Source organism: Rhodamnia argentea, chromosome 4, assembly GCF_020921035.1.
Source record: "Rhodamnia argentea isolate NSW1041297 chromosome 4, ASM2092103v1, whole genome shotgun sequence".
NCBI classification, from domain to species: domain Eukaryota; kingdom Viridiplantae; phylum Streptophyta; class Magnoliopsida; order Myrtales; family Myrtaceae; genus Rhodamnia; species Rhodamnia argentea.
The window spans coordinates 13,284,461-13,356,549 of NC_063153.1; the positions used below are offsets into that span (position 1 = coordinate 13,284,461).

The 72,089-nt window shown below is 40.5% G+C and overlaps 2 protein-coding genes and 1 pseudogene across 3 annotated transcripts; all 3 read left to right on the forward strand.

The window, feature by feature from the left end:
* The first annotated feature begins 1,256 nt into the window (after positions 1–1,256).
* On the forward strand, positions 1,257–3,686 carry LOC115729461. Of its 2 annotated transcripts, none has more exons than XM_030660046.2 (3): positions 1,257–1,325; positions 2,705–2,819; positions 2,931–3,686. In XM_030660046.2, the coding sequence occupies exons 1-3, from the start codon at positions 1,298–1,300 to the stop codon at positions 3,199–3,201; spliced, it is 414 nt and encodes a 137-aa protein (XP_030515906.1). In that variant the 5' UTR covers positions 1,257–1,297; the 3' UTR covers positions 3,202–3,686. The 2 variants fall into 2 exon arrangements, with proteins under 2 accessions (XP_030515906.1, XP_030515905.2); XM_030660045.2 differs by having other exon boundaries at positions 1,259–1,333; positions 1,390–2,819; positions 2,931–3,684.
* A 24,853-nt stretch (positions 3,687–28,539) lies between these two features.
* Positions 28,540–42,538, forward strand: LOC115730499 (annotated as a pseudogene).
* Positions 42,539–52,411: 9,873 nt separating this feature from the next.
* On the forward strand, positions 52,412–57,935 carry LOC115731069. The gene is made up of 8 exons (XM_048278025.1): positions 52,412–52,610; positions 52,746–52,796; positions 52,907–53,419; positions 53,529–53,681; positions 53,756–53,806; positions 54,155–54,202; positions 55,643–56,115; positions 57,140–57,935. The coding sequence occupies exons 1-8, from the start codon at positions 52,553–52,555 to the stop codon at positions 57,770–57,772; spliced, it is 1,980 nt and encodes a 659-aa protein (XP_048133982.1). The 5' UTR covers positions 52,412–52,552; the 3' UTR covers positions 57,773–57,935.
* Positions 57,936–72,089: the final 14,154 nt, after the last annotated feature.

Sequence of the window (72,089 nt, forward strand, 5' to 3'; positions counted from 1 at the left end):
GTCCTGCTCCACTATCGGCGCCCTCTCATAAAGGTCATCATAGTCCTGAAGGTTGAACGGTGCTAGAATCTATGTAGCACCGACACCTCTCATAGGTGTGCGTGTCAGTGTCGGACACGTGTCGGACACCGACACGCGTCCGACAAGAGGGGATACGCGTCCGACACGCGTTGATCGCGTGTCGGGATTTCGACACTCGGTCAATGCACGGGACACGCTGCCGACACGCGTATCCAACGAGTCGGACACGCGGAGTCCATAAAAAAAAAAAAAACGTAATATTTGGAAGTTTGAAACCCTAATATCATAGATTCACAAATCGTGTCTTCGCTTCTCCCTCTTCCTCTCTCTGAGTCCCTCTCCCATCTCGATCGTTCGACGCTCGCTCAAACTCAATCATCTCCCTCGTTAACGCTGATCCATCGCTCGCTCAAACTCGGTCGTCTCCCTCGTAACGCAATCATCGCCGATCGACTAGTCAGTCTTCACCCGAGTGCGACTCCGAGCTCTGTCCCGATTTCTTGGCCAAATCACTCTCCGAACAGGTTACCATCTTCTCTCTCTCACCGGTTCTTGCATATTTGTGTTGAGTTGATTGTGAAAATAGATTATGTGGGAATTGATTGACCGGTTTAATTCGAAAAGCTTCTAAAGGCTCTATTTTTCTGGTTGGCTTTGTTGATATGGGAGCTCTGTTGTGATTCTTGGGGCATGGGTTTGAAGTTACCGGTCCTCAGAGACCAAAGTTGTATTGCTTCATGAAGTGTGACATGAACAGGAAGCCGAAATCCATGAAATTTCCTGAATTTAGGTTTTCCTATTGCCTTTTTAATAAGGGGATGATTCAAATGAATTTCACGAGGGTAGGGTTGTTCTATTTCCTCCTTTTCTTTTTGAAAGTTCCGTAGATCAAGGGGATTATAGCAATGAGGGTGTGGTCAAGTTCTCTGTCTTGTGTGTGCAATTTCATTCAAGCCCTGTTCGGGTACTTGTGCTAGTCACTTGGTGAGAAATTCTATGTCCGATTCAAGTCCAAGTTGGCTTTTCTCATCTCGGTGCTCACTGTGCATAATCAACTGTATACTCCTTTTGTCACAACTTTGTTTATAGTATCTCGAGAGTTACTTCAAAAGAGATTTCTTGTGTGAGGGTCATGTTTATTACAATGTTGCTCCACCGGTTTTGCTTGTTGGATGATTTTATATGTTATATGCATAGTTCTTGATATTTTGTAATTATGTTTTTTGTAGAATGACTTCAAGCATGGATAGTAGTGTTCCACCACCTGCATCTAGCGATGAAGATTCGAATAACCCGCTATGGAGGTATGTTACTAAGTTAGGTAATCCTAGCGAGGCAGGGGGAAATTTGTCTTGGAAATGTAAATTCTGTGGAAAAGACGACAAGAGTTCATACACGAGAGTGAGGGCCCATTTGTTGAAGATAAGTGGAAAAGGAATTGCAAAATGCGAAAAAGTACAGAAAAAGGATCTTTTGGAGATGGAAAGATTAGAGCAAGAGGTCAATTCCAGATTGAAGAGTAAGGCGCCTAAAAATGTACCTTTGCCTCCTTCTAGCTTTTCAATTAGTGGTGGTAGTGGGATGAATTCATCATTTGACCCCAAAAAAAGGAAAATTGGAAGTGGGAGTGGTGAAGGATCAATTGAAAAGGCATTCAATATGACTCAACGGAAACGTTTGGATTGTGAGATTGTTAGGATGTTCTATTCGGAGAGCTTGTCATTTAACCTTGCAAGAAATCCTTACTTTCAATCTGCTTTCACTTATGCCGCTAATCATAATATTGCGGGTTATGTACCTCCAAAATATAATTTGTTGAGGACCACTTTGCTGCAAAAAGAGAAGGAAAACATTGATAGGTTGTGTGCACTTATTAGAAATATGTGGAGGGAGAAGGGTGTAAGTATTGTGAGTGATGGATGGAGTGACTCACAAAGGATGCCACTTATTAATTTTATGGCGGTGTCGGATGGAGAGGCTATGTTTATAAAATCAGTTGATTGTTCGGGAGAAACAAAGGATATGCATTTCATTTTTAACTTATTGAAGGAAGTTATCAATAAAATTGGGCATGTGAATGTTGTCCAAGTTATTACAGATAATGCTTCAAATTGTAAGGCCGCGGGACAACTCATAGAGCAAGAATTTCCATCCATTGTTTGGACACCTTGTGTGGTACATACCCTAAATCTAGCTTTGAAGAACATTTGTGCCGCAAAGAATGTGGAGAATAATCACTTAGTTTATGAGGAATGTAGTTGGATTTCGGACATTATTGCAGATGTTATGCGTATCAAACATTTCATCATGAACCATTCAATGAGACTCGCAATATACAATGAGTTTGTTAACTTGAAGTTGCTTTTCGTGGCGGATACTCGTTTTGCTTCAATGATTGTGATGCTTAAAAGGTTCAAGTTAATCAAATGTTGCCTTCAAAGCATGGTTATTTGTGATAAATGGAATATTTATCGAGATGATAATCAAGGAAGAGCTAAGTTTGTCAAGAACAAGGTGTTGGATGATTTTTGGTGGGATTCAATTGATTATATATTTTCTTTCACGGCTCCTATTTATGACATGCTTAGAATTTATAACACCGACAAGCCTTGTCTTCACTTAGTTTATGATATGTGGGATTCAATGATTGTTAAAGTGAAAAAAGCTATATATGAGCAAGAAGTGAAAAGGCTAGATGAGGAGTCTTCATTTTATGAGGTGGTTCGTACAATTCTTGTGGATCGTTGGACTAAAAACAACACTCCACTTCATTGCTTGGCACATGCCTTGAATCCTAGGTGAGTTCTAAAATTGTGTGAGATTATTACTTTGTTAATTGTTATCTTTTCTTTAACATGATAATGTAATACTCATCTTACTTATTATGATTTTCTACTTGTATTTTATAGGTACTATAGTGATCAATGGCTCAATGAAGAGCCCACTCGAGTTTCTACATACAAGGATAAAGAGATGAACCAAGAAAGACAAAAATGTCTTAGGAAATACTTTCCTAACTTGGATGAGCGCAACAAGGTGAATTTAGAATATGTGGATTTTGCATGCAAAAGTGGAGATTTTAGAGAATTTGATTCCATTCATAATCGGTATGCTATGGACCCTAAGGCTTGGTGGGTTATTCATGGTGCATGTGCACCTATGCTTCAAAGCATTGCCTAGTTCTTGCACAACCTTCTTCTTCATCATGTGCCGAGAGGAATTGGAGTACTTACTCCTTTGTGAATTCGGTAAAAAGAAATAAGATGACCCCAAAACGTGCAGAAGATTTGGTTTTCATTCATAGCAATCTTCGTCTTCTATAAAAAAAAAAGCCCACAATATGTAGAAGGAGAGACCAAGATGTGGAATATTGGCGGAGATGCATCTGACACATTTGAAGATGTCGGGGTGCTTGAAGTTGCATGTCTTTCACTTGATGAGCCGGAGATTGAGTTTGCTGTTTTTTCAGAAGAAGTGGATAATGTAGATGTGGAAGAATGACTTCTTGAGAGCATTTCTTCACAAAGTGTAGTAGAAATGCCTCTCAAAAGAACTGGTGAGTCACCCATTGGCTTTTTGATTTTCATGTTGCTCTTGTGAAAGCCAACATTGTCAATTTGAAGAGATGTCTTTAGGATTCTTGGAGGATTTCATGTTATCTCCTTTTGCAATGCTTTCTGTTTATATGTTTTTGGTGATCTTGTTGAACAGAGGACAAAATGAAGGAAATGCTTGAACTATTATTTTCTAGACTTAAAGCTCGGTGTGTTGAAGTTAATGTTTTAAAGTGTTTTTGGTCGGATCACACCGCCTGTTTTTTCGATTTGAGAAAATTTGTGTGCGATTAGATGAAAATATGCTTTTCTGACGGTTTTCAAAGAGGTTGTGTCTTATCGTTTTGTGAAAAAAGTTGTCTTCTCTCATGCGGGCTCATACCCATTTTTTGCCAAGGAAGACGTGGAAGCAGTAAAAATTGTGCCTAAAGATTTGAAGCTTTGTGAGACTTTGATTCATATGGCTCTTTGGATGTTGGCAGACTTTGATTCATATGGTTCTCTATGTAAACTTTATTTGTTTTTGGACTAAGTTTCTGTAACTTTACTGGATGTGAACTAAGGTCGAAGGTTGGACAATCTCTATAACCATTTTTTTTTCTAGCCATTTCTTGTTACAATTCCCGAGCATATCAAATTGCTGACATACGTAGAAGCTCGCCCTCTATGATTCAAATTTGTGCATATGACACATGTTTTGGTTTTGTTTATTATTTTTATATTTAAAAATATATATTTAATATAACGTGTCCCCGACGTGTTGGAATTTTTTATTTTTGAGAAATGGCGTGTCGGCGTATCGTGTCGTGTTGTATTGCGTGTCGCGTATCGGTCTCGGTGCTACTTAGGCTAGAATACTCTTAATCTCGGGCTTCAGTCCATCCCCGAACCTTCTAGCCCTATCCTCGGGGTCCTCAATCAATCTCGGGGCATACTTAGACAATTCCGAGAACTTGGCTTCATACTGATCGACAGTCATCCGATTTTGACGGAGGCGGAAGAACTCAGCCATCTTCTACTCTCTAGCTGTCCTCGAGAAATACTTGTTATTAAAAGCCTCCACAAAGGTATCCCTACACGGGACCGTACCTTCCGGGAAAACTCTATCCTTGACAGCTCTCCACCAAGTAATGGCGTTACCCTCTAGTTGATAAATGGCCAGGACCACCTTATCCTCATTCGAGCATCTAAGCAAGTTGAACACTTTCTCCAATCCTTCAATCCATTGGGTGGCCGCTTCGGGGTCTCCACTTCCAGTGAACTGCGGTGGCTTCAACTTGAGAAACTGTTCCACCATCTTTTGAGCCCTACGATCCTCAACTACAGCCACGGGTGGCACATCCGCCGGCGGAATTACAGGTGGAACTACGGGTGGGGCTCCAACAGCAGCGGCGGCGGCGGCATTTTGATCCCTTATCCGCTACCCTATCAACTCCCCCATAGCACCTAAAGCTTGCATATCCTCAGCCATAATCGGCTCTTGCCGAGCCGCACCAGCTGCGGGAGGTGCAACGGGAGGTCCTGCTCCAACATCGGCGATCTCATCTACCGGCCTCAAAGGCCTCCTTCGGGGTGCTCGAGGTGCTCTTCTACCGCGCCCGCTCATTATGTAGAAATGATGCGGAGTTCTGCTTACCCCAAAGCAAAACGCGGTTAGAAGGCGACCCCAAAACTTAATATACAATAACAATCACATGCATAGCGATAAAAGTCCAATTAACTATCTCATATCCCATCGCTCCTTATTACTCCGGGCCAATGACCGGATGGATCAAGGCGACCTTGCTCTGATACCACCTTGGGCGGGGATGTCACGCCCCGACTCTCGAGCCCGCGACATCCCTACCAAATCGCCACGAGGTCACGAAGGATAACGTCCCAGGCGCGTTATCGACCTTTCAATTATATACGCATGCGGAAACGGTTTACTCCCGGACAACATAGAAACGAGCGGGGATAGCATAGCGGGAGATACAAACCAAGGCAAATAATCAAAAGGTAACATGTACGGTTACAAGACGGCTGATGAGTCTTAACCCTACCGAGCTACGTAAATATATACAACCCCATACTTCAGGGCGGCTCACTAAGACCTCAAAAGGTTACTAGGTCAGATAAGGTTAACTTTTCATCTACTCCAAAAGACTACTCTCAACCTGGCCTTGGTATCCGCAAAGCTCCATCACTTGGGACCTGAAAGTGGTTCCCACAACGGGGTGAGATATAAATCTCAGTGAATCAAGCCTAAGCTCGGTTAGGACACCGATTCACCAGAATCTCCTAAACACAAGGATTATAAAAATTACGATATAGACATATATCCAGCCATCATATCACATGGCAATAATCACCCACATGCATACTTACCAGCCTTCACCCACACATAATGCAATGTTTGACTCCACTCAACAGCCACATCGGACAACCAACCGAACATGCATCACACTCACAAGTATGCCTTGGACACCACACAAGTCCATTTATTAACGATGATCGCGCCCTTAGCGCCACGGTGATGAGGATCCACGCGATCGGCATGATCGACTCTCACAATTAATGCGATCTCGCATTCTTCCGGCGAGACCGAGCTACGTTCCTTTTCTCTCTCGGCAACGGCTACTACAAGCAGTGTATCCAGTGCACCCCGCACGGCACGGCAAGTAGGCATCCCTACACGGGGCTTCTGTCCATCACAAGCTGCGACCGGCATCCGATAATCCCTTCAAACCGTACGTACCATACGTGGCATGAATTATCGTGCTTCTAGCAAGTCATGTGGTTCCATAAAAATGGCACAATGTGTACAGTACGAATTTGCCAAGAAAACCCATCATCGTTCCTTCATATGACCATACAGCACACCCGACACATCAATCAATTTGTTCTCTTTGATTTAGGCACGATGCTCACACAGACGTGCTCAAAGACTCGACCCAAGGCCATTTTCATGCTAAAATATATCTTTGATCTTGCACACGGTCATATGCATATGCAGACTACCAAATAGACGCTGCAAAGGCACACGGGACAATTAATTCCCAAATAAACACCAATTCACTCAACGAGCATTTAGGGTGCTCAAATCAACATTTCAACAGGGCGATCCACCCAAACAAAGTCATCAATTCAATTAGGCCACATAAAGGCTCAATTTCGTGCCAGAGTCATTAATTAACCGATTTGATTTATAGTCGCCAATCGATCGCTCGTCCTTAACCTATCTCTCGCTCGCGATCAAATCACAACATACAGTCAAATTCATTTAACAACAATTAGCCACAGACAATTCTAATTTAATCGATTACGGTTATTTACCCTAAACCGGGTTTCTAACTAATCCGACCATAATCAAATCTACCTAAATGCCCTCTTGACTAGCTAACTAATTCTAGGCGCAATTAGCGTCCTAACCAAGTATTAGGGTCAACTCACAATTTTAACTAGCTCGGGCGGTCTCAACTCGAGCGGCGGTGACACGAACTTGGCCCAGCCCACAACGATTATCGGCGATCCTTGAAAATTCCTCGGCACGAACTTTGAGACCGGTGTCGAAAATTACTGTTCACCGCCGGAGTTACTGTTCACGGCCGGCCGGCGGCACTATTCACGTCGGTTACTATTCACGAGCACTGTTCACCCCGTCACTGTTCAAGAACACTGTTCATCCAGTTATTGTTCACCCGAACAACGTTCACGACACTGTTCATCCAAACGGAAAATCTTGGCTTCACGCTCTCGGGACGACGGCGGGGCTGCGATTCCGGCGGTCGGGACACCCGGATCTAGTGGGTCTTGCGCGAGGAGCAACGGAGGCCGAGGCGAGGGGCTCGGGTCGGCGTCGGGTGAGGTCTCGGGTCCTCGGATCTCGTGGCTTGAGGCAGCTGTGGCGGTACAACGGGCTGGCGGTGCGGCAACGGCGGTAGCGCGACCGGGTGGCGGGTGAGGTTGGCTCGGGAGAGAGACGAGGGTGACGAGGCGGCGAGCTACGGCCTTGGGCGCCGGGAATGCGGGTCCTTGCGACTCCAGGGGGCCGAGCTCGGCGAGCGGCGACCGATGACGGAGGAGGTGAAGCGGCGGTCGGGATGGCGTGGTGATGCGACGGTAGCGAGGCGGTGCGGTGGTGGCTGGCGGAGCCGTGGCTTTGGGTCCGGGGAGGGGGCGTCGCAAAACGGAAGACTAGAGAAGGAAAGGAAGAAGAGGAAGAAGAAGGAAGAGGAAGAAGAAGGAAGAGGGGGCTCGTGCGGTCAACAAAGAGAGAGGGAGAGAGAAGTTGATTGAAAGGAGGGGGACGTGACGTGAAAAGATGGAGGGGGGGTGGGTTGACAAGAGAGAAGGGGGAGGAGAGTGAATAAGTGGGCATGTGTAAGGGTGATTGGTGGAAGAGAAAAAATGGGGCCCACTTGGATTTGAATAAATTTTGTCTCACATGCATTATTGGTGAGGCAAAGTGGTAATTCGATAACTCGGGAGTGATCGGATTTTTGGCTCAATCGGTAGAAAATAAATTTGGATTTCTACGGGCTAGGGTCGGTCCGGGAAAAGGCTAGGCGCGAGGATTAAAATCCTAAGTCGCGGTGACCACGATTTCGAGACCTAATCGAAATCGAACGACATTTCGGGACCCGTCCAAAAATCGTCACTTATGTCCTTGCGATCTAAAAATTTGCGCCGACTAAATTCAATTTCTTCCTTTTTATTGAATTCGGGCAAATTTACAAAGTCGGAATTTCCCAGGCGTCACAGCCATATACCTCGCACTTTAATATAGAAGTACTAAAGAGTATCCTTATCTTCTGTAATATTCAAATTTTATTAGAGTAAGATCCTACAAACACATAGAGTGACGGCCCACCTTGAACCATTGTAGTTGGTGGCCCCGATATCCTTGGATCTTCACATGGTGTGGAGTTCAAGTCCACCGGAACACCTTCAGATGGAGAAAAGAGCCGGTGAACAGATATGATCTTATCAAATGCATGCTGAGAAGAAAATGGGTAGATGTGCTGACCTTTGTATAGCAATCTTTCCCGGAGGTTGAGCCTAGCTCCTCTAAGAAAGTGAGACGGCATACGAGACAATGCTCTCAATAGTGATCGTTTGTGCCCAGCTAAGTGAGGATACCTGTGCAGCAAATAGAGACGGACATCCGCCCGAATTTACCGAGAAAGTTAATAAGGAAAAAGAGCAGAAGAATGGACATGAAACAAGTTTGTGTGATCTTACCAAGGTGACCAGCATAGGCAAGATAAATGATGGCACCAATCGATTGAACATTAGAAAAAGGGTCACATCGACCGTCGTCTTTTATGTTCATGGCCGGGAACCAAAGGACCTCCTTAGACAGAGCACCATATTCCGCAGATCGCCGCAGGAGAACGAATTGCTGACCATCTAGAATATGTGTCAACTTTGGATTCTTTCTGGCTAATGCCTTGACCATCCTTATTCTTCCGCCCAAGGCGGCGTAGTGGATGGCTGTGCACTTTTTGCCATCAGCCACTTCAAGGTCCTCCGGAGACAAGAGCTCGACCGGGTTCTCGACAAACCGATCTTGGGCGCTCATGGCTGCTATATGTGTCGCGACCTAAAATCGGGCTAACGGATTATCGGGTCAATTAAACCAACTAACCTAATTCGGACCCTCCCAAGTCCTACCGAATCACAACTTAAGTTTATTCACGAAAAAATTCAATTGGAGCCGCCACTAATCATTTTAGGTAGGTTGATTAGAAACCTATATAAAATAGCGGGAGAACTATTTTATCTCTACGAACCGGAGAGATTGGGTTCGGGGACTTGGTTACGTTAATTAAAAATTAACGCCCTTTCGGTACCAATTTCATGAAAAAGCCTTTCCGATTGATCGGTGTGAATTTGATGATTAATTGGAAAAATGTTACATGAGGACCATATATTAAGCGCTCGGAGGATGATTTTTTTTTGGTATTTTCGGCAATAAAAGAAAACAAAAGCAATCAAAAATCTGAACAAAAATAAACAAAAATGCCCATAATATATCTTTTAATTTTCGATTTTTCCGAAAATCCTCTCATTCCCAAAGATCCGGGCTAGAGCGAGATTTTATCCGCTATATCCTCGAGGATTCGAGCCGGTATGTGGATATGTGTATAGAAAAACAACGTCCCTTCTTGCCAAAGGGCGTAACACGAATTTCTGTACTAAATCACATCCCATTCCACGAGATCGTGGCTAAGGCGTTGATTTAATTTTTCTGAAGGGTCTAGGCACATAGGGAGCGTATATTATGGGCATGTTTGTTTAAAGATATGCAAATTTTATAACAAATCAAAAACAGATAATCAAATGATTAGATATTACAATACAAAATAAAATAAACACCAAATCACCTATGAATTTCGAAAATCACATGCGGATGTTGAGATTGGTAGGTAATCTTGCTTTATCCGAAAAGGATTCCCATCTTTAAAAATTCGAGAGATTATCTTTTGAGATTTTGAAAGTATTTCAGATAATTCCCAAGTTAGAAAGAGATAACTCTAGTTCAAGGCAATCTTATCTGCAAGAGTTATGACATGCTTAGGATTTCCAAAAAGATTTCAAATTCGGATATAAGATAATCCGAATATTCCAAAAGACATGTGCAATCTTTTCAAGATAACGTTCGGGATTTAGATTTACTCGAAAACCAAGTCATGAGATATATCTAAAATCCAACAAATATATCTAAAAGTTCCATTCAAAGATATGTACTTTATCCACAAGATTTGCTCAAAATTTTAGATAACTCAAGTTTAGGCAAGAGGAATCCTTGTAGATAATCGAGCAATTCAAACAAGTTCAGATTATGAAAAGCAAGATAACCTTGATATAAAAAAAAAAAATTAGAACTTTGACTTATCTTGAGATTGGCTTTCCAAAATTCGAACTTGGATCGTCGAGAAGCTTGCAGATATGGTGGACGACAACTTTTGCGGACAAAAGAGTGTTCACAATGGCTCTTGGTGCGGATTCATGTCAATGGCTTAGTGTCAAACAACCCAGGTTCCGTGCACGTCCTCCTCCTCTGCAGTGTTGACTAAATGTGATCTTTCATTCATCCCATAATGTCCGAGAGAGTTCTTGCATGAGTTTTCGAGCATGCCGCATTATGGGTGATTGACAAGTGACCAAGGAAACGTGAGTACATGTAAAGAATTTATGAAAAAAAAGGACTTGGGAGTTACCGCCGCATCAATAAAACTTGCAAACGAAACTAGACCAAACCAACCTTTTCATCAAGCATGCAAACAACTGCGGAAGTATCGCTCGGACTGAGCAAGGTAAACGCTCAATTTGGTGATCGACTCGGCGTGCCAAGCGGCATCGTCGTGGGGCTTAATTCAACGAAGCTTTGAGATTCCACAAATGGCCAAGAACATCATCCTTGCGAGGCTCGAAGCGTAGGAACAAATTGCTTTCGGTGTGTGGAACTCGGAACAGCGGCCTCGTCTCGACACATGGAGGTTCATGACTAGACTTCTCGCAACAGCAGTGATACTCAGCTGAGGACTTGGCAGGGCACACGATCACGGTTCGCTCACCGATGACGAGGACTTCAAAGTTGTGCACAACCTGACAGAGGATGGAGAAACCACGAACTCATGCATTATCTTGGAATCCAAAAGGAACTCACTGAGTGCTTGGGCAAATCTGAAATTTATCTGAAAAATTTGGAAGGGAATCAGATTAACGTTTATAATATTATGAGCTTTGACTCAAAACTGCTGGGCATAAGTGATGTCCCTTATACACGATTCCTCATAAAGGAAAAGCATAATAAAAGCATGCCAAAATAAAAGAAGCTGAAGAACTCGGAACCCCTTTTGGTTTAGTTCGATGACTGCCTTGGTCTTCGCGTGGAGATTAAGCCTAGAAAGGCTCGGGCTCAAGAGTTTAACAACGAAACAAATTGTGATGATGATTCGCCTTAATCCGATGGCCTCGCGGAAACTTGTGGCTGCGTCGATGGAAATTTGCCTTCACCGAGATGGTCTCGTTAGAATCGAGGGAACGCCAGGATGCGAGAGACAATCGAGAACAATATCGGCGATTGCTCCTTTGGCGTCCGAATCCTTCTCAGCATGTGTCATGCTCTTCTCTATTCTGCAGACTTGGAATAATCTGCCAAAAGAAAACGAGATGTCTTTCTCTATCAGAATCTTCTCCACCTCCCTTTGGCCGTGTGCTTCTCTTCTTTGGGACCTCAATGTCGCTTATTGAATTGAGTCGCCCCCTATGGCCGTGTATTACAATGAAGTGGCCTCCCCAACCCTAGGCATAACACTTGTATTTATAGATAAAAGTGTTCCAAATCAAGTGCCTAAAGTTTCTTAATTTTTGTCAAATAAACCCGGGTTCAAGATATAACTTAAATTAAGTCCCCAAGGGTGTAATTGCACAAATTGATCCTTGAATGAGCTGAAAATTTTGGCCTAGCCATATAGATGGGCTAGTCGATTTTTCATGTCAATTGTGAGCTTAATTAGGCTTTTTCCAAATAATTGGCATTTTAAATAAAGCCTTTTTCCTAAAATATAAGCTCCAAAATAGTTTTAAATTTTCAGCACATATGTCCATGAATTGCTAAAAAATTTGCCCATCAGTTTAAGTCCAAATCGCCCGACAAATTAAGCTCCATCTCGCACCACCGATCCAAATAAATGCTGATGCAATGCATGAATGAAAAATGAATTAATTATTTTTGTCTAGAACTAAAAGATTAGCTCTAATTTTCTATGCAAAAATGATTGAAAAGTTTAGTCAAAATTTAGGTGTCAACAATATGTAGCACGGTCCGTGATTCGCTTGTAATTATAGCGGTCTTCGAGGTTGTATCTCGTTCGAAGAATCCATGAGCGGCCGCCCAATCACCCTCCAGCACAGCTTGCAACAGTGGTCGATAATAGTGACCATCTTCAACTATTTCTTGTTGTGCTGCGATAATGAAAACATTTGGCAAGTCATTAACAAATTTATTTATGTAGAATAATTGGGGCAACAAATATCAACTTAGTTTGAACAACTCAAATGAATCCTACTTAATTAACAGAAAAAAAAAAAAAAAGGGAACGGTTCGCTTGGCAATGGCATACCTGGCATTAGTGGAGGTGGAGAAGTTGGTTTTAATAAGATTTGTGAATGATCCGTTTCTGAGTGCGACACGTCCACACGAACATCTTCAAAAATATGGGGGAAGAAGACCAGAATTACTGTAATCATCAATGATGTGTGATCGAACGATGTGTGAAGGATCAGTTTCTGAGTCGGAGTCCACGTTTACAGTAACATCATCAATGATATAGGGAAGAAAACCAGAGTCAGTGCAAATAGCCTTTCTCAAACTTATATGTTCGTTCAATTTAGGGGGCCAAAAGCATAAACAGTCACTCTAGAATCCAGAATTTTGAAAATGAAAACCTGTCAACGAACCAGTTTGGTCTGAGATTGCGGGCTCGGGGGCTGTACCGGCAGGTGCTTCAGCATCAGTGGGATTTGCTGAATCTGCACCCGGTTCGGTTGCCATCTGTGATGTGAGATCGTTGGCCGGCAAAAGCGTCGAAGAAAGCGAAAGCGTCAAGGTCGAACAACGTTACTTATAATTACCAAGCTAATGGGCGGGAATCTTCTATCATGTGTAAGTAACGAAGCTAAGCGCACATGGTTAGCCACTCTTGAACAAAAGAGAGAAGAAAAATTTCAAATCCAGCAACGAAGTCAACTTGCAAATGGATAGAAGCCGAAATCGACGTATAAATAATTCACATCCTTAAATGAAAGAACATGGTCGCTTAAAATCATAACAAGCGCAATCTCTGGCTGGAGAGAAGTCAATGTAAAAGTCTATAAATACTGAAGTCAACCGAAACAACCGCACGACGACACGAGGCATGAGAAAAAGACGGTACAAATCATGTGCTCCGTTAAATCTTGCGGGAGAATGCACGTGATCGATGGCATCGATACATCCGAAGTTAGAGCCTCGAGGAAGATAAAAATAATTCACATCTTGACAAAACAATGTTAACATGCACATGCTCCCTGATTCCTTGCTTAACCAAAAGATGGCTACTCAGTATCATAACAAGCGGATTCTGGTCTGGACCTGACTCAATACAGACTTTAAAAACTTGTGTTCTTATTTATCACCAGCTCTTAACAACCACGTGACATGAGGCATCAGAAAATGACCGTGTTCTAAATTTTGGCTCTGAAGATCTTGAGATAGTCTCAATGAGCCAGTGATACAGACGAGAATAGAGGAGAAGCACTTGAGTCCTAGATTGTTGCTATTCCACATCATGAACGATGGATTTCAAATAAGGTGTGTAAATCTCTTCTTCTCCATTACGGTGTTCTAAATTCTGGCTCTAAAGATCTTGGGGTGCTGTTTTCGCCGCTTACACGTGGTATCAGAGCCGCCATAGTCTAGGTCTAGAATCAATGTGGTCCTGGATCAACTACTCAAACAATAGAATAGAGTGACTTATATGCACGGCAACTCCGTCACCTAATGCGTAGAAATTTCAATTTTGTTCGAGTTTGGAAAAATGGTCATAACTTTGTTGATTCAGATTGGAATGACCTGATTCAAAAGCCAATAGTTTGAGGACTCTTGAATATACAACTTTCATGTTTTGAAATTTCTAAGATAAGCACTGTGGGATCTTTGATGATGGGATGAAGTGGACGATTCATGAATGGACAAAATGAAAAAAAAAAAAAATGGAACTTCGGTGGTTGCTCTTCCAGGCCACCAAGACAGTTTTTTTTTTTTTTTTTTGATGATCAAACTCCAAGGCAGATGAAATGGCATCAATTCTTCTAGATTGATGGCCGATAATCTTCAAGGATGTAGACTTTGAAAAACTTTGACTCTTCAAGGACGGAGTAGAAATTTTTCTAGGTTTTTAAGTGATATGAACTCTTCGAGGTTCAAATAAATTGTACTAGACAAGTTTATCGATCAAATTCATTTGTTTTTGTATAGAAACTTGATAACTTTTTAAAGAAAACATAAGAACAGAAGATTAAGTTCTAATCTAGAAACTAAGAATCATTAAAGCACACAGAAACTAGGAGCTATCCATGCTTGTGGTGGTTCCAAAGTGTCCTGCAAGCTTCAAATGCATGGGAGATGACAAAGTATTTATGACAAAATTTATCAATGAAATTCTCGGACAGATCGATGAAAGGCTCATCGATCTTGAATATGAGTTGATCTTATTGGTTGAGCACGCACATTTTGAATACAAGCTTGTTGACACCTGAATTTTCACTAGTCATCTAGGATTAATTGCATAGCATATCGGTGACTAACCTTAGTCCCTCCCAAATATATTTAAATCATTTCTCTTTTAATTTGCATATAGTATAGTTTCAACTTCCTCAGTCGAATCACAATTGGTCTAACCAAGCTTTTCAAAAAGGTGGTTTTCCATAAATGCCTACAACGAAATATCCTTCACCAAACGTGTAGAGCTTTCGAATTTGATGATTAATTTGTTTTTGTGGCGATTTATGATAGGAAGTAAAGTAAATGACTGAAAAGATAAATTGTGTGATAAAGGTAAGTGTGACAAAAGGTAAAGGGAAATAAGATAAATTGCAGAGCAAAATATGATTGTTAGTGATTGTTTATTCAATTGAAAAGTCCTGTACAAAGAGTCGTCTTCGATTATTTATAGCCTAGAACAAGTATAACAGTTGGTTGCAGTTACTCTTATGCATTCTATCCCCAAATTCTCGTACTGGCTGCGGCAACTACTCCTTTTATCCTTTGGATGATTTATAATGCTACTTTACCCACTATGCTTGTTTTGTCGGTGTGTCGTACCGACCCCGTGGTGTCACCTACGGTCTGCTCATTCGAGCATCAGCTTGCCATGCTTTCGGCCGCCAACATGTATTTCACTGTGGGCCCTTAATCATTGTATTATTCCTGTGGGCCATGTCACAATCCGACGGCCCAGGCCAATTTTCAGTGTCAACAGGTATCATACATTTGGGTAGTTTTAAGTTTGACAAATGTTGCAATTTACAGTGGAGCAATCCATGCCTATATTTGCTACATTATTTTGGTCTTAAGAATAGGAGCTAGGAGATTTCGTTTGTCCCCCGTCATTTATGTTTAGTCAATGGTAAAGTGGTCAAGGGCAAGTGGTGCATCGGAAGAGAGAGATTGGTCTCTAGATTGGATCGCGCATAAGAAAAAACTTAACTCCAGAGTCATTAGAGAATCCTTAAAAATTCTGTGCAATAATGATAGCACGTGCCACGTGAACTCCACCTCATAGTCCTTGCGCCTCTATTCAACCACTAACATCTTGTCTCTAAATAATTCACATGTTGACATAACAATGTCAAACATGCACATGCCCCCTGATTTAACATCCTTAAACAAAAGATGGTTGCTTAAAATCACAGCAAGAGAAGTCTCTAGCCAGAGAGAAGTCAATAAATATTGAAGTCAAACATAACAGCCACACTGATGTGTTGTATCCTAATCCGCATCAGAATAATCACACAAATAATAGAAAAATAAATGAAGCACGGTTTGCCCAAATTCACCCCAGAATAGTACTACGTCTTGCAAAAAGATTTCACTATTATTTAGGTTTACAGCTGCACAACTCGTTGCAATGATCTCACATACAAGCACAATATATATATATATATATATATATATATAACCTAAAAATGGGTCCAAAACCTAAACCTATCCAAACCCCTTTGATTCCACAACAAATGGGCTCGCCCGCTGACCGGGCAATGGGACCCTTTTTCTGGGGTCGTTGCTCCCGAACCCCCGTATTTCATGCGCATGGTTCATATGTCGTCAGTTCATACTTTAGTTTCCCTAAGCTCACGTGGACGTGCCGGATATGAGAAACAAGAGTCCCCGAAGTATTCTCCAACTCCAACACACACGACCCCGAGGTATGAGAAAAAGACAGTACCAATCACTTGCCATGTTAACTTAGGACAAATAGCAATTCGAACTTCCACAACATAAAACCATCACCAAACTCAGTCTCTGAAATAAAACCTTGTGCTATCAATTTAAGGAAGCAATATCACTGTATAAAAATTTTGCAAAGAGGAAATGCTTTGAGTAGTAAAAATTTATATGTCCAAAAGATTGAAAAAGAAAAGATAATATGAGATATTTATTTGCTAAATAGTAAGCATTATTTATCGACAAATATTATGTAAAGAAAGTTCTTAATTTATCTTTTTCATATATCTGTTTAGATGTTAATTGAAAGATCGTCATGCCTTTAATTCTAGTGAAAAATGGGTTGAGATAATTAGATGTTTACACTTGTCATCAATAGTAGGCACTTGTACATCGCTGAAAGAAAAGAAAAGAAGATAAAAGAAAAGGCAGAATTATTTTCAGATCTGGCAGATGAATGCACTTGATCAATGCAGTGAGAAAAACATAAATAAATCATATCTTGACAAAATGATCTAAACATGCACCTGCTTCCTCGTGAATCACACTATCAAATGTTTACGTAGTTTTAAGTTCAGTACAAAACATCAAAGATTTGACAGAAGTTGGAATTTACAGTGGAACAATCCATGCCTATGTTTTGGTCTTAAGATTTGACAAATGTTGCAATTTACAGTCGACCAATTAATGGTAAAGGATACATGGGAGATTTGTCTCGATCGCACATACGAAAAAACATGACTCCAGTGTCATTGAAGAATCCTTAAAAACTCTTTGCAGTAATGATAGCACGTGCCACGTGAACTCCACCTCCTAGTCCTTGTTCCTCTATTCGGTGGTGCTGGAAGGCAAGAAGTGCGTGTGGAACGTGACCAAGAAGGGGAGGTACGACTTGGTGGTCGGGGATTACTTGTTCACGCCCGGCGGGGATGTGCACAGGGTAAAGTATCACGAGGACACGGAGTTCTTCATCAAGTGGGATGGCCACTGGGACATGTTCTTCGACGAGGATCTCGAGACTGCTAAGAAGGCCATCGATGAGGAATCGGCGTCATCCTTAGCTTAATTTGTGAGTTTCGTTGTCCTTGCAAATGCCCACAAAAGAAAAGTCCGCCATGGGAGTGTTCTCGTTGTGTTGTTTGTGATATATCAAGAGAAGGATGAGGTGATCTTGTGGAGTTGAGGCATGCGTGAAGCATCTGTGATTAGCTCAAGTTGGTGTTGCAGAGACTTTTCAGCTGATAATGTTCCATGTTTGGTCGAGTCTTCAAGCCATGATTTTCTCTGTTATCGGTTTAGATTGAAATAAACTCAATGTTTTTGAATGAAATGGGCACCACATTGGTGCTAAAGTACACTAAAAGTGTCAAAATTGTATCCATAGTACGCATTTAGACGTCTATTTCATGATTCATTTTCCAAGGACATGAAAGCACGTGCCACGTGAACTCCACCTCCTAGTCCTTGTTCCTCTATTAGGGGACACCGATGGCAATGGCATGGATGCAGAAGATGGCTACATAAAACAAAAACAATTCACATCTTGATAAAACAATAGGGACATGCACATGCTCCCTGATTCCTTTCTTAACCAGAAGATGGCTACTTAAAATATCAAAATCAGTGAGTGGGGATAAAACAAAATTGTATCCATGGTACCCATTTAGAGGTCTATTTCAACTCATTTTCTGAGGACATGACGAGTTCAATAAGGGCTAAAGTACACTAAAAGTGTCAAAACTTATATACGGCGCTTACTTTAATGCAAAAACTTTCAAAATAATCACTTAAACTTTTTGGAAAATGCTTACTTCAGTGCCAACTCCAATTTGAGCTAACGTGGCTCGCTGGAGTTGGCACTAAAATGAGCACTTTTAAAAAAATTTGGCACTATGTGATCGTTCTGAAAATTTTAGCACCGAAATGATCTTTTTTCAAAAGAATTGGTACTTAAGTGATTGTTTTGAAAGTTTTGGCACTAAAGTGAGTATCGTAAACATGTTTTAATACTTGTAATGTAGTTAAGCTGTTCAATAAGCATAGAAAATATGAACAATTTCTTAACTGCTGAAAAGATTCCAGACAAGTTGAGGTCTACATCTAAATAAGAGGCGCCTATAAAATGAACAATTGGGACACCAATAAGTGAAAATTTTATTGGTTTATTTTACTCCGAGGAGCTTTTGTGGCAATTTTCCTTTTGCTGGATTATACTGTACAAGGTAAGCACCATCGAGGACCGAAGAAATAAGAAACTTGTCCGTTGTTTATACTCTGTGTCCGTGAAAATAGGGCACAATAGTTGTGCATTGTCGACTCTGTTACGTAGAATCTGACGAAAAATCATATTTCCATCTTTTTATATAAATATAATCCTTCTCTGGTGTAATTTGCGTTCGTATAATTTTATGAAACTACTTAAAGTAGTCGTACAATAATATAAGTGTTGCTTGAAGGCATGACCTTTCAAGTCGACATTTCGCATTGCATAGGCCTGATTACATTTAATCTTGACTGTGCTCTTGAGCTCTTGAAAAGTTGTCACTAAGCAATTTTGGAATTTCTTTTCGATAGATGCTAACTTTTTGGACAAATATGTTCGCTAGAAGTGTTGAAAATATGTCTCGAATTTGAAGTTATCGAGGAAATTCAATTTAAGTAGGTTTCATACTATGAATAGATCATAGTTGAAGTTGGATTTCTAGTTCAAGGAAGTTGCTGATTTTGGATTAACTCTTTTCTATATGGGAGAATTAAAAAAAAAAAAAGTCCTAAACCCATTGCAATTATGTCAATTTAGTCCAAAATATTTTTTTTTACTACCTAAGTCCTAAACCTTTTGCAATTGTGTATATTCAGTCCACTTTGTCGGTCAGCGCTGACGTGGCGTCGCTAGCATTGACGTGAATAATTTTTTTATAATATTTATTTGGATGTTCTTACTTTTATTTTTCCTTTTTTTCCCTTCCTACTACTATTGTGGCCGGTGAGCTCCGTTGAGGATTCCGCAGCCTCCGACCGGCCTTGCCGAGGCTCACCCAACCTAGACAAGGCTAGGTACGCCTTCACCGGGGGCCGGTGAGGCCTTGGTGAGGCTAGCCTTACCTAGATCCGGGCGAGGCGGTCTCGTCCAAGATCTCACCTAGTGGCAGACGAGCTACGGCGATCCTCATCGGCCGCGATAGCAGTTGGAAGGGAAAAAAAATTAAATTATAAATATTATTTAAAATTGTCTACGCCGGCGCCGACGACGCTATGTCAGCGCTGGTCGGCAAAGTGGAGTAAATCAACACAATTGTAAAAGGTTTAGGACTTAGTTGGCCAAAATAAAAATTTAGGACTGAATTAACACAATTGCAATAAGTTAAAGTCCTTTTGGGCAATTTTCCAACATATAAGAAGTGTGTGTTTTTCATGAAGAGCATCCAAGAGGAGCTTTTGGCTATGACAATCAACTGCGACATGTGCCCGAGAATTACATCTCAAGTGTTTGAAGCCATGAAACTCTTATGAAATGGCTCATATTTATATATAAATCAATAATTAAAAGACAAAGTGCACATGGGTAGCTGCTCTAGATATTTCCTTTTTTTATTATAAAAAAATAATAATAAAATAACAGAGAGAAGAAAATTTTGAAATCTGACGGGAGAATGCATGTGATCGATACAGCCAAAGTTACAGCCCATCAAGGAAAACATTAATAATTCACATCTTGACAAAACAATATAAACATGTGCATGCCCTCGGATAAAAAACATGTGAATTGTTGGGGTATGGTTCATACTCCTCTGTGATAGGAAAGCACGTGGGTCTCACTCCGTGCTCCATTCTCCATATCAAAGGGCTTTTACGATTTAAGCCCGTAATTTTATATTAGTAGTTTTAGCTTGAGCTCATGAATAGCTATTGCTATATATACTCTTTTTTGCTTGCAACTTAGTGATGTAACGAGATGTGTGAGGTGCTGATATAGTGGAACCCTCTTCCGGATGTAGTCCTAGTTCAAGGGTGAACCATGATAAAATCTCCGGATTGTAACTCAAAGCTCAAGTTTGAGGTTAGGATTTTTTTTCTTGGTGAAGAGAGATCCGAAAAATTGAATCTTGGGAATATATCGGCTGGTCAATCGTGAATTGAAGTGGAGAAGTTCGCCATTAGGGAAATCCTAATGAATTGGGGTTTCGAGTTATGGAAATTGAAGATGGAGGCTTTGCTCGTGGACGGAGATCCGTGGTACGTGATGGAAGAAGATAAACCCGAGGAGATTACCAAGGAGAAGGCAAAGGAGGAAGAGATTGCATCTGCATCAAATCAATTGAAGACATGGATTAGCAACGATCGGAAGGCACGAAACCTCATCTAGCTATGTCTCGTTGATAATGTCTTGGTGAACGTGACCTCTGAGAAGACGGCGAAGGATCTCTAGACTAAGTTGAGAAGCATTTATCAGAGCAAGTCGCTCGTGAACAGGTTATTCATTTCTACGGAAGTGACTGTACAACCTTCGGATGAGTGAAGGTGATTCTTTTTCTGCACACTTAAACAAGTTTAATACTTTACGTGGGCAGCTTGCGTCTATTGATGTTAATATGGATAAGGAAAATAAAGCATGTACTTTGCTGTGTTCACCATCAAATTCATGAGAATATATAATTGTTTTGATCAAGACTGGTGTTAGTGCGCTGTCCTTTGAGAACATTGTATCTGCTTTATTGTATGAGGATATGAGGAAAGTAGGTTCTGATAATGCAACGAATGAGGCTCTTTTCGTAAGAGGAAGGAACGGTGAAAGATCCAAATCTAGATTTGTTGGCAAGAATAAGTCTAGAAGAAGATCTAAAAGCCGAGATTTATTAGAAATTAAGTGTTGGAAGTGCGGAAAAGCTGGACACTTGAAGAAGGATTGTAGAAGCAAGAGTGTAGGTCCGGGGAAGCGAGATGAGGTGCCATTGTCTAGTATAGAGAAGGATGATGACAATAGTGCAGGAGATACATATCTCATTTGTAACTCATCTCGGGTTGACCGCAATGCATGAATAATTGATACTGGAGCATCTGTCTACATGATGCCTCATCGAGATTGGTTTTGCTATTATGAACCATATTAAGGAGTTACAGTATGGATGGGAGATGATATGATGCTTGATATTGTTGGTCGCGGAAAGGTGAAGCTGAAGATGAAAGATGGGATAGTCAAGAATCTTCCAAATGTGATGCATATTCCTGGTCTTATCGGGAATCTTATTTCTATGGGAACTATGGCAGATGCTGGCATTACTTTCACCATCGACAAGTATTCATGCAAGCCAACCCGTGGATCTATAGTGATTGCTAGAGGCGAACAGGAAGGAAAACTATGGAAATTATTGGGAAGCATAGTGATTAGTGGTCAGAGTTATATCACGGAACAGGTGGAAGAAGATTCTACGATGTTGTGGCATCGAAGATTGGGTCATATCGGTGAGAAAGAGCTGGTAACCCTTACTTCAAAGAAGATGATGGATGAAATCCTAAGATATTTTATGAGTTTCGGATTTTGTGAACATTTTCTACATGGGAAATAGAATCGGGTATCTTTTAAATCCATAGGAGGGAGAGTGAAAGGGATTTCGAATTTAATCCTTAGTGACGTCTTCGGTCCCGCACCCGTAGCATCGTTTGGAAAATCAAGGTATTATGTTTCTTTTCTCGACGAATTTTTCAAGCATGTGTGGATATATTTCTTGCAGAAAAATGATGATGTGTTTGAAAAATTTTGTACGTTCAAAACTTTGGTGGAAAATCAGTTTCATAGAAAAATTAAAATTTTACGGACTAACAATGGAGGAGAGTTCCGTTTAGCGAAACTTGATCAATTTCGTGCGACTAGTGGCATTTCAAGGTACAAAACAACACCCTATTCACCTCAGCAGAATGGCATGGCAAAGAGGCTTGATCGGTCTCTCATGGAGAAGGCGAGGCGTATGCTAAGTGGTGCAGGTTTAGCAACTAAATTTTGGGTGGAAGTAATGGCTACTGCATGTTATCTAAAGAATAGGTCTCCCACATCAATGTTGAAGGATCGGATGCCGTTTGAGGCACTATTCGAGAAGAAGCCAGATATATTCCATGTTATAGTGTTTGGCTGCGAAGCGTATGTGCATGTGCCAAAGGAAAAGAGGAATAAGCTTGAGAGCAAGTTAGAGAAGTGCATCTTCATTGGATACAAAGATGGTATTAAATGGTATAAGCTGTGGAATCCCGATACTAAACGTATTATCTTCAGTAGAGATATGGTGTTCAGAGAATCTACAATAAATCAGATTGTTTCACAAGCTCCTAAAGAACCACAAACGGTTGAGTTAGATGTTGGTTTACGGGGAGAGACAGAGACTACACAAGTTGAAACAGAAAATTCAGATTCTCAAGCCGATAAGCCTAATGTAGAGGATGACATAGTAGATTTTGATACTGAGTTTGAAGTTGAAGCACCACTTGAGCAGGCCTTAAGGAGGTCCACATGGTAGAGAAGACCACCCGAGAGGTATACCTTATTTGCCAATAATGAAAATTGTGCTCTAACTGTCATAGGTGATAATCTAAATACCGTTAAGGAAGCAAGAAGCGCGGAAGATACCAAGTAGTGGGACAAAGCCATAAAAGATGAGATGGACTCAATAGATAAAAAAGAATGTGAAGTTTGGTAAAACTACCCGCCGATCAGAAGGTAATTGGTTGGAAGTGGGTATTCGAAAAGAAGATGTCTGTAGATAAAGATATAGAATGATACAAAGCTCGTTTGGTTACAAAGAGATACTCACAAATAGAAGGAGACGATTATGGTGAGATTTTTTCTCTTGTTGCTAAATTAAATTTCATAAGACTTGCTTTATGTGTAGCAGCTGCATATAATTTGAAGGTAAAGCAGCTCAATGTAAACACAACTTTCTTACATGGTGACTTGGAGGAGGATATTTACATGAAGCAACTAAATGGGTTTGTGGTCAAAGGAAAAGAAGATTTTGTTTGCAAACTAAATAAGTCTTTGTATGGCATGAAACAATCTCCAAGAATGTAGTACTAGAAGTTTGACTCCTATGCTTTGAAACTTGGCTTTGTTCGCTATAATGCTGATCATTGTGTCTATGTGAAGAGGTTAAATGATAATTTTGTTATTTTAACCTTATATGTTGATGATATGCTACTAGTTGGGAATAGTATGAGAATGATTAGCACCGTGAAAGGACTATTGGCTAGACAGTTTGAGATAGAGAGTGCCATTTGGGCCCGTGGGCTCGGAACCGGCCCGTTGACCGGGCCCACGGTTAAGGAACCGTGGAAACCGGCCCGGAACCGCCGGTTCGGAACCGTGACAAAAAAAAAAGAAGAAAAAAGGCGGGGCCCGGGGGCAGAAAGCCCGGCTCTCTGGCCCCGGGCCCCGCCACTGCCCCCCCCCCCCCTTTGGGCCGTTGCACAACCAACGGCCAATTTGGCCTTTGGGAAAATTAAAAAAAAGAAAAGGAATTAAAAATAATTCTTGCCTATAAATACATATGCTCCCCATTTCATTTTTGTTACAAATTCTCCGAACAATCTCTCGAATTCTTTCTGAAATCCTCTCAAATCGCTCAAATTCTCCCAATTCTCTCAATCCCGACTCAATTCTCTCAATCGAATTTCCGATCAATTCTCTCAAAAATGGCAAGTGGAAGCGTAAATGCCGACAAGGGCAAAATGACTATGGGAGATTCCGAGTATCCCATTCCTGAATATGATCCTTGTGAGTATGCAAGTTGGGAAGACGACGACGATAATATCAACTATATCCCGATTCCGAACGTCGAGCACATCCCAACACAAGAAAGTCTTCATCCTCCCACCGGTGTCGAAGAAACGTCAACCGCAAATGAGCCGGAACGGAAGGGCCGAGATAATACATCCGACTTGTGGCTACACTTCGACAAGGTACGTGATGAAGGCGAAGGTAAGTATAATATAAAATGTAAATATTGTTCGCAAACATATAAATTTACGAAAAGAGACGGCTATGGAACATTCCGTTGGCATTTGACGAAAAAAATCCAACGCAAGCGGGGATCGACAATACGCAACAACAAATTTCCGAGTACGCCACTTTTAATCCTCATCCTATATTTCGTTTCACTGAAGCACTTTATAAACAAACATTAGATGAATGTGTTGCCCTTGATCATGCTCCGTTTAATACTGGTGAAAATTTTAATATGAAATATTTGATAAATACTGCGTTGGTTCCGCAAGCGCCAACTATTCCAAAAAATACTTTTAAACGCGAAGTTTTTCATCTTTATAAAAAAGGAAAAAAATCTTTAGCAAAATTTTTTGCGGAATTCAATGGATGTGTGCATATAGGTAGCGATATTTGAAGTGATCCTTGGCAAATTCATTCTTATATGGGTGTCACATGTCATTGGATAGGTGACGATTGGACGATTCAAAAAAGACTTATTGCATTCTGAGTTTTTGATGAAAGACATTCGGCTCATAATATTTATAGACTAATTAGGCAAGTTTTAGAAGAATATAATTTAATAAATAAAGTATTTTCAATTGGTTTTGATAATGCCGCCGCAAATACCGCTTCTATTCCTGAATTAGAAAATATTTGCAAACCCACTTTTGGCGGACAATTTTTTCACATTAGATGTGCTTGTCATGTTTTAAATTTATGTATACAAGATGGTTTACGAACTCTTGACACTTCTCTCGCCCCAATAAAGAGTGCAATTAAATTTTTATGGAGTCATCCCCATTGTATGAAATCATGGGGAAAATTTTGTAAACAAAATGGGAGAAGGGCAAGAAGATTTCCAAAAGATATTCCGACTCGTTGGAATTCTACGTACGAGTTGCTTCAGCAAACTTTTGAATATAAAGATTTATTATGTATGTTTATTTCACAAAATATTCCTAAAATTACTTTACTTCCTCAACATTGGGACGTTTGCAAGAAAATTTTAGATATTTTGAAAATTTTTAATGATGCTACTAAGACTTTATCTGGTATTTATTATCCTACTACGCATTTATTTTTAATAGAGTGTGTTAATATTGGTAGTGTTTTTAGTGAATATGAAAATGATACCGAATTATGTCGAACTATTTTAGTAATGCAAGAAAAATGGTTGCATTATTATTTGCAAATTCCTCTTGTCTATTTAGTTGGTATTGTTTTTTATCCACGTATTAAATTAGACGGTTTACAAGATTATTTGAATGTATATTATCATGATTGTTTACATTTGGAAGATTCAATAGATATTTCAAATATACTAGGAGATGTTAAAGAATCTATAGTAGCATTATATGGAGAATTTTGTAGTAGATATGGTTTAAGTGATTCTGGATCTTTACAATCTATTGCCTCATGTAGCGAAGGTAGTAGTTCACTTAGTAGAGGGTATAATATGCTTAAGAGTAGGCAAAAAAAACAAAAAAGGGGCAACATGTAGTATTTCTGAATTAGAAAAATATTTAACCACTCAATTTGAGTTTCATGATGCGGAACATAGTACAGATTTCGAAATCCTGAAGTGGTGGAAGAGTCACCAAATCGATTATCCAGTTCTCGCCCTCATCGCTCGTCGGATATTAGCAACCCCTTCTTCAACAGTTGCAGTTGAACAAGCATTTAGTGCTGGAGGATTAATTTTGGACTCTCGCCGTTCAAGATTAAGCCCGGACTCTGTGGAAGCTCAAGCTTGTGTCGGCGATTGGACGAGGGCGAAATATTGACACCAAGAGTTAGATCGTGAATACGAATTTTTTAGCGATGATGTTGGAGATACCACCGCCACGGGTACCACAACGGGTAGCGACGATTGACGATGAGGTAAGTTGGGGTTCTCAAAGGTAAAAAAACTACATGGGCTTTGATTCTTCTATCCCCAAGAAGATATGTAAGTGCTTAATGATAATTCATTAAGTTCAAGCCCATTCCTCCTCTTTTTTTTTTCCCCCATATTTTATTACAATGTACAATTTAATTGTATTTTATAATTTATAATTTATTATGTTTATTTTATTATTTATTATTTTAAAAATTAATATTAAAAAAGGAATCGGAATGAACCGCCGGTTCCGAACCGGAACCGGCCCGGAACCGGAACCGGAAGTATACATGGCCGGTTCCGGTTCCACCTTTTCGTGGAACCGGAACCGCCGGTTCCTGAATCGGAACCGGCGGTTCCACCGAACTGGCCGTGTATAGTTTGAGATATAAGATCTAGGCCCAACAAACTTCATCTTGGGCATGCAGATAAAAAGGGAGCTTAAACATGGGAAGTTGTGGTTAAGTTAGAAGAAATATATTGAAAGTGTGTTGAAAAAGTTCAACATGAAAAACTATAACCAGTGAAAACCCCCATGTCCACAAGTTTCAAGTTATCGACGCTCTAGTGTCCCAAGATTGAAGAGTAAGCTGAAGAGATGGCATCAGTTCCATATGCAAGTGTAGTAGGGAGCTTAATGTATGCCATGGTGTGTACTCATCCATATATTGCTCATGTAGTGGAAGTATTGAGCAAATATATGTCTAATTCAGGAAAAGAGCATTGGATGGCTGCAAAAAAAGTGCTTCGTTATCTTTGCAGTACGTCTAACTTTGAGTTATGTTATGAAGGCATGAAAAACTTAAAGAGACAACAAGCGTTAGAACCCAATGGGGCAGCGCTTTTTGGACATCATAGGGCTTTTATGATTTAAGCCCATAATTTTTCATTAGTAGTTTGGCTTGGGCTCATGAATAGCTATTGATATATATATTCTTTTTCACTTGTAACTGAGTGATGTAACGAGAGGTGCGAGCTACGGATATAGTGGAATCCTCTGCTCGACATGGCTCTAGTTCAAAGGTGAACCAGGATAAAATTTCGTGTCTCAATTTTTCTCTTTCTTACTTGTTTTACTTCGCTGCGATTGTGCGTTGATCCTAACATGAATGATGAAATGTCTTTCCATAGAAGATAAAATATCTGAATGGAATACGACAGAATTGGGTTGAGGATGACATATACATTTATTTTGTGAGCACAGGAATTGGGTTGAGCAAATAATAAACATTGAAGTCAACATAACCACATGAGGCATGAGACAAAGTCGGAACGAACAACGTGCTTATGTTATGATAGAATAGGCCATCACAGCTTAGTTATAAGAGGCCCTGCTAAGCCGTTTGACATCACAGCTTCAACTTTCTAGGAAAGTAGGAAGTCTCTTTTGCATTCTCCGTTTACTTTCTTGTTTGAAAGACTGTTGTAACCAGGAGAGCAACCCAATGGAGACGCAACCAGGCGAGCAACAGGGGAACTCGAATCCTGCAGAACCACCAGCAGATGGTCAAGTTCCAACCGAGAAAAGATACGGTATAAGCTATTTGGTCTTAAAATATGCTGGGATTTGCATATTCTCATGCTTCTTTTTCTTTGCTTTATCATCGACCAAAGTGTTAATTCTTTCTTCTACATATGTCGAAGATGCTCATATAAGCATTGGATCAGCTCCTTCTCAATCCAGAGATGCCCCAGGTGCGGTGTCACTCGAAAGAATTATTTCTTCTACTACATTGTTCTTTTCTGGGACACTTCTCAATGTCTTCAAGGAAAAAGTACATAAACAAAATGGCCTGAAAAGTTGGCATCCGTTGCAGAAAGTGCAGAAACCGTAGTGGATGGACAATCTAACCCGCCATCGTTGCAAGCTGCATTCAAGGGCGATTGGGAATCTGCTAAAAGATTTTTCGAACAAGATTCTGCTTCAAACATAACCCTGACCTTGTATTTTCCAACCAAGAAAAAAGATGGTATAAGCGCTTTGGTCTTTAAATATGCTCAACTTGTATTTTTCCCACGGTTCTCTTTCTTTGCTTTATCGTTGAACAAACATAGCCCTGACCTTGGCTTAGAAAAAGAGAGTAAAAAAATCACTATAAGGACTTTGTGCTCACTCTTTCTCCTACAGATATTGAAGATGTCCCTGAAAACGTTGGATCACCAGGTGCGTTATCCCCTGAAAGAGTTACTTAATTGGAAAATTACTATTTGCGGCGGATCTTGATGAAATTGTTCTTCTCCATGGAGACTACTCAATCTCTGCAAGCAAATGGCCTGAAAAGTTTGCATCCGTTGCAGAAATATCGGAAAATGTAGTGGATAACCACTATTACCGACCATTGTTGCAAGCTGCGTTCCGGGGCAATTGGCAATCTGCTAAAAGATTTTTCGAACAAGATTCTGCTTCAAAGACGGCCCCAATAACAAGCAGATCAGAAACAGTGCTTCACATAGCTGCTTTGAGTATGCAAGACCAATTCTTGGAGAACCTGGTTGAGCTCGTCTCCATATCCGGAAAAACTTGAAGTGCGTGATTGTGATGGCCGCACAGCCCTCCACAATGCTGTCCTGTGTGGAAGGATAAGGATGGTCAAGGCATTAGTTAGATGTAATCCCAATTTGACGCAACTTGCAGATAATGAAGAACGTGTTCCTTTTGGAATATCTGCTCTAGAAGCTTCTATGCATAAGGACATTGCCTGGTTCCTGGCAAAACGTACGACAGACGATGGGCCAAGTCGTCCCTTCAGCAGTCCCTCTGCCATTGATACCATGATAAATCTCACCTACGGTGGTCATCATGGTAAGATCACCATCGCCCTTTATCTCCGTTCCATTTGTTTTTTGTTTTTCATTCTGGACTTAGCTTGTTTTCCTGATCAACTTGCCTGGTGAATTCGGAAAGATATCACCATTTATCTAGTTTGGCGGTACCCTCGCTTGCTTACCATGAAGAACACCGAAGACAAATCTATATTCTACGCATTGGCGATTATGGGGTCTCATTTTCCCAGCGGAACCAGGCTGAATGTTTTGGAAGCATTGATGTACAAATGTCCGTGCTTTTTGCACTCAAATCCCTCCAATTACTGATTCCCTTCAAGATGATCATACCTGGCTCATCATCTGCTCTTTTGTTTCTGAACTGAAGGTATTTTGGTGGACTTGAACTACCAGACAAGAGAGAAAGATTCGCATACGGGTAAATATGCATTTTTGCTGTTTGGCATTATCTCAGGACCTTTCATGATTTTGAACTGTTAAGTCAATTTTCTTAGATTGATTCCCTCTGTAACTAGCAAAAGGAACCGGAAATGATTGTTTCTTTGTCGGATATATTCTAGTTCCTTGAATTATGGCCTCAAATCGAACTACAATATGGATCAGCTTTCCCCTAGGAACCACATAAGATTCAACCAAGAGCATATCTATTGTATAACTTACTTGATTTGACAATGTTAGGAACCAATTATGAGGTCTTATAATAATTTCATATCCACTGATTAAGTTTTCTCTACAACCTGATTGTAGCGCTTCAATGTCTTACAAGGTCAGTTTGGAATGCGGCCATAACTGTAGGTACGCTTCCTTTTTGTCCAGATACTATCTCTATCTTTGTCCGTCCCTCTCCAGCTAAAAGTTTATGGCTTGTTTGTTTTTCACTTCTTTTATAAGTAGAAACAAGCTCCTACTTAATTCTTTGCCATGATTTGGAAAAGAATTTGCGTTAGGTTGCTGCGTATATGGAAAAACCATTACACATTCATCATTGGATAAGTAACATGTGGGTTTTAAGTTAGTTTTGTAATTAAATTTTTGCATGTATGAACTGTCCAACGGTGGATGTTTTACTTATTCTTTACGCGGCCAATGCATCCAATAAAAATCCTTGAAAATATTATTCAGCCTCACAGAAAGTTATATATGATTTTCTGTGTTAATATTCTAAATTCTGGAAGATTTCCCATATTCACCAAATTCTAATTGTAAGAGTCGTGAAATTGTAAAAAAAAAAAAAAATTGAAACTCAAAACTGAAAATTAAGGCGTGATTTGATGATAACCTAGGAATTTCTTGCTTATGGCTAAATGGTCTCAGTAGAAATCTGAAGATATGGAACAAGACTAACGTAAACCCAGCACTTCTCCTTCAATCTTGATTAGTGAAACCATGTTCCCTTCATCATCTATATCAGGATTTGATGGCAACCTGGACGTGTTTGTTTCCTCGATTAGGAATAAAGTGTTTAAAGCCTAAATATTACTTTCTTTAACTGCTACTTCATCTCAGTACAAGACGAAAGAAAAAGGAAAAGTGTCAGTGTTTAACTTTGCGACCGGAGAGAAAGTCTCTTGGTAATCTATGCCATAAATCTGGGTATACCCTTTTGCCACAACCCTGGCCCAAGCCAGGGCTTAGCAATTTCTTTCTTTCTTTTTCAAAATAAGAAAAGCTCCACTCTTTCCTGCAACCTCCACAATCTTGAGTAAGTCCATTGTTCTTGATCTTTTCCTGCTTCCAATTAACCATTGGGCTTGATTGAGCAAAGTATCGCGATTCATGATCGTGGTTTGTGATTTCCTCTTTGAGTTCGTGTCTATTTGCTGAGCTTCATCCCAATCCCTTGCTGTTTTGAAGGGAGTGGGAAGTATGTCTGCAGTTCTTGAGTTACTGGAATGCGTCATTTGCTGTGAAGAGGAAGACGTTTATGACTACCGCCAAGCTCAGAGAGATCTTGAGCATGGCGGTCCTCTTCTTGATCGAAATCACAGCGCCTTTGATTTATTGCCCACAAATCATCATTGAGAGCGTGAGTCACAATGGACTTCACAGTCGCTGCTCTGGAATACCCGCAAGCCATCACCTGTCTTTCTCATCATCCTCCCCTTGCCATGTCATCGTACACAATCTGGTGACCAGAGACCGAATTAGGCCTAAAAAGGGATAAGTACACTATGAGTGCCATAACTTGTGTATGGCGTTCACTAAAGTACCATAACTTTCAAAACATTCACTTAAGTACCATAACTTTCAAAAATCGTCCATTTGAGTGCCACGTCGAAACAAAATCGTTTACTTGGGTGCTACAACAACTTTTCCGGCGTGCTACGTTAGCTTTCTGGCATGCCACGTTAGCTTTTCCGGCGTCCACGTCAGCATGGCACTCAAGTGAATGATTTTTGAAAGTTAAGGTACTTAAGTGAACGTTTTGAAAGTTATGGCACTCAAGTGAACGCCGTACAAAAGTTATGACACTTCTAGTTTACTTTTCCCACCTAAAAATGAGCCAAATTTGACTAGGACTATTCCTTGGGCTTCTCCTAAACCATCCCCTCCTGTATCAAAGTGGTCTGCTGCCTCTACTAGTGATTGGTTTGTTTCCCCGTCCGGCCTTGCCGGATCTAACAAGGCCAACCTCGCCTAGGTGACGGCGAGGCTTGTCGGCACCGAAGGAAACCTGGAAAAAAAAGATAGAAAAAAAAAAAGATTTTTTTTTTAAAATATAGTAAAATATCAAAAATTAGTTAAATATTATTAAAAATATCCAAATCAGTGTCAATCTTGCCACATAGGCTGTCCAGCGTTCACGTTAGTAATATCTTGCTAAAATTAGTCAGAAAGACAAAATCGACACCATTAAAATATTTAAGTTTAAAAATTTTCTGAAAAGAAAATGTTGAGAGGGCACAGGAACAGGATCATCTAATCATGTGTGTATGTGTGGGGGGGGGGGGGGTTGGTTGGAGGGTTGGGGGAGGGGAGGGTTTGAAACATCTAATCACATTTAACATAGTATGTGTACAATAGTATTTGGCAACTTTGAAAAGGCGTGAAGAATAGGAACAGGAGAAGGAAGCAAAAATCAAAATAATTTGTTTGGGAGGGCTTGAAATATAAGAATATTTCAGTAGGGGCCAATGTCGTGGATCCTGAGAAAATCGTGCAGAATTCCACCCCTAGTTCTATACCCAAAATAGTTCCCAAAACTTATTCACAACTTTTTCTCATAGTTGCACTTGTCATGTTCACCCAACTTTTGTATGTCCCCAAAATACCCTTTAGCGTCGTCCCTGATTCTTCTATTTTTGCCAAAGAACAGAAAAGGACACTGAATAGCGTCGTTCTATATGTTTCTCAGATTAAAAGTCATTTTAGCAAAGAATAAAGTTTGCTCACTGTCATTTAGGTGTAACCAGTAAACTCGAACGTCACAAACCCTTAGCTGACCACATGTGGAAGTTTTGATTTTGTTAGAGGCAGATAGAACGGAGAAAGAGAAAATTTTGCTGCATAGAATAACAATACAATGGATTGTACGATTAATATGATAATTTTATTACTAGCTGCCATGCATATTTGAATATTGTCTACAATAATTTTGATATATGAAAAGACTATTGTGATTTACTCTACCTAGACAGACGTCATTAAGACATGTTCTATCAGGTCAAATCTTATAATTATGTTCTCTTTGTAGAAAAGAGTAGGTTTCCTCTCTCTGATATATATATATATATATATATATATATATAAACTACCCGTTCTAATACGTACACAATATTAGATTCCCTACAAATTAGGAATTAAATGGAATAGAATATTGGACTACCTAAAATTACAATCTTCCTATTCAGCTTATGCTATAACTCACGCCAACACTCCTCCTCAAGTTGGTGCATAGATGTCTTTGATGTCCAACTTGTCAAGTGAGTTGTAGAGGATCCTACTGGCGATAGCCTTCATAAGTATATCAACCAGTTATTCTTTAGATTTGACAAACGGGAACTAAACTATTTTGGCATCAAGATTTTTTTCGGTGAAGTGTCAATCTACCTCAATGTGCTTAGTAGAGTCATGCTGATATGGATTATGAGAAATGTTAATAGTTGCTTTATTATCGCAAAACAGATTCATTTCAAACTTAAGAGCAAATTCAATTTTTGTCATTAATCTCTTAATCCAAAGGAGCTGACAAAGCCCTTTAACAATTCCCCCGAACTCAGCCTCGGTACTCGATAAAGTTACTACTTTCTGTTTCTTGCTCTCCCATGTAACTACATTCCCTCCTACAAAGGTAAAATAGCCTGAAGTTGATTTCTTGTTAGTAAAATTCACAGCCCAATCTGCATCTGTATAACCTTCAACATTAAGATGATTATTCTTTGAGAACAAAAATCCCTTCCTTGGAGCAAACTTTAGGTAATGAAGAATCTAAACTATAGAATTCATATGATCTTCACTAGGTGAATGCATAAACTAATTGACTATGCTCACAGCATATGCAATATCTAGATGAGTATCATATATATATATATATATATATTTACCCACCAACCTTTGATATCCCTCCTTATCGGTTGGTGCCAGATTTGGGTATTCTCCAATCTTGTGATTCTGAACAATCGATGCATTTGCCGACTTATATTCCAACATCCTCACTTCTGATAGTAAATCTAATAAATATTTTATTTGAGAAAGAAATATACCTTCTTCCAATATAGCCACTTCAATACCCAGAAAATATTTGAGTCCCCCAAGATTTTTCATCTCAAATTCAAGTGCTAATCTCTCTTGGATTTTGGAGATCTCTTCTATGTCATCCCCTATAATAATGTCATCCTCATAAATTATTAAAGCCGTTACATTTCCTTGATGTCATTTTAGGAACAATGTATGGTATGTATCACTTTGAATACAACCATATTTCTTCATAGCTAGGCTAAACTGACTAAACTAAGCACAAGGCGACTGTTTTAATCCATACTGTGAGCATTGTAGTTTACATACAACACTCGGTTGTGAGGGAACATCATATCTAGTAGGAACATCCATATAAATTGCTTCTTTGAGATTGCCATGGAGGAAGGCGTTCTTCACATCAAATTGGTGCAATGGCTAGTCTAAATTAGTAGCAAGAGATAACAAAACTCGGATAATATTTAGCTTTGTGATCGGAGAGAAAGTCTCTTAGTAATCTAGGCCATACATCCGGGTATACCCTTTTCCTACAAGCCTTGCCTTGTATCTATCAATCGACCCATCCTTCTTGTGTTTAATGGAGAAAACCCAGTTACACCCAACTGCTTTTTTTTTCTCCCTCGTGCAATGCCACAAGCTTCTACGTTTCATTCTTCTATAGTGTCTCCATTTCCTCTTTCATCGCCGTAGTCCACTTAGGGTTGTCTAAGGCCTTTTATACCCCACTAGGGACATGGACTGAAGACACTGTGTACAAAGTCCTAGGATGTCCAGATAATCTTCGTGTTGATACATAGTTTGCAATACGATATCTGGATTTTCTTTTCTCCACATTTGGTGAGTACCGGTTTGGGAGCTTTCCACAATTATGTTTGAAAGGTAGCTCATATCTAATAGAGATATTTGAATCATCAAGAGAAGAAAGTATGACAGGAGAACTAACCTCGAGGATATTCTCAGTAGATGGGTTGTGAATTGGAGAGAAAGGGAATTTAGCAAGAGGTTTAACTTTTTGTTCCTGCACGATTATGCCTGAACCTATTTTTGTTCCTGGTTCAACTTCTGTGACATCATTCCCAGCCCTCGTTGTTCTATCTTCAACACCAGGACCATTCCCACCATCGGTTTGCACTAATATTTTATTCCCAAAATCCCACCAATTATGCTTCTCAACCTGCCTCTCCCCCTAAAAGGGAGACTTGGATGTTAGATAAAAATTGTCCAACTCCACGAATGTCATATCCATGGTAACATAGGTACGCTTGGTAGCAAGATTGTAATATCAATATCCCTTTTGTTGTGTTCCATACCCCAAGAGCATACAACAAACTAGGCAGTGATCTAGCTTAGTATGTTGATTTTTATGGAGATGTACGAAGGTGACACATCCAAATACTTGCAAAGGAATAACCAAAACCGAGGGTACAGAAACATGTCGTGAAAGAACCTGTAATGGAGTTTGAAAATTCAACACTTTTGAAGGCAATGAATTCAGAAGGCGAACTGTTGTAACCATAGCACTATCCCAATATTTACTCGGGACATGACTACCAATCAATAGCGCATGAGCAGTTTCCAAAATATGTTTATTATTTCATTCAGCTACCTCATTCTTCTGTGGTGTCTGTGTACACTAAGTCTCATGAAGAAGATCATGCCAATGGAAATAAACCTCAAAATTTCGATTAACTTATTCTCCACCATTTCAAAGCTAAGAATTCGTCCGTTAGCAGCAAATTGTGTTTGAACCATAATATGGAAGTAACGAAACATATCCATCACTTCATCTTTAATTTTCATTATGTATAAACAAGTCGTTCGAGTACAATCATCAACAAAACTCACACACCAACAAACTCCAAAGACACCAGTAATTGGGAAGACCCCCAAACATCCGAATAGACCGATGCAAAAGGAACTTCACTTTTATGTAAGCTTATTGGAAAAGGAACATGACGACTTTTAGCCAAAATGCAAGTTTCACACTGAAAATCTGAATATGATAAATCAAAAAATAATTCAGAAAATAAATGCTTCATATAACTAATGATAGATGTCCAAATGACGATGCCATAACCTAATATGTATTTCCTTTCATCTAGATGAGCGCTAAATATGGTTCATATGATCGAGACTGAAATAATCCATGTAATGCAGCCCCTCGCTTTCAGTACTATGCTCAATGACCTCCTTTGTGAAAATATCTTGAAAGAGGCAAAAATTAGGGTATATTAGAACAACATAATTAAGCGCCTTAGTAGCTTGGCCTACAGACATCAATTTGTTTGATAAGGATGTCAGTAGCAAAGTATTAGATAGAGAGAATGAGGGTGAAAGAGCAACAGTCCTAGTTCCTGTCCCAGGATAAGTTCGTCCATTGGCACCGGCAACACTACACCGTCTTGGTTGTGAAATTTTAACGAAGTCGTTTGGATTGAAGGTTATGTGATCAGTTAATCAATAATCCAACCACTATAGTCATCTTAATTAGAGCTAAGTAATGCAAAACCATGATTACCTTCATTGCTGAGAGTAGTTCATTCACTAGGAGATTGTACTTAGGAAATCAAATATAACCAAGGAAGCTTTCCCCTTTCGCTATTCTCTTCAGTTTCAGATCGTTTATGTGCCTTGAGTTCCTTCCACTAGTATGGGTACCCATGTAGCTCAAAACACGTTTCATGGGTGCGTTTTGAATTTTCACAGTGTACAGCCACTTTCGACTGTGATTGAACCCTTGAGGTAGTATCGTTCTTTCCACCTCATGTGGAAAATTTAGTTCTAGTCACCTAGAGCATTGGTATCCGCTAAAGTTCCATCTTGACTCATTTAGATGCCATGGCATTGGATCGGTCAATTAGGCTTGAGGAATGTCCCCATTGATGTATCCCAATTTGTCTTTTCCTGAGATGTACATCTCGACAACTTGGGACCAACGGCCATAGTTGGTGCTATCCTACTTAATGTCAATATGAGCTACGAGAGTCTGAATCTACATATAATTCTAGTTCAAAATCTAATGCATCTTGCTCGTTAAATCCTGAGGACAGTTGTTGCAGGGGAGCTATTGCTCCATTCCTGGTGTGTCATTTAGCTAGTTTCTTCTGCCATGGTTTCTAAGAGTATTAGGATCACTGATTTGATACCATGTAGATAAGAGGAGGTTCCAGAGGGATAGCAATTCCTTTTTTTCGTATATTATATCAATGACAGTTACACAATATATATACATAAAGACTGCTTGTTCTAATCTGTACTCAATATTAAATTTCCTATTCTAATAATCACACAATGTTAAATTTCCTACAAATTAGGAATTAAACAGAATAGAATATTGGAATACCTAAAATTATGACATTCCTATATAGCTTATGCTACAACTCACACCAACAATTATGATTAACATTATAAAGCCTCGTTTGAACTTCAACGAAGATCATTTTGTTCAGTTACCCTCTAATCACTTCTACTTTCTTTACATCCATTATGAAATCCCTGGATTATCTCACTCAAGGTAGTGTCTGCTTTGGCCCGTATTATACCGATCTCACTGTTTTGTCCTTTGTCATATAGGCAAGCATTTCTCGGGAGGTCACTTGTCTTGCAGTGCTCTAATCTTAGTATGCTTGACTTTGGAGTTCCAAAGCAAAACTAGCTATTATGTTAAAAGAAAGTGTCTATGTCAGTTAATTTCTGTTTTTGCGCGTGCGCGCGCACACTTACACACACACACACACACACGCACACACACACGCACACGCACATATTGTGGCATGTCCTTTCCTTGTTCGATGTGCAATTCAGTTCATTCCTACTTTCTTTGTCATCTCAGAAGCCTGTCAGGAGCAACTCATTATCTTGGACTTCTGGCCCCATGACCACTCACCGTGTGCCCTTGAGGACTGAATTCCATTAGAGACAAAAAAAATCAAAATAGCTTTCCTAAAAGATTAAAATGAAAGAATGAGATAGTTTTCACCATCACCCGCAAACCCAAGCTCTAAACGTGGAAAATTATGCCAATTAGTAAACTGTTGTTAGATGCAATTTGGTGGCTACAAAAAATTTGGGACCCAAATTGGAGAACTTCTTTCCTAATCCAATTGCCGCCTCTTCGTTTTTCATTTTCATTCTCCTTTTTGTTTTGATATTTTGTAGTTCCTCCAATCAAGAGGGTTCATGAGGTCAAGCTGAAACACGTGGCGGCGGTCGAGTTGGCAAAACAAGTTTGCATTGCGATTTCTTATATGAATGCTACCGAGATCACTGATTATTTTCGAAAGGGGAGCGATCTGCTGTTTCAAGCTACGGTCAATGGAATCAGCGAACTCGTGAAGCTATGTATTCAGTTTTTCCCAGAGCTTATTTGACAACACATGCTGTGGAGTTTCGCCAAGAAAGAACCCTCAGACTCTTTTTGAAGGCGAGTTCAACCAATGAGTTGTCATTAATTCCAGCGCCTACAGGGGAAGAATCGTCAGATATGTTGTTAGGAGCGGCACAATTCGACCCTAAGCTCGATTCGTTAACTAAGGTCGCCGGAGCAACATTTCAATTGCAAAGAGAACTCCAGTGGTTTAAAGTAAGTATATTTCTTTTCATATATTCAATAACTGCACTTAATGATAAATGATATATCTTCTTGTCAAGTTTCCTTAGATATGATAGCTACAACTTTATTTATATAGTCTTGGGAATATACATTGAATATTTCTTCATAGTTGTTGGGTGATATATGGCCAATCTTGTGCGCACCACGGGGTCTACCAAACTGAGTGATTTTAAGGGTGGACTATCCCACATCGATCTGTAGCGTTTAGGACTGGAGTCATGAAATGCTGGATCCAAGACCCCAATGAGAAGAAGAAACCTTTTTACCATCTAAGCCAAAACTTTGTTGGTACATAAAACATTTAAATTTCACATGCTAAGTATAAATCAAAAAGGTAAGTTGAGAAACAAGGCTACTTCCTAAAAACAATTTACAAATAATAAAGGAGACTGATTTGAGAAATTGGGGCATTGAAAACTGATTGAGAGTAATAATAATGACATTTCATTTCAATTTTACTAATTTAGCAGTGATCCACCACTTAATCTAATCCAATTGACTCTTTCTTATATTGCACCGGCTTTCTATATAGGTGTGGGCCACAATGTAATTAGACGATTATTATGGAAATCATTCCATGTATAACCCATATATATTAACATCGGGCCCAAAAAAAACATTCAAAGTCAGTTTTGCTTATACTTTCGCGATAGCTTTGCTCATTCCATTGTATCGTATTTTGTATTTAAGATTATTGTGCAGTTCAGATATAATTAAATGTATGTAGATGCATAATGATTTACTGAATTCAAAAGAATTGAATCTGATCTTTTTCAATCAAAAGGTTAGCTAAGTTCATTTATGGCAAGTATTTTCATTTGACTAGCCGTTAATTCAAGAACACTTCTCATTAATTAATTTAGCTATCAACTAATATTTACTCATGCAAACCATTGTCCGCACAAAATAATGATATCACGAAGATTTTATTACATATTAACCACTTTCTCACTGGCAATGTTTGGGTAACCTCGTTGGGGTCACTTCGTGTGCAACGACCTTCGCTGGACCACCGACGAGGGTTGGTCGTGATGAGAATGAAGGAGTAAAAATTCGTTTTCTGGGCTAATGTCTGAAGGACAGAGTGTATGACTAAGTGTTTTCTAGGATATATGTGATGGAATGTGTTGTTGCTTTCTATAGAAATGGGAACTTGCTTGAATTGTGGCATTAGGCTAAATGGAGTGTATTATGTCCGAAAATGAAGTTGGAATAGATGTAGCTCACCACAAGGCCTAAAGGAACATTCCACCAGTCAAGGATAAAGAACTTAGGCTCAACCCCAAACAAATGAATAAAGGATCGAAATTTGAGGAAAACTACTCACTTCAAGAGGAAATCTCATGTATTACAACTCAAGTGCCCCATCCATACGATATTACATCTCTATTTATAGCCAAACTAAGACATTGTACTAAGACTCTGATAATAAATGCCAGCACACTCTACATTCTGACACTTTAGACTATTAATGACGACTAACTAGCATAACACACTCTATTCTGACACTTTAGACTGGTAATGAAGACTAGCTAGCACTCTTGCAATGAAGACTCTTTGACATTCTAACCTTGCGTTGAAGATTCTTGACAATGTAAGACAAGAAGACAAACTGAGCACATTAGACAATGGGAATACGTTAATTGACTTCTCAATATTGCATATCAGCCGCCAACCATCAGTAAATGCCATTTTGAGTGCCGACCCATTGGACCATGTTGAGGACGACCTGATGCGGAATGGACCATGTTGAGGACGACCTGATGCTTCCGCATCAGGTCGTCCTCGCTCAAATGAATCTAGAAACAAAATATAATACATAGGACTCAACAAAGCACATAGAAGTACTAAAAGACTCATTCTCGGATTTCTTCACTAGCACTTATTATTTTTCCATAATTCCTCTAGAAGACTCCAAATTGAATCAAACTTGATTCCTTTGAAAGAAGAAACACAATGCTTTCCATACATATATTATTTGACAGCAAAATGATACAAATGGTTCTTGAACTTTGACCCAATGAGCAATGTAGTCCCTAAAATTTTAATTTGATCAATATGTTCCTGAACTTTAACCCAATGTGCAATGTGATCCGTAAACTTTTAATATAACCAATGTAGTCTCTGAATTTTTAGAACATGTTCAACTTAATTATTGAATTATAGGAACATGTACAACTTAGTCCATGAACTTAAATCAATGGAAGGACCACATTAAACATCTTCCTATAGTTCGGGGACTAAGTTGGACATGTTTCAAAAGTTCAGGGACAAATTAGTCAAATTAAAAGTTTATGGATTATATTCCACATTGAGTCAAAGTTCAATGACTATTTGTATCATTATCCTATTATTTGACTGTATTGAAGCACGGAACCATAATCGAAATTAGAAAAAGGCGACCTTTGGAATTTTTCAAACAAAGATAGACTTAACTTGTAAGCAATTTTGCATTTAGGGTGCATTAATTTGGGAGAAAACTTCATGAAAAAAGAAATGATTTTTGAAAAATTAATTTTGCAAGAAAATGATTTCTTTTCCTTTGTTTGGTGATATGTGACCGAAAATATTTTCTTGCATTTGGATCTTATTTGAAAAATTATTTCAATCTCATGACTTTATCTAAGGCCAAAAAAACCAAATTTTTAAATTTTTAAATTTTTTGTATTATATTTTTTTTATGTTAAATTATGTATTAATCTAATTTAGTTTTCTAATTTTGATATTTTTATTTTTCTACTTTCTTCGCTAGTCGCGGGGCCCCAGCGATGGTGAGCAACCATCCACATGAGGTCAAGCTTTGTCATATTCGATGAGGCTTGAGCTTGAGCTCACCGACATTGGGCCGGCGAGCTTGAGCATCTCTAGGCGATCGGTGAACCCAAGCCTCACCGGCCTCAAGCGAGCTTGAGCTCATCGGATATGGCAAGGCTTGATTTGGCGTGGCCGGTCGCCATTCGTCACAAAGTCCTGGCAACCGCTAGGGGAAGAAGGGAAAAAAAACAAAGAAATTAAAAAGGAAAAACTCACAAATATAAAAGATAAATAAATTAAATTAAATTAAAAAAATTAGCAGTTCTGAAAATTGTTTTCACCTGTTTAGATTTGGGAATTCACTTTCATTATTTTATGTATGAATTTTTCGTTGACTAAGTCATTTTCGACAAATCAATTGAGTGAAAGTCCAAGAAATCAATTTTCAAAAAATACTTTCACTTAAATAAACGGACCATTGGTATTGAATAAGTCTTTATTTCTTTGAGATGTTCCGGTGTAAGTTTGTTTTTTAATTTTTTAGTAACTAACCCACTCATTGTAACTCATGTTTGTGACTGAATAAGTCTTCATTTCCTTAAGATGTTCCAGTGTAAGTTTTTTTTGAAAATTTTTAGCAACTAACCCACTTATTGTAACTCATGTTTATGACTCTTATGCATAGGCTGTGGAAAAGTGGGTTATCCTCGATGCAATAACCGACAATATAGATGGCAAAACATATTGGCAGTTATTCGTGGAGAATCCCAAAACGTTGCTTGAGAATGGAGAGAAGTGGGTGAAGGACACAACAAATTCATGTATGCTCGTTTCAACTCTAATTGCCACAATATTGTTCGCTGCTGCTTTTACTGTGCCCGAAGGCAATGATAGCAATACTGGAGCCCTCTTGTTGTTAGGACAGGAGGCTCTCCTGATTTTCGCAATTTCATATGCTTTAGGTTTGTTCCCCTCCGTGACGGCCATTTTGCTATTTCTAGCCATCTTAACTTCGCAGTATGAGCCGCAAGATTTTCTTGATTCATTGCCTAAGAAGATCATAATGGACCTTTGTTTTCTCTTCCTCTCCTTGGCTTTCATGCTGGTGGCCTTCGCTGCAGCTCTCACAATTGTGTTGGATAAGAGGCTGGAGTGGGTTTTCATTCCCATTACTTTGCTGACCTCTCTCCCTGTATTTTTATTCCTAGTACTACAGCTTCCCCTGCTATACCAAATGGTTAAATCTACTTATGGACCCAGCATCTTTTGTGCCGAGGACATTTGGAAGTGAGGCATGAGATCAAATTTGAATTGAGGGCACAGGTCTTCATTATGGTTGATTGTAGCGGGGCCGATATGATAACGTGTTTCCTTAAAGCATATGGACAATTTCTATGTGGAATTATGTTTCCCTACCTTGTTACCAAGCATCTATTTATAGAATGATCTGATCAATTTAAAATTTCATCTTATGGATATTTCAAATTAAAATCTATATGTACATAGGCAATCATGTTTGAACTTTAGTATCACAATATACTCAATTCATGGAATATAACTTTCAAAAAGTTACTATTATTGCCATGACCTTCTCGAATCTGAACAGGGACACATCAAAGTAAGGTACTTTCCGAAGAATGTGAGCAACGATTGATCCATCAAGACAACCCAAAAGGCACATCATTTCAAATGCGGGGGTGCTTCCAAGCCCCATAACTTATACGGCAGTTCAAGAAATTTTGTTTTATAATTCTTTTACGACCTAAGTATTTTCTAGGAGTGGCCACTAGCCATTTTGGAGGTCGGCTAAAAATCCAATCAAAGTGAGCGATATTGACACCCAAATTTTGACTAAATCATTTAGGAAAAATTGCATAAAAAATTAGAAACTAACCTTAGTACCTATCCAAAATATTTAAATCATTTCTCATAAAGTTTGCATTTAGGATAGTTTAATTTTTTCATATTACATCTGTATTTTATTGGAGCATGTTAGAACATAAGCCCGACCATCAACCCAATGTCATTACGTGACATACATACGCATCACATGATTACAGTACACGGCCGAGAGAAAGAGAGAGAGATCAGAAGGAGAAGGCAGGCTCGAATGAAATAATAAAGTTAGGGAGATGGAAGAAAAGGACAAGAAAGGAGAGGCAGATTCTTCATTTGAATCACACGTTTGCATCTCTCCATCTTTCTTTTGTTTTATTGCTTTTCCAGGCTTTGCTCACGGATTACACTAGCAGAAAATGCGAAATCGGGAAGAACAATCAATGCAGCCCCTCCCCCCGGTACTCACAGAGGCGCTGATCCAGCCCTGCGACACTACTCATCGTCGAAGCCTTCTTGACGCATCTCTAAGCCGTGACGACAAGACAACCACCCACCTATCCAGCTGAGACAATCGTCAGCGTGGTTGTTATTGCTATCTCCGAGTCCCTCCGACGATGCCATTGTTCTGAATTCCCTGCACTCACGGCGTCCAGTTTCTGCACTCAAGGCTTGCACTGCTAAATTTATTTCCTAGTCCAATCCTCACAAATTTTTCTTGTTGCAGCGCTTTCTTTGGTGTTGACCATGGTGTCCCTGACTATCCAGCCGTGTAGCAGTGTTATACTGGCGGTTCATAGGCGTTTGTGGACATCCACGGTCTCACTTATTCTCATTTTTAATCCCTCATCGCTGGTCGTGTTCCATCGCGCGTAGTTTGCCAATCACCACAGGGACGGGACCATCTTGACGAACGTCCTTCGCGAGCAACACAAAAGCCTCTCCGGGGATCATCTTGGCCGAATCCCCACCGTCGCTGCCATTGCTGCGATCCAGCACCACCGAGCCTTGCCGAAGTTGCCTGTCGTGCCGTACGACTCGTGCGAGTCCATTGGTCCGGTGCCATCCCGTCGTCCGTCACCAACCCTTGCAAGTCTGGATCGGCAACCTGACTGTTGGAGTGCAAATCTAGAAAGTAAATCCACAAATTAGGCAACAATCTTTATCCGAGAATATTTCGAATATCTTGTTCGCTTATTTGAACTATTGTTATCTCTAACAATTCGCACACATTTGGAAAATGTAGTCTTATAAGACAATGTCGTGTTAGAGATAAGACAATACTGCCTTATAGATTATCCTGCACTTTGTCTACCGTTTGCTCCAGATTGAACTTTTTACTTATTTGCTTTATGCCCTGATTTATCTTTGCATTTATTCATTGGACATTTATTGACTTGTTTATTTTCTATGCATTTAAGGGTAAATATTGCTCATAATGCATGCGGGAATAAGTATACTATCGGTGCCATAACTTTTGTATGGTGTTCACTTGAGTACCATAACTTTCAAAACGTTCACTTAAGTGCCATTACTTTCAAAAATCATTCACTCAAGTGCCATCGCTGACATGGACACCGGAAAGCTAACGTGATGTTAGAAAAGCTGACGTGGCACGCTAGAAAGTTGACGTGGCATGCCGGAAAACCTGACGTGGACGCCGGAAAAGTTGACGTAACACTCAAGTGAATGATTTTTGAAAGTTATAGCACTCAAGTGAATGATTTTTGAAAGTTATGGAACTCAAGTGAATGATTTGAAAGTTGTGGCACTCAAGTGAACGTTGTATGCAAGTTATGACACTCACCGTGTACTTATTCTTGCATGTTGCCCATGTGACTCAGTCCCAAGGAATATGTGTAATGGGGCGAATATCCGACTTCATCCTAGACGTATGATCGTGTCCGCACATGAAATCGTCCACCCCATCCATTGCTCGTGGATCGGGTTGACGATTTCAAGCAAGAAAGTTTCATTACCGGACCCGGAATACCTGGGTACGATCAGAATCGTATACAAGAATTCACCATCCGACCCAATTAACCAGGTATGGTGTGAATTAAATCGGAAATTCAAAATAAAAAGGTGCATTATGGGCAATATTTATTATTTTTCTTGTCTGACTAAAAAACCTCAAAAAATGTTAGGCAGTAGTCAGGCTAGATAACATTTTTTTCAATTGCATGTTAAGACAATACTTTAATATGAGACAAGACCTTGAGAAATTGACTTCTTAACTTATATTAAATGTTATCTTTCTTTGGGCAGAACTTTATTTTATTTATTTTCCAGTTACGCATTTCATGAAAAAATACAAAAAAGAAAATCATCATCATGCCGTATGCATCGTCATGCTCAGTTCACATAGCTTAGGTTGCATCATTATATGTATGTCATGTCCCGCGTGTGTCAATTTAACGTCATAGGTCTTACTATGTCATTAATTCAATTACATTTAGTATGAATGTTTAGGATAATTAATTTAGCATGAATGCTTGGTTCATTTGATCATGAATTACCATCATCCTTGGATATTATCACTATGTCATCCATTGGATGACATATATTTTACATGTTAGTATTTTGCACGTAGTTCAATTGCATCTCATATAGTATAGTTTTGCACTCATATTCAAAGAAAACCAAAAAAGAATTGTTTGATTTGATGTTAATTAGAAATCATATTAGGATTGACTATGCGATTTTATTTAATATTGCAGATGTTTACGTTTGCTTGAGGTAAGTGCATTCCTCCTTTTTTGCAATTTATTTATGCTTTGATTATTGGGGGTTCAATAATGTCTGCGCACCTGCATGATCACCTATGCATATTAGAACTAAATCAATCCAACCCGCCTGTTAAATGATTTTCATGAAAGAATGGTATCGAAAGGGCGTTAGATAAATTTAGTGTAACCGAGTCCCCGAACTCACTAATCTCTAGTTCGGAGAAGCAAAATAATCTCTCACTATTTTACTTAGGTATCTAATCAACCTATCTTACATGATTATTGACAACTTATATTGAATATTCTTTACGAAATTAAACCTAAGCTGCGATTTGGTAGAGTTTAGGAGAACTCGAACTAAGTTAGTTAATTTAAGTAACTTAGTAATCCATTAGCCTAGAAACCTGATTTGTAAGTCGCGACAAACGAGAATCACTTTGTTTCTACGCAACCGGAGATCTAGGGTCAAGGATTTATTTATGCTATTCCTCTAATTAGCACTATTCCAATACCTCTAACTAGTTTGTTCTTAATCTAAGAGGTCATGCAATCTGGACTTACCATTTTAAGCCTAAAGGTATCAAAGTGTCTTCTAATGATCAAGCAAACGTATATGTAGGATCTTTCTTTAAGATTCTAACTAAGCTTAATCCTAGTCTAGAAAAATGATGTTGGGGCTAAAAATGCAACCTAGAGATCGGGTGAGTAGGTTGACTGAAGATAAAAAAAACTTTCACAGAATGCAAAATCATCTTCGCACCGGATGGTGCCAAAAGCAAGTTAGCGTGTGTGTGCAGATGACAAGTAAATCAAAGTGAGATAGATAGATTAAATTAGTCAACAAATTTGTTTAATATAGCAAGTTAAAACTTCACCAGCGGTATAAGCAGTTGAACATAATTAGGAGTGCTGCTAATGAACAAATACGAGTTTGGGTGAGGTGTTGATAAACAGATAATGTAATTAGGAGTAGTGATAATAAAGACATAGAAGATAGCACACTAAGATCATAGTGGCTCAGCTTTATCCCCAAGTCTACGTCTACTACGTAGACTAACAACCACAATGAGGATGCAACCCACAAGTAATCAGCATTGCAAATTATAACTAACTAGTGTTGTTCCCATTGAATGATAGATCACACTATTGGTACACAACCCCTTGCACCGACGCTTGCACACTTGGCAACATGGTATTACAACTCGATAGCACAATATAGAGACATAATCAACATCGCAGGTGCAAACAACAGAAGCAAAAACAGAAGAAGAAGACTCAAGGGCTAAGACTCGGTTTGTTCATCACCCAACACTCCCCCAACCTCACTACTACTCTTGGTTTGAGCACATATAGCCATCCAATCCTTAGATGACCATTTGCAACTCAAATCCACAAAGTAGTTCATTCGTTATACTGTTGCCGACTTCAAAATGGATACTTCTAACAATGTCAAAATGGCTAGTTTCCCAAACAAGTCTCTCTGTTGCTGTCGTTGTCTGTCACCTATGAGAATTGCCATAATCGCTCTTGTCGCAACTTGCTTTTCCCTTTCCCAAGGGTACATCGGATAAGGTATTACCATCGGTTAAAGGCACAGAATCTCCCAAGTCCTACCTCATGCGACGTTGGATTTTGTTTCCATTATTAGCAACTTGATTTGTTGGTAGGAATTGCTACTAGACTCTTAAGATCGGCTAGAAACCAATCGAGACATAGGAGTGTCATCTCGATTCCAATGAAACCAAAGTATCTAGGTCTAGAGACTTGTTTAGTCCAACTAGATGATCAGCGCCTTTTCGGTTGATATACCCTAAGGTGACCACACATTCTGCATATTATTCAAAGCCTGTAGATATCTAACTAGTGCTGGATTAACTAAAACAGTGTAAAGAAAAATCTTCATTAAATCATTCCATATTTCTTTTAGGCTTTTATTAAATGATTATCATGCTTTAACTACGTCAAAAATATGGTTAAGTTAATTAAATGTTTAGAATTCTCCTCACATCGAGGGCACTTGTCCATCATTATATTACCTTTATAGCACTTGTAAAGAGTGGAAGCATACCCACAATTTTGGTAGCAGTCCAGAGAGGGCTTTTTTAAAAGCTGTAAGAGCTTCAACCACGAATAAGCTTGTGTCTATTTAAGTGCTGCAATTATGAAGAAGAAAGAAATATGTCGGTTTTCTAATTCTCAACGAGAATGACGACCAAAAACATTTGCCAAGTCCTTTACCAAAAAAAAAAAAAAAAAACATTTGCCAAGTGTCACAACACCATTGGTTAACATTTATGCCCGGACTCATTACATTGGCCACATGGCTCTCGCTTTAATAGACAGGTACTAATAAGTATCTTTCTAAGTGTTTAAGAAACTCAATAATGACAAATTGACAATTACAAGCATAAAAAGCATATTCCAACTTGAATTTTCTTGTGCATTGAAAAGCTGTATATTGGAGCCAAGCTGGTAAGGTGATTATTATATTTAAGTAATTAAAAGGTAAACATATTGACTATGAAAACTTAACAATGATCGAGACAATTAAATTTATTTACTCATAAATCTAATCTAGACGAGAATAATACATACCTTTGTACATACATTACAACATTCATAAATATACACATGGAGCAACCTACCAAATAGTCAAATTATAAATATTACGAGTATCATTGTCTAATGCAATTACCTAACAATCAATCTGCTTTCTCTAAAGAGACTGTATAATAGATTATTACCGTTGTCAATATATGAACTATTTTGTCACATTAAAAATATAGTATTTGAAAATAGATATGTACATATATATAGAGCAAAAAAAAAGATATTTAATATCCAAATATACAAAATTATCATCATTATTACAAAAATATAAAGAACACGAAGATGCATATCAAACCTGTAAACTCCAATTAAAAGATCTCTACCATGTTCGGAATGTAGGTTGTCATAATATTTAAATACATGTATCCATCGGTGTAAGTTTTTAGAATAGTTAGCACTACTCCCATAGTATTTCACATACTATCAAAACAAAAGCCTGAGTTTAAATATTTCAAAAATCTCCTATATCACATATTTTTATGCTTTATAGACTTAGGTCAAAATCTAATATATGTGTGCAGTTGTATTAGAACATTTAAATAATGAACAAAGGCTTCATCTATAAACCGAAGCTTTTTCTAATATAATAATTGGCAGTGGTTCTATAGAGTTTTAGAGAGGTGTAACAAAAGTTCCAAAAAAAAAAAAATACATGTACATATAGCTAAACAAGTCATTTTGTTTAGAAAAAATGAACATATTAATCTTGAAATCATGATTAAAGACCATTAACAGAACCAATGTATCGATACTTAATAAGTATGGCAAGTTATCCACCCGACCAAATACCCGCGTCACCTCGCCCAAAATAGAGTGGATAAAACCGGCAACCAAAGCAGCGATGCCATGTCCAAAATGTAGAGATTTCTGGTATTAACCCTACTTTATGGATCATTTTAGTAATGTAAAGTTTGATATGTTAAGCATAGGTTTCTTTATAACATGGGTACTTCAAATAGTTAAGCACCTTTTCTCATCAATTTATCATGGAAATATTCCAAACTCAACTTTATCGCAAAGTTTCATACTTTCAACATACAACAATTTTACCAACGGCCGAGGGGTATTTCATCAACGAACATGCTTCGATACGGCTGACTCCCGTGGGGATTCGTGTACGCCTATCAAGGCAAATTTTCATGGCTCCCACTCTCCCTGTTTTCTTTTCCTTTTCTTCCCCTCGTTTCTCTCCAGATTTGGTTTTGCTGTTGCTTTTCATGCGAATGCCGAGTATTTCGGCGATGCTAGCAAGCTGGGCGTTCTATGCTCGCAACAACAGGGTGAACCACGGCAGCGACACGGAAACAGAGCAAAGCAATACCGTGGCTATTCAAGGCCAATTCGACCGTTATGGAAGGCGCTACTCTATGTGTGAGTATCATCACGGATAAAGGGGCGAGGACAAAGCACTGCGGTGAAGTGAATCGGTGGCGGAAGACTTGAATCAAGGAAAAACGCTAAAACAGGGAGCTATCAAGTCTGTCACGGCAAGGGCAGTTTAAGGCGAAACCAGCGCTTCCATGGCAGTCATCGAGCCGTGGAACGAGCCTCTGGAGCCTCAGGATTGGATATAACAAGGGTTTGAACGAGAAGGGCAAGCTCTTGGACGGCGAAAATAGAGGATCCGAAAACAGAGCCTCTCGGCCAAACTCGCGGGAGCCAACACCGGCAATCGCCTGAGGTCGGGAAATGGGGGCCACGTTGTTCTGGAAGCTCAGTTGGTGTTACAGTGAGGGAGCTGGGCGGAATGGTGATGTGAGGGAGATAAATTATGAGAGCTCCCTGATGCCGGTGGAAGGCTGGTGAGATGAAAAGCCGGACAGATGATCCTTGGGTCCTGTTGGCGCGTGTTGAGGGATCCCCGCATGATGGAGGTGGAGCTCAGGAGAGGAAGAGAATCGAACCGGTCTCCATGGGTGATTCCAAATCTGTAGGTGTGTGCAGTCGGGATAGGGTGCTTCAAAGAGAAGATCTGGTCATGGTGGAATCTGGAAGCTCGCCACCCTTGCCGGCACGACTGCCAGCCCAAATCAGAAAAAGAAAAAGAAAAAGAAAAAGAAAAAGGAAACAGACATTGAAAAATATTAAAATATAATTAGACAAATTGCTACGTTAGCACCGACTAGCCAAATAGACTAAATTGACAAAATTGAAAAAGATTTAGTAGTCAGTTGGCAAAAAGAAAAACTTTAAAACTAAATTGGCACAATTGTAATAATCTTAAATTTTTTTTGATAGTTCTCCCGATTTACACACACTAACTATTTTACATATTATATTATCATATTTCTGTCACTTGATTGTTATTATTTTTTATCAAAAGCAACGCTCGACTTGCCGCAAAAATTAAGGTATCAATGCCTAACCCATAATATTTTTTAACAAGAGCCATTTTTTTTTTTCCAGCAGAACCAACGAAAAGATGACTTTTGAATAATTTGAAAAGTCCAACTAATTCACAAGATATTAAAATCATTCTTTTAGAACTTACTTTAATGCTATCCGTGCTCATGAGATATTAAAATCATTCTTTTAGAAGTTACTTTAAAACTATCCTTATTCACAAGATATTAAAATCATTCATTGGTTGTACCGGGAAAAAAATGGCTTTTTAAGGAAAGAAAGTTGAGTACAGTGCATGATTTCAAGTATCCTGGATTCGGTTTAAGAGAATGTAATTGCAAAAGTGCCAACCTAGTTAGAATCAACATTCCGTCTCTTGAGTTAACTCACTAGTTTTCTAAAAACAAAACCGCCATAAAATATTCAAGGTATTTGGGACAATTACTCGATCATACCTAAACCTATTTCACAGATATCAATTCAATCCTATTATATATATATATATATATATATATATATATATATATATATGGCAATTTAGTACTATATTTTTAGCACTAAGTTTCAATGTAGTCAGTTCAATTTTCTCGAAAATCGTTGACATGATAGTTCAATTATCACCAATCGTCCGATGTGGCACGACATCACATCAGCGATTTCTAGTGAAAAATTAGCCGGGATGACTACATTAAAATTTCAAACTACTGTTTATTGTAGTTGACAAAACTGAAAAGTTTATGACTGAATTGACATTCATGCAATAGGGTTTCCCCGAAGGTATTTGGGGTGCATTTGGCTCACAAAAATGTTCTAATGAAAACTCTTTTTCGTTTTTCATCTTCCATTTCCTTGATGATGTGTCTGGTGGGTGAAACTTATAGGAGTTTTCAAGTGGAATGCATAACTATACTTTACACGAAAGCCCTTCTCTTTTAGGAATATTCTACCTTGAATCAAATTGAAGTTCTTTGCTTTTACTTTTGCTTTTGGGTTTAACAAAAGTTAGGTGCTCATTTTGTTATCAAGGGATGGAATAAACTCTATAGTAAGAAAGAGGGAGACAGTCATCTAAAGTAATGGTTCCATCACGGGGACTGAACTAGACGTGGCCGGTTCCATGGAACCGCCGGTTTCTAGGCCCAATGGCTCTTTTCTCTCAAGCCTCCTCCTTTTTTTTTTTTTTAAAAGCCGGGTTGGAATCGGCCCGGAACCAGCTGTTCCGGGCCGGTTCCGATTCCGGTTTGGAACCGCCGGTTTCTAGGCCCAATGGCTCTTTTCTCTCAAGCCTCCTCCTTTTTTTTTTTTTTTTTTAAAGCCGGGTTGGAATCGGCCCGGAACCAGCGGTTCCGGGCCGGTTCCAAAAATTTAGAAACTGGAACCGGCCCTTGATGGCCAGTTCCGGTTCCGGGTTGGGACCATGGGCCTGGTCAACGGGCCGGTTCTAGGCCCACGGTTCCATATGGCTATGTCTAGACTGAACCTAATGATCTGTGGCAGGAGAGCCTAAGGCTGCTTGCACCCCAGTAGAGGACTTGTCTATATTCCCAAGGATAAACTATGTTACACTCAAGTAATCCAACCGCTATAAAGCGGGAAAGAAAAAAGATATATGCTTGCTTGTGGTAATTGTAGAGGCTCATCTTTACTCTAAGAGAGGCACTTCTATATAAGGAAGGAATGAACTCGCCCCTAGGGGCATAAAATCCTTTGATAACTGCATATCTTACCCATTTTTGCATTCTTCGTTTACTTTGTTGTTGAAAGATTCAATCCAGGAGAGCGACCCAATGGCGACGCAACCTAGTGAGGAACAAGGAAATTCGAGCCATGCCGAACAACCTGCAGGTACATGTTCATGCTCCAACCGTAGCGGAAAGAGATACTGGAACGTGTGTATTTTCTCATGGTTCTTTTTCTTCGCTTCATCATCGAACAAACATAACCATGACCTTGGCTTGATTTTTCCTGCATTTATTGAAGACGTTCGTGTAAGCGTTGGATCAGCTCCTTCTCAATCCAGAGGTGCTTCGGGTGCGTTATCCCTCAAAAAGAGTAATTTCAGTGTAAAATTAATCTCAGGGGTGGTTCTTCAAGGAAAACGGGTTTAACAAAATGGCCTGAAAAGTTTGCAACTATTTCAGAAATATTGCAAGAGGAAGCGGATGGACAATATCACTATTACCGACCATTGTTGCAAGCTGCATTCAAGGGTGATTGGGAATCTGCTAAAAGATTCTTCGAACGAGATTCTGCTTCGAAGATGGCCAAAATAACAAGCAAATCACAAACAGTGCTTCACTTGGCCACTCTGAGTGAACAAGACCAATTTGTGGAGAGCCTGATTGAGCTCTTGTCTCAGTATCCGGAAGTGCTTGAAACGGTTGATTGTAATGGCCGCACAGCCCTCCACAATTCTGTCATGTGTGGGAGAATAAGGATGGTGGAGGCACTAGTTAGAAGTAATCCTAATTTGACGCAACTTGCAGATAATGAAGGACGGGTTCCTTTGGGAATATCTGCTAAAGAAGCTTCTATGCATAAGGAGATTGCCTGGTTCCTGGCAAAAAGTACGACAGACAATGGGCCAAGTCAGCCCTTTAGCAGTCAATCTGCCATTGATACCATTTTAGATCTCACCCACTCTGGCCACCATGGTAAGATCACCATTGGTCTTTATCTTAATACCATCTAGTTTGTATTTTTCCTCCTTCATTCTAGACTGGATTTATTTTTCTGATCAACTTTGCTGGTAAATTCGGACAGATATCACCCTTTATCTAGTCAAGAAATACCCTCACTTAATTTCCATGAGAAGCACAACTCACAACATATCTATACTGGACATGTTGGCGAGGATGGAGTCTCACTTTCCCAGTGGAACCAGGCTGAGTGTTTTGGAAGCATTGATATACAAATGTCCGTACTTTCTGCACTCGCATCCCTTCATTACTAATTGGCTGATCACCTGCACTTTTGTCTCTGAACTGAAGGTATTCCGGTGGACTTGAACTACGAACCAACAGATAAAAGTTCGGATCCGGGTGGGTATGCATTTTGCTGTCGGGCATTATCTTAGGACCTTTCATGATTTTGAACTTTTAAGTCAATTTTCTTACATTGATTCCCTCCATATTAGCAAAAGAAACTGGAAATGATTGTTTCTGCATAGGATATATTCTGGTTCCTTGACTTAGTTTTCCTTGCATAATGGCCTGAAATCACACTGCTTTATGGATCGGCTATTTCCTGCGAACAACATCTGATTCAATCAAGTAGATGAGTATCGTACAACTTAATTGATTGGACAAAGTAACAAGCGAATTACGAGGTCTTATATACACACATATATATACACAGTAACCCGGGTTTTCTTTGCAACTTGACTGTAGCGCTTCAATGTCTCACAAGGTCAATTTGGAATGCCGCCAAAATTGTAGGTACGCATCCATTTTATCAAGATACCATCTCTACTCAGTCCCTCTCTCTCCAACTAATAGTCTTTGGCTTGTTTGTTGTGGACTTCTTTTATAAGTAGAAAAAGGCTCCTACTTAATCCTTTGCCATATTTTGGAAAAAGAACTCTTGGTAGGCCTACTTCCTGTGTGAAAAGAAAACTGTGACATTCGTGATTGGATGAGCTTTTGACAAGAGTGTTTGAAGTTGGTGTTGTACTTGAAAATTTCCACGTATAAAACATACAGTGAATGTGTAACTTATTATGTACCAATTCTGTACACGGTCAATGCATCTAATAAAAATCATTTAAAAAGTAATTTAAACTCAAACAAAGTTATATAATATTTTATGTCTTGATATTTTTATATTTTGAAAGATTTCACATGTTCACCAAATTCCAATTGCATCCCAGAATTCCACCCTAAGTGTCATATCCTAGACCAACAAACTGTTCGTTAGATATAACAAATGAGCTTACTCCTCTTTTCATAATCGTATATCTCAGATTTGATGGAAGCACTCTAGAAAATTACATCCTGAATACATCAGGCTGATATGGGAGGATGCGCTCTTAAGATTACACGAGAAGCTGGACCACTCACTAAAAAAGATCCCAAAACTTATTCACAACCTTTGCACCAGAAATACACTTTACCCTTGTCCCTAATTCTTCCATTTTTGTCAAAGAACAAAAAGGGAACCGAACTGTAGTGTCGTTGCGTGTGCTTATCACATTAACAAGTTCTTTTACAAGGGAGTCAAGTCAACTCTACTCACTATGTTGACTTTTGTTGCTTGTCTGATGTGGAAGTTTTGATTTTGTTGGAGATGTAAATTTTTTGCAAAATTTTTTTGCTCTTGTGCTGAGCATAAATGACAATACAATGGATTGTACGGTTGATATGATATTTTTATTACTAGCTGCTATGCATATGAATAATGTCATATATGCAAAGACTACTGTGACGTCTAAACCTTGTTTGAAATTCTAGGAAGACCACTTTCTTCACCCTCTAATCACTTCTACTCTCTTCATATCCAACTATTTATTTTCATCCAGACATGATATAAACGTTTTCTTGGAAAATGCCAAAAAAGATTTTATACCTTTTTTTTTTTTTTGGTACTTTGCATCCGCAATTACTAAAACTCACACTTTGCATTTGAGGACAAAATCCCAAGGAAGAGAAAGATCAAAATAGCTTTTCTAAAAGAGTAAAAAAAATTAGAAAGAATGAGATCGTTTTCCCAATCACCCACCACTACCAGCCCAAGCTCCAAATGTGGAAAATACGACTACTAGAACACTGTTGTGTGTGATAACAAAATTGGTATGCAAAGCTGGACTACCCTATTTTTTAAAGTAAAATCCAATCGCCACCTCTGTTTTTTGTCTTCATTTTGTCTGTAACATTCTGTAGTTCCCATAATCAAGAGGACTCATGAGGTGACGCTGGGACACATGGTAACGATTGAGTTGGCAAAACAAGTTTGCATTGCGATCTCCCGTAGAAGAACTACCGAGATCACTAATTTTTTAGTACAAGGAGATACGTTGGGTGAAGCTACAGCTAGGGGAATCACTGAAATCATGAAGCAATGTATTCAATTTTTCCCGGAGCTTATTTGGATGTCGCCCGATGATAATAGGTTGGCAAAACATATTTTGATCGCTGTGCACCATCGCCAAGAAAGAATTGTCAGACTCTTTTTTAAGGAAAGCTCAACCAATCAGTTGTCATTTGTTCGAGCACCATTGCAACTATCGGCGACGATAATGGCAGCAGCAACACAGCATCAGTATGCAGCAGCAGAGTACTACTCTAGTTTCAATGTTGTAACTAACGTGGTGGGCGCCGCTTTCCAAATGCAGAGAGAACTCCAATGGTACAAGGTTAATATCTTTCCTTTCATATATTTAACAACCGCGCATAATGATAATTCTCATAAGGCCACGCTATTTTCATTCCTATTTTGGTTAAGGAGCTCCTTTTTTTTTTCATTAATTTACGGGTTAATATCGGGAAAAACCCTAAATAGGTATACATGTAACAAATTTATCCGAAACTATTATTTTGAGCACAAATAACTTCAAACTAGTACACCTGTGATAAATTTACCCTAAACTAGTACACTTATGATAAATTTACCCTTTATTAGTTTCTGTTAAAGTTTACAATCAAATTGCTGAGTTTAATGATATATGGCAATTGCTAGGTGTACATGATTGGAGTTTTTACCCTCTGGTTGTCATATTTGATGTTTTTTGTAGTGTTAACCCAATTTAATAGAAACTAACGAAGGGTAAATTTGTTACAAGTATAACAATTTGCCTTTTTTTTTTTTGTTAAAAAATCTGCAGCAAATTTGTCATGGGTGTATTAATTTAGGATATTTTATGTTAAAAAATAGTTTGGAATAAATTTGCCACGAGTGCACCAGTTTAGAATTTTTTGTGGTAAAAAAAATAGTTTGGAGTAAATTTATCACTTGTGTACCAATTTATGATTTTTCGTGGTATTTATCCTTAATTTAGCAGAATAATTAAAAGTTTTAGAACCGATTTGGCCATCGTACAATAGGTTTAGGTTTTTTGGACAATTTTCTCCATATCTTTTTCATAAATTCTTCTAGAAGACTCCAAATTTCACTAAACATGATTCATTAGTAAGTAAAAACATAGTGCTTTTCATGTGTGTATTATTCAACTAATTTGAAACACAAAGCCATCAAGCTCCGAAGTGAGTGACCTTTGAAATTCTGCCAACAATGATGGACTTGACCTCGAAACAATTTCGCATCAAGTGTTGGATAAGTCGTAATCTCCTTGAGATGTGCCCTTGTCATTTTTTTTTTCTGAAAAGTTTCGACAATTTGTCTACTTATTGAAACTCCAATTTTGTGAGTTCTATGCATAGGGTGTGGAAAGTCGGAGTACCCGTTACCTAGCACTCGGCTACTTCCGTGGGAAAACATTTTGGGTTAGATTCGTGGAGCAGCACCAAGATTTGCTTAAGAGTGGAGGAAAGTGGATGAAGGACACAGCAAATTCATGTATGCTCGTCTCAACTTTAATTGCCACGGTATTGTTCGCTCTTGCTTTCACCGTGCCCGGAGGCAATGATGACAAAACCGGAGTCCCACTATTGTTAGGACAAGACTCTGTCCTTGTTTTTGCAATTTCGGATGCACTAGGTTTGTTCTCCTCCGTGATGGCCATCTTGCTATTCCTAGCCATCTTAACTTCTCGATACGAGGCACAAGATTTTCTCTACTTGTTGCCTAAGAAGATCATAATGGGGCTTTGTTTTCTCTTCCTCTCCTTGGCTTTCATGCTGGTGGCCTTCACTGCGACTCTCACAATTGTGCTGGATAAGAGAATGGAGTGGGTTCTAATTCCCATTACTTTGTTGGCCTCTTTCCCCGTGGCTTTATTCGTTGGACTGCAGCTTCCCTTGCTATTGCAAATGGTTAAATCCACTTATGGGCCCAGCATCTTTCGTCCCGAGGGCATTTGGGATGGAGTCAAATATACCGAACAAGATCGGTGATTGACGAATTTGAATTGAAGGGGCATGTCTTCATTATAGTTTTCTGGATGTAGCGGGCCCAATGCGATCCTAAATGCATTTCCTAAGTGTTTGAACAATTACTATGCATTATGTTACCGTGTCTTGTTACTAAAGATCTATTTATAGAATGATTTGATTAATTCAAAATGTTAAAGGTAAAATGCTGTTTTGATCGTGAAATTATTCACGATCAAGGCGGTTCGTCAGTGCGGTTCGTCGGTGTCTCTATTTGTCTGAAAAACAAATGCGAAAGCGAACACAGAACACAAGGATTTACGTGGTTCGATCAAGGTGATCTACGTCCACGGGCGAGGCAAAATGAAATTCCACTATGATCAAAGAGAGTACAGATTACCGAAGTCGATTTTCGATCGAACAAAAGCACACGGCTCGCTCGTCTCTCACATAAGGAAAATCCTCAAATACAAAACCAAAAGAAACCCTAGCCGCAGTATAAAAAATAGAGCCCAAAAAATAGACTTCAGTTGCAAGCAATTTTGAATTTAGGGTGCATTTATTTGCGAAAAAATTCCATGAAAAAAGAAATGATTTTTCAAAAATCAATTTGGAAGAAAACGATTTCTTTTCCTTTGTTTGGTGATATGTGACCAAAAATGTTTTCATTCACTTGGATCTCATTTGAAAAATGATTTCAATATCATGACTTTATCTGAGATCGAAAAACCAAAAATTTAAAATTTAAAATTATATTATTTTAATGTTAAATAATATGTTAATCTAATTTTAATTTTAAATTTTAATAGTTTTATTTTTCTTCTTTCTCCGCTGGTCATCGGGCCTCGGCGATGGCCAGCAACCTTCCACATGAGTGTCGCGACCTAAAAATTCAGGAAATTTCCAAGCTAATGGATTATCGGGTTAATTATTTAACTAACCTAACTCGGACTCTTCCAAGTCCATACCAAATCGCAACTTAAGGTTCAATTGATTAACATCCAATGTATTTTAATTTTGGAGCCACCACTAATCATTTATGGTAAGTCGATTAGAAACCTAAATAAAATAGCGGGAGAACTATTTTATTCCTACGAACCAAATATTAAGAGTTCGGGGACTTGATTACACCAGATTACTCTAACGCCCTTATGGTACCATTTTATTTCATGAAAAATCATTTGAGAAGGCAACATTAATTGATTTTAACCTAAGTCACTAACAAAGGTTATCATGCGGATGCACAATCAATTAATGAACATTCAAAAGTCAATATAATCAAGAGAGCATGTGCCACACAAAATTTTTATTTTTTTTATTTTTGATTTTTATATGAATGCATGAAAGACTATACTAAATGTGATGCAATGTCGTGATGCAAATGCAAGACTAAGCCAAATGACGTGCAAAAGATGACATGCAAATGAAAATTAACTTCGTGATGTATGAATTAAAAAATTTTAAATATGCAATTTTAAACTAATGTATAAAGATATGCTTATAGTTTAATTAAATTGATTACGTGATGTTGGAATCAATTAAATTAACCTAAGCATATAATTCTACATGCAATGCAAACTAACATGCAACCTATATGACATGGTATGAGATGATATAGCAAAGATGAATGACGTGGCATGGATGACATGGCAAAGATGACATGGCAAGATGACGTGGCAAAGATGAATTTTTTTTTATTTTCGGATGAATTTATTTCCTAAAATAGAACTGTGACACCCGGGAAATTTGGACTATGTAATTTTCCCAAATTCAATAAAAAGGAAGAAATTGAATTTTAGTCGGTGCAAATTTTGGATCACAAGGACATAAGTGACGATTTTTGGACGTTTCTGGATTCATCGTTCGATTTCGATTGGGTCTCGAAATCGTGGTCATCGCGATTTAGAATTTTAATTCTTCACGCCTAGACCTTTTCCCGGACCAAACCTAACCTGTGAAAATCCAAATTTTACTCCCAATCGGTTGAGCCAAAAATCCGATCGGTCTCGATTTATCAAATTACGAAACCGTCTTGGATATTATTCATGTGAGACAAAAACCATTAATTGGATGAGTTGGGTGGGCCCCACTTTCAGTCAAATTTGATCAAATCTTCAACATCCCACATGACTTCTCTCTCTCCTCCCTCTTCTCTCTCTCTCTCTCTCTCTTTCTCTCTCTCTCTCTCTCGTTGCTCTCTCTTCCTCCTCTGTTTTGCGCGAGAACAGCCCCCACCGTGCACAACTCCTCCTCCCTTGGCTGTTTTGCGCCACCACCACCTCCATCCACCACCCTACTCCTTAGTCCACCGCTCCTCGCGGCCACCACCGTCATCCCGGCCGCCGTTCTCCGCCGTGAACTCCAGAACAGCCCCTCCCGTGCGCCTGCTCTGTTTTGGAACCAGTGGGCTGTTTGGGCTCCGACCGCCCTTGAGGCCACTTCCGACCACCACCCACCACCATATCACCTTCCCTTCGACCTCTAGACTCTGACCCACCGCCGTGCACCGCCTCGGACCGCCGCGAACAGCCCCGAAACAGATCCGAAAACTGCCTGCCCTGTTTTCCGTCAACTAAGTTGCAGCTGCTGTTCACCCCGTCTCCGTCGCCTTCCGCCGCTCACCACCGCTACCGACGACCTCCTTAGAGTCCCATCTTGTCCCTCGGAGCTTGTGGTGGCCGACCGCCGCCCGCAGAGCCCGATTTGAACCCCGATCGGACCTCCCCTATTCGGCCCGTTTTTCCCATGTTTTCTGCCGGTTTCTGCACAGCCTCTGTTTGGCCACCTCTGGCCGCCGTTCGCCGCCCCCAGCTGGTCCCGAAGGTCGTCCTCGACGTGTAGGTGAGTCCCCCAACCTTCCCCAGCCTCGCCTCAGTCCGTGAGATCATTTTCCCCTCAATTTAGCCCCGGTTTCCCTATTTTTACCTCCGCCGGTTCTGTTTTTCAGCCTCCGCCGTTCACTAGACCTCCGGTCGCCGAGCTGCTACAGTTTGTAGTGATTTCACTGCCGAACTTGTCACTGTTTCGGCCGTGAACAGTGTCGCCAGAACAGTGCCGCATGTGAACAGTGTTTCCGGCGTGAACAGTATTTTTCGACGTGAATAGTGATCTCGGCCCCTCGCCTCGAAAATCGTGCTCGACCCGACCTCGACCACCGTTTTTGGTGAGTTGACCCTAATCCATGGTTAGGGCACTAATTGCGCCTAGGATTAGTTAGCTAGTCGGTAGGGGAATTTAGGTAGATTTGATTATGGTCAGATTAGTTAGAAACCCGGTTTAGGGTAAATGGCCATAATCGATTAAATTAGAATTGTCTGTAGCTAATTGGCGTTAGACGAATTTGATTGTATGTTGTGATTTGATCGCGAGCGAGCGATAGGTTAAGGACGAGCGATCGATTGGCGATTTTAAATCAAAGCGGCTAATTAATGACTCTGGCACGAAATTAAGCCTTTATGTAGCCAAATCGAATTGGTTTATTCGTGTTGAATTGATGACTTTGTTTGGACAGATCGCCTCGTTGAAATGTTGATTTGAGTATCCCGATTGCTTGTTGAGTGAATTGACGCTTGTTTGGGAGTTAATTGTCCCGTGTATCTTTGCGGTGTCTATTTGGTAGTCTGCATATGCATATGACCGTGTGCAAGATCAAAGACATATTTTAGCATGAAAATGGCCTTGGGCCAAGTCTTTGAGCACGTTTGTATGAGCATCCGGCCTAAATCAAAGAGAATAAATTGATTGATGTATCGGGTGTGCTGTATGGTCATATGAAGGAACTATGATGGGTTTTCCTGGCAAGTTCATACTGTAAACATAGTACACATCGTACCATTTTTATGGAACCACACGATTTGCCAGAAGCACGATAATTCATGCCCCGTATGGTACGTACGATTTTAAGGGATTATCGGATGCCGGTCACAGCTCGTGACGGACCGAAGCCCCGTATAGGAATGCCTACTTGCCGTGCCGTGTAGGGTGCACCGAATACACTGCTTGTAGTAGCCGTTGCCAAGAGGGAAAAGGAACGTAGCCCGGTCCTGCCGGAAGAGTACGGGATCGCATTAATTGTGAGAGTCGATCACGCCGATCGCGTGGATCCTCATCACCGTGGCGCCAAGAGCGCGATCATCGTTAATAAATGGACTTGTGTGGTGTCCAGTGCATACTTGTGAGTGTGATGCTTTGTTCGGTTGGTTGTGTGATGTGACAGTTGAGTTGAGTCAAGCATTGCATTATGTGTGGCTCAAGGCCGGTAAGTATGCATGTGGATGATTATTGCCATGTGATATGATTGCTGGATATATGTTTATATCATGGTTTTTATAATTCTCGTGGTTAGGATGTTATAGGCGAATCATTGTCCTAACCGAGCTTAGGCTTGATTCACCGAGATTTATGTCTCACCCCGTTGTGGGAACCATTTTCGGGTTCCAAGTGATTGAGCTTTATGGATACCAAGGCCAAATTATGAGGGTAGTCTTTTGGAGTAGATGAGAAGTTAACCTTATTGCCCTGGTAACCTTTTGAGGTCTTAGTGAGCCGCCCCGAAGTATGGGGTTGTATATATTTCTGTAGCTCGGTAAGGTTAAGACTCATCTACTGTCTGGTGATTGTATATGTTACTTTTTGATTATTTGCCTTGGTATGTATCTCCCGCTATGCTATCTCTACTTGTTTATATGTTGTTTGGGAGCAAACCGTTTCCGCATGCGTATATAGTTGTTAGGTCGATAACGTGCCTAGGACGTTATCCTTCGTGACCTCGTGGCAAATTGGTAGGAATGTTGCGGGCTTGAGAGTCGGGGCGTGACATCCCCGCCCAAGGTGGTATCAGAGCAAGGTCAGGCTGATCCATCCGGTCATTGGCCTGAAGTAATAAAGAGCGATGGGATATGGGATAGTTAGTAGGACTTTTATCGCTATGCATGTGATTGTTACTTGTGTGTTAAGTTTTAGGGTCGACTTCTGACCGCGTTTTGCTTTGGGGAAAGCGTAACTCCGCATCATTTCTGTATAATGAGCGGGCGCGGTAGAAGAGCACCTCGAGCACCTCGAAGGAGGCCCGCAAGACCGGTAGACAAGATCACCGGTGTTGGAACGGCACCTCCTGTTGGACCTCCCGTAGCTGGTCCCACTCGGCAAGAGCCGACTATGGCAGAAGTTATGCAAGCTTTAGGAGCTATGGGGGAGTTGATAGGGCAGTAGATATGGAATCAAAACACTGTTGCCGCCATCGCTATTGGAGCCCTACCCGTAGTTCCACCTACGGTTCCGCCGATGGATGTGCCACCTGTGGCAGTAGTTGAGGATCGTAAGGCTCAAAAGATGGTGGAACAGTTTCTCAAGTTGAAGCCACCGCAGTTCACCGGAAGCGGAGACCCCGAGGCAGCCACCCAATGGATTGAAGGATTGGAGAAAGTGTTCAACTTGCTTAGATGTTCAAATGAGGATAAGGTGGTCCTGGCCGTCTATCAACTAGAGGGTAATGCCGGCACTTGGTGGAGAGCTGTCAAGGATAGAATTTTCCCGTAAGGTACGGTCTCGGTGTGGGATACCTTTGTGGAGACTTTTAATAACAAGTATTTCTCGAGGACGGCTAGAGAGCAGAAGATGGCTGAGTTCTTCCGCCTCCGCTTGAATCGGATGATTGTCGACCAATATGAAGCTAAGTTCTCGGAATTGTCTAAGTATGCCCCGAGATTGATTGAGGACCCCGAGGATAGGGCTAGAAGATTCGGGGATGGGTTGAAGCCCGAGATTAAGAGTATACTAGCGCCATTCAACCTTCGGGACTATGATGACCTTTATGAGAGGGCGCTAATAGTGGAGCAGGACTTAGCCGAGAGGACCGCCGCTTCTGGGTCGCGATTTACGTCCTCAAGTAGATTTGAGAAGAGGCAAGGGAAGAAGCCTATGTATGGAGGCAGATATCACATCCCACCCAATCGTAGAGGAGCGATCAATAAACCCGTTTTCCACCAGAGTGAGGTGTGCAATCTGTGTCACCGGAGACATGGACCTGGTTCGTGCCCGTATAGGAGTGGAGCCTCGCTTTGGATGTGGCCACTGGGCCATCGGGTGAAGGACTACCCGCAGAGGCAGCAGGGAAGGCGGGCGCCACAACCGAGAGGACCACTAAAGGGAGCCACGCCACAAAACTTCTAGAATCGTCCACAGGCTCAAGGAAGGGTGTTTGCTGTCACCCGTGAGGAGGCGAAGGATTCACCGACCGTTACTGGTACGGTCCTCTTGCATAATCAAGTCGCCTATGCTTTGTTTGATCCGGGTGCTACGCATTCCTTTGTTGCCGATAGATTTGTTAAACTGGCTGATTTGAGTGTGGTACCATTGGATGTTGTTTTTAAGATTTCTACACCTTTAAAGGATAGTGTAGTGGCTGCAAATGGATGTCCTAACTGTAGGCTGGTTATAGATGGACATGAGGGTAGAATAGACTTGATTGTGCTGGAAATATATAACTTTGATGTGATTGTTGGGATGGATTGGTTGATGAAGCAAATGGCTGTAGTGGATTATTATCGTAAGGGCATCCAATTTAACCCGTTGGATGGAATGGGTTTTGAATTTGTTGGGAGTCGAGGTGGAGCCTTAACCTTATTGATTTCATCGTTGGAAGCGACGCGTCTGTTGGAAAGAGGATACCAAGGGTATTTGGCGATCGTATTGGATGTATCGGTTGAGGAACCGAAGATTGAGGACATCGCAGTAGTTCGCGAGTTTTTGGATGTCTTTCCTCGGGAATCGCCTGGTTTACCGCCGGAAAGGGCGATAGAATTTGTAATAAAGTTAGTTCCGGGGACGGAGCCAATTTCTAAAGCGCCGTATAGGATGGCGTTGTCAGAACTCAAGGAATTGAACGTGCGGATGCAAGAACCGTTGGATAAAGGATTTATTCACCCTAGTGCATCGCCTTGGGGAGCGCCTGTTTTGTTTGTCAAGAAGAAAGATGGATCGATGAGGTTACGTATAGACTACAGGTAGTTGAATCAAGTGACAATCAAGAATAAGTACCCACTGCCTAGGATTGATGATTTGTTCGATCGGTTGCGGGGAGCATCGGTGTTTTCTAAGATTGAACTACGGACGGGTTACCACCAATAGATGATCGGGAAAGAAGACGTACCGAAGACGGTAATCGGGACGCGCTATGGACACTATGAATTCACGGTGATGCCGTTTGGCCCGACGAATGCTCCTGCTGCTTTTATGGATTTGATGAACCGGGTGTTCAAAGAGTTCTTGGATCTCTTTGTGATCGTATTTATAGACGACATTCCGGTGTACTCGAAGAGCCTAGATGAGCACGAACAACACCCGAGGGTAGTTTTGGAAACTCTAAAAGTACATCAGCTTTATACAAAGTTTAGTAAGTGCGAGTTTTGGTTAACTCGTGTGGCGTTCCTAGGCCACGTGGTCTCTGGAGAAGGAATTGAAGTAGATCCATCGAAGATCGAGGCAGTTATGGATTGGCCAAGATCGAAGACAGTGGCGGAGATCAGAAGCTTCTTGGGTTTGGCAGGCTATTACAGACGTTTCGTGGAAAGATTTCAACTATAGCCTCACCTTTAACTAAGTTGTTGAAGAAGGACATGAAGTTTGAATGGACAGGCAAGTGTGAGCGTAGTTTTCGGGAGCTTAAGCATAAACTAACTACGGCTCCGGTATTGATGATTCCGTTTGGCTCTGGAGGTTTCGAGATCTACAGTGACGCGTCTCTTAGAGGTCGGGCTTATGTGCTGATGCAACATGGAAGAGTGGCAGCGTATGCGTCTCGTCGGTTAAGACCCCACGAGTTGAACTATCCAAAGCACGACCTGGAGTTGGCTTCAGTCTTGTTCGCCTTAAAGATATGGAGGCATTATCTGATTGGAGAAAGTTTTCGGGTATATACCGATCATCAGAGCTTAAAGTACCTGTTCTCGAAGAAAGAGTTGAACATGAGGCAGCGTCGATGGATGGAGCTGCTTAAGGATTATGATTATGAGATCTTGTACCGTCCGGGCAAGGCAAACAAGGTTGTAGATGCCCCGAGTTGGAAATCGGTGATTGCTCAATTATGTGTACATGAATGGCGTTTGCTTGAGCAAGTGAGAGACTCAAACTTTAAGTTGGAGATAAATCGTCCGTCGAGTCCGGTAGCTACATTGAGAATTGAGCCGGAAGTGCGGACTAGAATTAAGACCCTGCAGTTGACGGACCCCACTGTTCAGAGGATCCTTCAAGCAAAGGGTCGACTTTCAAGTGGCCGAGGATGGGATACTGAAGTTTAGAGGATGCCTAGTTGTGCCAGCCGACGAAGGTTTAAGGGAGGATATCTTATCGGAAGCACATCGTAGTAGTTATAGTATCCATCCGGGCAGTACGAAGATGTATCAGAACCCGAAGCAACACTACTGGTGGAACGGCATGAAAGCAGATATAGCCAAGCATGTGGCTAAGTGTTTGACTTGTCGGCATGTCAAGACGCACACTGTAAACCTAGAGGTTTGCTGCAGCCTTTGGAGATCCCGGAGTGGAAATGGGAGTATATCACGATGGACTTCGTGATGGGATTGCCAAGAAGTCGGAGAGGGCATGATTCGATCCGGGTTGTAGTCGACAGATTGACGAAGTCGGCGCACTTCATTCTAGTAAGAAAAGACTTCACTTTGGATAGATATGCAGTGCTTTATGTTAGGCATATTGTGAGATCGCATGGAGTGCCGGTAACGATCACCTCGGATCGTGACCCTAAGTTCACTGCCACGTTTTGGAAGAGTCTGCAGATTGCTTTAGGAACGAAGCTGCAGTTCAAGACGGCCTATCATCCGCAGACAGATGGCCGGTCCGAAAGGACAATTCAGACTTTGGAGGATATCTTGAGAGCATGTGTATTGGATTTCAATGGCGGTTGGGAAGAGCGATTGCATCTAGTTGAGTTCGCCTACAACAACGGTTTTCAGCAAAGTATCAAGATGGCACCATTTGAAGCGTTGTATGGTAGAGTGTGCCGAATGCCGGTTTGTTGGGACGAAGTAGGTGAAAGGAAAATCACCGGTCCCGAGTTAGTGGAACAATCTATGGAAGTGGTCAAAGTTATCAGAGACGGATCGAGGACTACTCAAAGTCGCCGTAAAAGCTATACAGATAGGAGGCGTAGACCTCTGGAATTCCAAGTGGGTGATCATGTTTTTCTGAAGGTGTCGCCTATGAGAGGGACATCTCGTTTTGGCAAGAAAGGAAAGTTGAGCCTTAGATATATCGAGCCTTTTGAGATTTTGGAGCGGATAGGAAATCTGGCATATCGTCTTGCGTTGCCGCCAAGACTAGCTCAAATGCATAATGTATTCCACGTGTCAATGTTAAGAAAGTACGAATCGGACCCCGCTCATGTGCTGAGTTATGAAGAAATCGAGCTAGATGAGCGAGCTGCGTACGTGGAACGTCCAATCGGAATCGTGGATAGGAAAGAACAAGTGCTCCGGAGCAAGACGATTAAGTTAGTCAAGGTGGTTTGGCAACACCATGGAACCCAAGCGACTACCTGGGAGAACGAGGAAGTTATGAAGAGTAGCTACCCGTATCTTTTTGAAGAATCGTGATCGTATTGTAATTTCGGGGACGAAATTTTCTAAGGTGGAGAGAGTTACGACGCCCGGGAAATTTGGACTATGTAATTTTCCCAAATTCAATAAAAAGGAAGAAATTGAATTTTAGTCGGTGCAAATTTTGGATCGCAAGGACATAAGTGACGATTTTTGGACATTTCTCGATTCGTCGTTCGATTTCGATTGGATCTCGAAATCGTGGTCACCGCGATTTAGGATTTTAATTCTTCGCGCCTAGACCTTTTCCCGGACCAAACCTAACCCGTGAAAATCCAAATTTTATTCCCAATCGGTTGAGCCAAAAATCCGATCGATCCCGATTTATCAAATTACGAAACCGTCCTTGGATATTATTCATGTGAGACAAAAACCATTAATTGAATGAGTTGGGTGGGCCCCACTTTCAGTCAAATTTGGTCAAATCTTCATCAGCCCATGTGACTTCTCTCTCTCCTCCCTCTTCTCTCTCTCTCTCTCTCTCTCTCTCTCCCGTTGCTCTCTCTTCCTCCTCTTTTTTGCGCAAGAACAGCCCCCACCGTGCACAACTCCTCCTCCCTTGGCTATTTTGCGCCACCACCACCTCCATCCACCACCCTACTCCTTAGTCCACCGCTCCTCGCCGTCACCACCGTCATCCCGGCCGCCGTTCGCCGTTGTGAACCCCTGAACAGCCCCTCCCGTGCGCCCGCTCTGTTTTGGAACCAATGGGCTGTTTGGGCTCCGACCGCCCTTAAGGCCACTTTCGACCACCACCCACCACCATATCACCTTCCCTTCGACCTCTAGACTCCGACCCACCGCCGTGCATCGCCTCGGACCGCCGCGAACAGCCCCGAAACAGATCTGAAAATCGCCCGCCCTATTTTCCGTCGCCCGAGTTGCAGCTGCTGTTCCGGCTGTCTCCGTCGTCTTCCGCCGCTAACCACCGCCACCGACGACCTCCTTAGAGTCCCATCTTGTCCCTAGGAGCTTGTGGTGGCCGGCCGCCGCCCGCGAGGCCCGATTTGAGCCCCGATCGGACCTCTCCTATTCTGCCCGTTTTTCCCCTGTTTTCTACTGGTTTTTGCACAGCCGCTGTTCGGCCGCCGTCCGCTACCCCCAGCTGGTCCCGAAGGTCGTCCTCGACGTGTAGGTGAGTCCCCCAGCCTTCCCCGGCCTCGCCTCAGTCCGTGAGATCGTTTTTCCCTCAATTTAGCCCCGATTTCCCTATTTTTACCTCCGCCGGTTCTGTTTTTCAGCTCCGCCGTTCGCCGGACCTCCGGCCGCCGAGCTGCTGTAGTTTGCAACGATTTCATTGCCGAACTCGTCACTGTTTCGGCCGTGAACAGTGTCGCCGGAACAAGATCGCAGGTGAACAGTGTTTCCCGGCATGAACAGTATTTCCCGGCGTAAATAGTGATCTCGGCCCCTCGGCCTCGAAAATCGTGCCCGACCGGACCTCGACCACCGTTTTTGGTGAGTTGATCCTAATCCTTGGTTAGGGCGCTAATTGCGCCTAGAATTAGTTAGCTAGTCGGTAGGGAAATTTAGGTAGATTTGATTATGGTCGGATTAGTTAGAAACCCAGTTTAGGGTAAATGGCCATAATCGATTAAATTAGAATTGTCTGTGGCTAATTGGTGTTAGACGAATTTGATTGTATGTTGTGATTTGATCGCGAGCGAGCGATAGGTTAAGGATGAGTGATCGATTGGCGATTTTAAATCAAACTGGCTAATTAATGACTCTGGCACGAAATTGAGCCTTTATGTGGCCTAATCGAATTGGTTTATTCGTGTTGAATTGATGACTTTGTTTGGGCGGATCGCCTCGTTGAAATGTTGATTTGAGTATCCCGATTGCTTGTTGAGTGAATTGACGCTCGTTTGGGAGTTAATTGTCCCGTGTGTCTTTGTAGTGTCTATTTGGTAGTCTGCATATGCATATGACTGTGTGCAAAATCAAAGACATATTTTAGCATGAAAATGAGCTTGGGCCGAGTCTTTGAGCACGTTTGTGTGAGCATCCGGCCTAAATCATAGAGAATAAATTGATTGATGTGTCGGGTGTGCTGTATGGTCATATGAAGGAACGATGATGGGTTTTCCTGGCAAGTTATTGTACACATAGTACACATCGTACCATTTTTATGGAACCACACGACTTGCCAGAAGCACGATAATTCATGCCACGTATGGTACGTACGGTTTTAAGGGATTATCGGATGCCGATCGCAGCTCGTGACGGACCGAAGCCCCGTATAGGGATGCCTACTTGCCGTGCCATGCGTGGTGCACTGGATACACCGCTTGTAGTAGCCGTTGCCGAGAGGGAAAAGGAATGTAACCCGATCCCGCCGAAAGAGTACGGGATCGCATTAATTGTGAGAGTCGATCACGCCGATCACGTGGATCCTCATCACCGTGGTGCCAAGAGCGCGATCATCGTTAATAAATGGACTTGTGTGGTGTCCAGTACATACTTGTGAGTGTGATGCTTTGTTCGGTTGGTTGTCCGATGTGATCGCTGAGTTGAGTCAAGCATTGCATTATGTGTGGCTGAAGGCCGGTAAGTATGCATGTGGATGATTATTGCCATGTGATATGATTGCTGGATATATGTTTATATCATGGTTTTTATAATCCTCGTGGTTAGGATGTTATAGGCGAATCGGTGTCCTAACCGAGCTTAGGCTTGATTCACTGAGATTTATATCTCACCCCGTTGTGGGAACCATTTTCAAGTCCCAAGTGATGGAACTTTATGGATACCAAGGCCAAATTATGAGGGTAGTCTTTTAGAGTAGATGAGAAGTTAACCTTATTGCCCCGGTAACCTTTTGAGGTCTTAGTGAGCCGCCCCGAAGTATGGGGTTGTATATATTTCGTAGCTCAAGTAGGGTTAAGACTCATATGCTGTATGGTGACTGTATATGTTACTTTTTGATTATTTGCCTTGGTATGTATCTCCTGCTATGCTATCCCCGCTTGTTTATATGTTGTTTGGGAGCAAACCGTTTCCGCATGCGTATATAGTTGTTAGGTCGATAACGCGCCTGGGACGCTATCCTTCGTGACCTCGTGGCGAATTGGTAGGGATGTCGCGGGCTCGAGAGTCGGGGCGTGACAAAAACTATGCCAAAATAATTTTTATCTTGCATATTTTAGAGTTTACATTGACCTAAACCCTAATGTATTGAAGATATATCATTCTAAACATAAGATTCTATTTAAACATGCAATTTCTATTCTAGTATGCAATATAACCTATTTTTTTAAAAAAGAACTAGATATGCAATATTTACATGATGTTATTTTTTAAAAGATGCAATTTTCAAATATGCAAAGTGAATGAATGCAATTTTTTAGAATTTTCAAGATTAACGGATATTTTCTCAAAAATATGACAATCAAACAATTAAAATCAAATGACGAAAGTGAATATGCCAATCAATGTCCATCAAGAAAGTGGATATATCAATCAAGTTCTGAAATATTTCGCGAATATTTGAGGCCAATCTTTAATTCGTAATCCTACAATTAACGATCGAACTCAAATCCTTCCTAATCGAGTATTCCATCAATAATCTTAAAGGTGGACTTTGTCGATTATATGGCAAGTTGCGGATTAGGAGAGATTTCCTAATCAAACTGTATTTTGAAAAGATATCCACTTTATGCAATGCAAGATATGTAAATATATGGCATGATATGCTAAATCATCCAAATTAGGGAAATGAATATCCAAATCGAATTCAGATCAAAATTTTACCTAATTTTGGAAATCGACTTTCCAAATTTGAATCTTGATGGATCGACTCGGAGGGGACTTGTGGATTGCGAGAACTTCACTATCTCCTTGTATGCAGAATTTCCTTTCCAAGTTTGAATTGGCGGATCGGTTCGATTGATGGCTCGATGCTCGACGGAGGGATTCGCGTATGGCTTCTATGAGGCTCGCGGGTCAGTTGCTTCATGACTTGACCTCAAACTCGGTGATGATCGGTAGCGCACGGCCAGCAAGCTCATGGAGAGAACACGATGAACAATGATGGCATTGTTGGCCTTGGAAGCTTATATCCCTTTTGCTTGTGAAAAATCCAACGTGCACCACCTCATCCACATATTATACCTGATCCAAGCTTGAACCGAATACTTGCACACCAAACTTGGGATGATTGAACCAAACGGCTACGAGATGTTGCACGCCTAGGAAGGTTCGGCCAAGAGGGATTTCCATCGAGCAATTTGGACTTTAATCAGCACGAAACAACAAGTATTTTGTGCTAAGAAAATGTAGTAATCGTTCCCGAACCACAAGCAAAACCTGCGCTTGATAATTAGTGAAAATCATTCGAAAAGATGCAGTTTTTTGACCTCGAACAGCCCCGAACAGCAGCTAGACACCACCGGACAGCAGCTAATTCACCTCTGGACAGTAGCTAAACTCGCACCAAGCAGTAGCAGTTTGTGAAGTCAGCGACGGTTCTTGGGAGGGTGGCGTCGGCTCACGGGATTTGGTGCTCGCGGTGACACCAACGACAAACCTCAGTCAACACAACTACAAGCTAGGAATTTGTTAACACAAGCAGTAGTCTTCTCGTGGATACTCAGGCCAGAACTTCCACCTTGTCACGTTTCTTTTGTCTTTTTTTCCTTTTTGGATCATGTAACCATGGCCCTCTCTAACTTCAATCTCCGATTTTGGTCAGTAAGATGTGACAAAAAGGAAAAAGACAAAACCTCACC

Excerpts from the sequence above, each read along its gene's own strand:
- LOC115731069 (XM_048278025.1), top strand. The coding sequence starts at position 52,553 with ATGGCGACGCAACCTAGTGAGGAACAAGGAAATTCGAGCCATGCCGAA. Across the intron at positions 52,611-52,745 it reads CCATGCCGAACAACCTGCAG|ACGTTCGTGTAAGCGTTGGA; the intron begins GTACATGTTCAT and ends CATTTATTGAAG. Across the intron at positions 56,116-57,139 it reads GAGAACTCCAATGGTACAAG|GGTGTGGAAAGTCGGAGTAC; the intron begins GTTAATATCTTT and ends TTCTATGCATAG.
- LOC115729461 (XM_030660045.2), top strand. The coding sequence starts at position 1,298 with ATGAAGATTCGAATAACCCGCTATGGAGGTATGTTA. Across the intron at positions 1,334-1,389 it reads CCCGCTATGGAGGTATGTTA|TGTGGAAAAGACGACAAGAG; the intron begins CTAAGTTAGGTA and ends AAATGTAAATTC. Across the intron at positions 2,820-2,930 it reads GCACATGCCTTGAATCCTAG|GTACTATAGTGATCAATGGC; the intron begins GTGAGTTCTAAA and ends TGTATTTTATAG.